Genomic DNA, 72,089 nt, shown 5'->3' on the forward strand with positions numbered 1-72,089 from the left:
CTCACCTTTTGAGGCTTGTCTTGACGTGGCAGGTGAGCTTATATTTAAATGGCCATTGGAATAAAACTAAAGAGCCTCCATTTTGTTTAAATGTACATAGGGATTTAGGCCAGAGTGCAGGTAACGTTCCCTTTGTTTTTACTAGCTCCTCCAGTTGTTGCAGCTCTTCCATTTATCGGTACCAAAGACTGTGGTGGTACGCCTTTTGGCTGGAACAAGGTAACCACCTGTTTGGCAGTGTTGACAATACTGATAGTGAGGTATTTTATGTATCACACTTTTGGGACAAGAGTGTGGTAATGGAGGAATGGGGCAGGGCACAAAGAAGGGAGATTATCAGAAAATCTTTTGAATATACCATGGATCGCTTTTCAGAATAGCTAAATCTTAGGGCATTCCCACCAGATGTGTAGGAATGCATTCACAGCGAAATGGCAATGCCAGCACTTGGCATCTAGGTTAAGGTTGATAGACTGTAGCAACTGTGGGGATTTATACCACTGGGAATGTACACTGTTTTTTTGCATCTTAATCGCTAGCACGCAGTGGTGCACAAGGTCACAAATCTTGCTCCACTGATTGGATGTGAAGGTTTCCCTGATAACAGTCTCCAACTTGCCCATGTATGGTGGAGGTGGGCTGAGTAAAGTTGAGAAATGGCATGCGTCATTGGGTCGAGCCATCACACAGGTATTCGAATGGCGTCATTGCAATGTGAAGATTAGTTTTTTTTGTATTTAGTTTATGAATCTATTTAGTTGTATGTATCAGAATTTCTTGATGAGTGTAACTGTTGAGTCCTCTTCAATGTTGTTCAGTGGTATGATTATGCCATCTCTCACAATGTGTCCGATATTTTTGTTACAGATGAAAATGAAGGAAAGGGGCCTCAGTTAGGAAAAAGGACAAATGTTACATGTGAGTTTACAGAGGAAGAGGTTCTATTTCAACTGTCAAAAGTAAAGACAAATAAGTCAATGGGACCTGATGGAATACACCCAAAGTTATTAAAAGAGCTTAGTGGTATACTAGCAAAACCATTAACAGATTTATTTAACCAATCATTGATAACAGGAGTAGTCCCAGAAGATTGCAAGTTAGCGAATGTTGTGCCTATTCACAAGAACGGTAGTAGGGAGGAGTTGGGAAACTATAGGCCAGTAAGCCTTACTTCAGTAGTGGGGAAGGAAATGGAAACCATGTTAAAGGATAGGATTGTAAAATCACATGGATTTCAAGATCAGAGACAACATGGGTTTACTTTAGAGAGATCGTGCCAAACTAATCTTACTGATTTTTTTTGATTGGGTAACTAAAATAATAGATCAGGGTGGTGCAGTAGACATTGCTTACCTAGATTTCAGTAAGGCTTTTGACATTGTTACACATAGAAGGCTTATAAATAAACTGCAATCTTTAAGTTTGGATTCCAATATTGTTGAATGGGTAAGGCAGTGGCTGAGTGACAGGCAACAGAGGGTTGTAGTCAATGGAGTATATGCAAAGCATGGGCTTGTCACCAGTGGGGTACCTCAGGGATCTGTACTTGGACCCATTCTCTTTAATATTTTTATTAGTGATATTGCAGAAGGTCTTGATGGTAAGGTATGTCTTTTTGCTGATGATACTAAGATATGTAATAGGGTTGATGTTCCAGGACGGATAAGCCAAATGGCAAATGATTTAGGTAAAATAGAAAATTGGTCAGAGTTGTGGCAACTGATATTTAATGTGGATAAGTGCAAGATAATGCATCTTGGATGTAAAACCCAAGGGCAGAGTACAGAATATTTGTAATAGAGCAGCAGGAAATGCTAGCAGAATGCTTGGTTGTATAGGGAGAGGTAGTAGAAAGAGGGAAGTGCTCATGCCATCGTACAGAACACTGGTGAGACCGTATCTCCAGAAGGATATTAATACTTTAGAGAGAGTTCAGAGAAGGGCTACTACTAAACTGGTTCATAGATTGCAGGATAAAACTTACAAGGAAAGGTTAAAGGAACTTAACATGTATAACTTGGAGGAAAGACGTGACAAGGGGGATATGATAGAAACATTTAAATACATAAAGGGAATCAAAGTAAAGGAGGAGACCATATTTAAAAGAAGAAAAACTACCACAACAAGAGGACAGTCTTAAATTAGAGGGGCAAAGGTTTAAAAATAATATCAGGAAGTATAACTTTACTGAGAGGGTAGTGGATGCATGGAAAAGCCTTCCAGCTGAAGTGGTAGAGGTTAACACAGTAAAGGAGTTTAAGCATGCGTGGTATATGCATAAGGCTATCCTAACTATAAGATAAGGCCAGGGACTAATGAAAGTATTTAAAAAATTGGGCAGACTAGATGGGCCGAATGGTTCTTATTGTCACGTTTTCATCTGCTTATAAAAATGTGGTTAATGACATTTACTGTCCACACAGGAAAAGTTGTGCCGAGCAGCAACCTAATCCACAGAAGGGTTAATGCTGAGCAGCAATTATGCAAATGAAACCTGGTAAATGAATTTGGGGTCAAAGGCCGGTTACAGCCTATCAGATCTAGAGTCCCAGTTCTAGAGGCCCAGTTCTCATCCTGCTCAGTGCCCTGTCGTGGTTTCCCTTGCGGTTGTCCGAGAGAGCGTTCCTGTTTATAGTTTTCTACCTGGTGTTTGACTTTGGCTTTGTTTATTGACTTCTCTATATTCTGGTATCCTGACTCCTGGCTTTCCTCATCGCTGTGTCCCTTTTATTTTTGACTATTCTTTCTAAGTTAAATCCGGCCATTCTAAGGACCGCTAATACGTTACTTATTTGTCATCCGTGCTATACAGTTCTACGTGCTGGATCAAACAGTAACCTGACACTTATCTGCCGTCACATTCTATGTTTCTACACCTGACGCGGAACTGCCACAATTTGTGAGGCGCTTATTAGCGGCCTTACTGCAACCCCGACAGGCTAAAACAGTGGTGATTGAGGGACAATTCCGTGTACCCAAACCCCTCAGGCCCTGAACACAGCCACCAGGGACCTAGTGGTCCGTTTCAGAAGCGGGTCAGAGAAATCTGCGGTCCTAACGGTATTAAGGGGACACTCACCCTAACATTTTGAGAATATGCCCCTCACCATATACGCTGACCTCTCGGGGGGCACCCTGGCATGGAGCAAATCGCTCTGCCATTCACCGAGCTCCTGCAACAGAAAAATGTCTGCTACCAATGGAAGCTCTCCCGCACATTGCTGGTGCATCAGGGAGATACTCCGCACGCCATCCACAACCTTCAAGAGGCTGCCGGAATACTATCATCCTTGGGAATACCCCCAGATGCACTCACCCGAGACATTCAGTCTGAGCCGCCGCTCTCTCACTCCTGGGACCGTGCAAGCATCCCCCCTTTTGTCCCACGACAGCGCACCCCGGATTCTTATGCGGCTGCCACCACCTAAATATGTGCAGCTAACTACCAGGACTCACCTGGACGCTAACCTGTTCTGACTTGAGCTTAGTCTACTCTATTTTGTCTCATTTCAAGGTTTTCAAGTTTAAACAAAACCCACACTGTTAGATGTCTACTCACTAAAGCGATGCGCACCACGACCCCAAATAGCGATCATAATCTCCTATCAAATACAGTCCGAGGGGTCACAGACCGATCGCTCCAGACCCCATCAGTCATACCCCGGATCTGGGGTAGGGCTACCTCGGTGAACTCCTAACCCCAGCAGCACCAATGCCCACTCACTCCCAGGAATGTACACATTCGACACATAGCTCGACACTAGCCAAGGTAAAAGGCCCTTGGACGGAGCATATCCCTCTTGAGACCTGGCCATAAATATACACCGTGTTCCAAATTATTATGCAACTTATATTTTTCTCATTTACCTAAATAATTGATGTAAATAACAGTCAGCATAATTCTCATGTTATCAACGATTAAGAGTACAATTCAAATTTTATTGAACAAACCTCCTAATGATAACAGTATTTTTTTAAAACTTAAAAAACTTACAATGCACTGTTCCAAATTATTACGCACAGTAAGTTTCAAAACACTTTTTAGGATGTAAAGAACTGAAAATTGTCCTTTGTTGTGTTTGTAGCATATTTACTGAAATCAAAAGCTATTTCAATCAAACTTATAGCAACATTTTAACTTTTTAAACATTTCAACAGGTCACGTTACATTTCAACATAGGACCCCTTATTTGATCTCAGCTTCACAAGTCTTGCATCCATTGAACTTGTGAGTTTTTGGACAGTTTCTGCTTGAATTTGTTTGCAAGATGTCAGAATAGCCTCCCAGAGCTGCTGTTTGGATGTAAACTGCCTCCCACCCGCATAGATCTCTTGCTTGAGGATGCTCCAAAGGTTCTCAATAGGATTGAGGTCAGGGGAGGATGGAGGCCACACCGTGACTTTCTCACCTTTTATCCCCATAGCAGTCATGAGATGGTGCATTGTCATGCATGAAGATGATTTTATTATGGAAAGCATAGTTCTTCCTTCTGTACCAGGGAAGAAAATGGTCAGTCAGAAACTCCACATACTTTGCAGAGGTCATCTTTACACCTTCGGGGACCCTAAAGGGACTGACCAGCTCTCTTCCCATGATTCCGGCCCAAAACATGACTCCACCACCGCCTTGCTGACATCGCAGCCTTGTTGGAACAAGGTGACCGTCCACCAACCATCCACTACTCCATCCATTTGGACCACCCAGGATTGCACAGCACTCATCAGTGAACAGGACTGTTTGGAAATTAGTCTTCATGTATTTTTCTGCCCAATGCAGCTGTTTCTGCTTGTGAGCATTGGTTAGTGGTGGCTGAATAGAAGGTTTATGCACAGTTGCAAGACTCTGGAGGACTCTACACCTTGATGTCCGTGGGACTCCAGAGGCACCAGCAGCTTCAAATATCTGTTTGCTGCTATGTAATGGTATTTTATCAGCTGCTCTCTTGATCCGATGCATGGATCTGGCAGAAATCTTTCTCAATGTGCCTTTATCTGCACAAACCCGTCTGTGCTCTGAATCAGCCACAAAACTTCTTAATAGTGCAATGATCACGCTTAAGTTTTCGTGAAATATCTAATGTTTTCATACTTCGTCCAAGGCATTGAACTATTTCACTCTTTTCGGCAGCAGAGAGATCCTTTTTCTCCCCCATATTGCATGAAAATGGTGCTCTGCTTAATAATGTGGAACACCCTCCTTTAGTAGTTTTTCCTTAAATTGGTCTCACCTGGCAATCTAATTTTCACAGGTGTCCGAGATTGTTTTCAGTGGCCAAAAGAGCCCTGAGACACAATGCCATCCATGAGTTAAACTGAAAAACAAAATATTTAATCTTTGTGACACTTAAATAGAATTTGGAACATAATAATTTGGAACAAGGTGTAGGGGCCCACCTAACTCAGAGGGACCGGACAGGAGGGTAGGGCGTAATATAGGAAACTTATACACATCCCTGTCTCAGCTTACTCCTGTCATAACATAGTACACCCGAGGCAACTACGCTCGCGTTTGGTAACGCAGTTGGGGCAACACAGGTACCGACGACACATCTGTCTACTTGCCTCTGGGCCAAGACAGCTATAAGCCAGTTATTTTTTATGTTAACCTTCCCTATATTGGCAGGTTTAGTACTAATAGCGTGAATCAAACTTACTATGGAACTCACACAGCAAGGGAAATCAGGTACTGAACCAGGAGTGCTCGGTATAACTCAGTGATGCCCTAGCCTGACCTTTATCTCCACCTTAACTGAAAGCGTGATGACAATCTGGGAGCCAAGATCACATTTCCCTTTGGCTTCTATAGTTAAAAATAATTTCCTATACCAAGTCAGGGATACCAACACTGAAATGCCCATGAGGACTATGAGATCTGGTACCTCACCTTTCATCTCTTAACCACAATGAGATGTTCCTCCAATTGTACCCATACTCGTGTCATGTAAATTCCCGGTTTAAGCTTGTATAATCGGTTACTTCTTACAATGACTCAATAGGCTATCAGGCAGCTAAACATAATGTATCTAACGATTATGTCTCCGCACTTCATGACGTATTCTAGCTCACCATGTTTATTATAGAAAATGCGCAGTTTAAAAGTTTAAAGAGCACAATCAACTTACCTACCTAGTCACATAATGTTACCTTCCATAAGCACTCTACTACCTCATGTTTCGGCTTGCATAATTACATAGAATAGTTTATTTTCCATACACATGCTATGCACCATGCCTTCAGCTCTAAGCATAAACTATTATTTTACTATGCATATGTAGCCTGATAACTTCACTATGGATTACTAAAGAATCCTAGCCTGTTACTCACACCAAATATAAAATGTGCTATTGTATCTGCCATGTCACGGAAAGCTGTTGAATTGCTTACATCTGTTGTTGTGACTCTGCAAACTCGTATGTTACCTCATGTTTGGTGAATTTTTATGCATGCTGTGTAGGAGTGTGAGGGCTTTCTGTGTGCTGTCAGCACCTTGCCTACCACTAACAAAGTACAGCTATATATTTTAATATTTTTTCTGGCATATTGCACTATATATGTCAGGTCCCCTGCCCCCGCGCCGCTAGCGGCAACCTTGCTTACCTCATCACAGAGAGCGGCGTCTTCTGGTCCCTGTCTCCAGCATGGCAGTGTGTCTGACGCTGCACGCTCCAGAGCAGCTTCCTTATATGTGTGCTGCACCCGGTCACGTGACCCGGCACACAGTGATGTCCTCAGAGACCACAAGGGAGGGAAGAAACTCCTCCCACATGTTGCGGTTAACACTAATTGGAGATTAGCCAATCAGACACACCCTGTGTGTATATACGCTAACCTCTCCCTTGCCTCAGTGCCCTGTTGTGGTCTTTGGTTTACCATTGAGTGTTGCATTTGTTATTTGGATTTCCTGGTTACTGATATTTGGCTTTTTCTCTTGTTATTCCGTCTCTCTTTTCCCTTGACCTCGGCTTGTGTTTTGACTATCCCTTTTTGCATAACCCAATCATTCTAAGGATCGGTATTGCAATTCTTTCTACTCTGTCCTGTCTGCATTTTAGGGTGTTAGTGAACGTTACATTATATCTCTGATTTATTTTACGTTTCTGCAATTGAAGCTGCATCCACAAGAACTTCTGATATAGTCTGTACTCCACTATATTCTCAGGTGGGGATTATTCCGCCCAAGCGTCAAAGTTGGAGCTGCACCTAAGCTCCTATAAAGTGTGAGTGCATATAATTTTATTTACCCTCACCTTACTGTATTTTTTACGTACTTCACTATCAGTTTCCTATTTCTCCTCCTTTTTATGGTTATATATACACACTCCAAGGACATTCAAGGCACTGCACCTCCCTCCTTGTTATAACCATGACCATGACTGACTTGGCTTAATGTAAGCAGCAACAGGCCAAGGTCAGGGGATTCAGAAGTCAGAGTAGTCTGTGTAACAAACCAATTATCAGTACAGGCAGCTGACAAAGAATAATCAAGACAAACTGAGGTCAGAATAACCAGTAAATCAAGTCACACGCAGAGGCATATGACTCAATAGTTTATCTCTGAATGGTACACTTTGAAACAGTCTGTAACACATAGGTAATGTGGAGATGGGCAGTAAGTGCAGAAGAAACTAGAGTCCATCCAATCTCCTTTTTTGCAACAGACGCTGCACTTTTTCTGGGGTAACTTTTTTTTCAGGCTGTGGGGGAGTTCCTACAAGGAAAGTGCTTTCTGCAAAGTTTCTCTGGTTAAATGTGGGAGGATTTGGGAGTTGAAAAAAATCAGATAAAAGCTTTATTGTGTAAAATCCAGGAAAGTGTAGGGATTCCCTGCGCCTCCTTCTTATGTACAGCACATATGAATCATAGATTCCCATCTGAGTTAAGTATATGGCAATATTTTTGTATCATGTTTTGGTTTTGCTGTGAACTAGATATGGGTGTTTACACTGATCAGTACTCAAGAACGCAGTTTGACTTTTGGATTTATGCATTATTTTCTCTTGACATACACTTGCACTGTACTTTCATCATGCATTGCATACGCTTTTTTTGTCAGTGTACCAAAGGCCCAACACTTCATCATGGTGTAAAGAGGACATTGTGCCTATATTTATTTTAGCTTTTAAGGGAAACCTTGGCGAGTTTTGGGCACAGTGTCATTTAATGGATTTTAAAGGTTTTAAAGTAAAATAAATTTCTAAGCTTGATGGAATATATTGCTTAAAAAGTATTCTTCCCTTAACTTTCATCAGGGATTCATCTATACCAGTGGTAGTCAACCTTTTAATACAAATCCCCCATTTTTGTATCTTTGTTGATGGTAACATTTCCTTACTGCCCACCAACGCAAGTTTTTTTTTTTTTTTTTTAGAATTTTTTTCTATTCTATTTTTTTCCTATGTGTGTCTGTGAGGTGCTGTATGTGTAAAGGGTGATGTGTGTGTGCGTGTTTGTGTGTGAAGGGTGTGTGTATGTGTGTGAAAGGTGCAGTGTGTGTGAGGGGGCAGTGTGTGTGTGAAGGGTGCTGTGTGTGTCTGAGGGGTGCTGTGTGTGGATAAATGGTGCAATGTGTGTGTGTGAAGGTTGTTGTGTGTGTGTGAAGGGTGCAGTGTGTGTTTGAGAGGTGATGTGTGTGTGTGAGAGTTGCTGTGCTTGTGTGAAGGGGCAGTGCGTGTCTGAGGGGTGCAGTACGTGTGTGAGGGACAGTATGTGTGTGTGTTAGGGCGGCAGTGCGTGTGTGAAGGGGGCAGTGGGTGTTTGAGGGCGCAGTGTGTGTGTGAAGGGGGCAGTGGGTGTTTTAGGGCGCAGTGTGTGTGTGAGGGGGCAGTGTATGTGTGAGGGGCAGTCTGTGTGTGTGTGAGGGGTGTAGTGTGTGTGAGGGTGCAGTCTCTGTGTGTGTGTGAGGGGTGTAGTGTGTGTTTGTGTGTGTGTGTGTGTGTGAAGGATGCATAGGGTTTATGCTATGTGTAGGTGGGTGAGATGTGAACATTTACCTTAATGTCTCCCCCTCCCTTCTTTTTACCTTTTACCAGGGAGGGGGGACATAATGCTGCAAGCCCTGGTGATTCAGTGGTGGCATGTTCACTTTAGCCTACAGCTCCTCCGGCTGCAGGCTGACTTTCCTGTCCTCCTGCGATCACATCACTGTATTGTAGCGTTGCCATGGTAATGTGCGCCAATGCTCTGACCAGCCTGCGGGAGGGGGGGGGGGGGGGGGGGAGAACACAGAGCCTCCCAGGTCCTTCCCTCCCTTTGCTAGAACTAAGTGATCTTTGATCTCCTCACCAACCCAGGCGGGCGTACAGCAAGGGTGGCCCTTCATGGGCTGGCAGGGGAGAAGAAAGGAACTCCCCTGTTGGCTTTAGTCCACGCCCACTGAGGCCAACTGGATGTTTTCTGCAGAACTCACCACCTCCCTTAGTCATTTGTGCCCACGTGGTGCAGGATCCGAGGCCAGCTCCGCTCACAGTGTGTTCGGCATGTCTCACGCCGGACGCTGGAATCACTCATACACACACATACACTAACAGGCATACATAAACTCATACACACACACACTGACACAAACACACACACACATGCATGCACTAACAAACATACACATACTAACAGACATACACATACATACATTCACACATACACTGACAGACACACAGACTGTGCTTACCTAAAAGCCTGCAGGGACAGGCTGTAGACACCCGAATAAGTACATTAAGCTGCAGGTTTTTTTGTTTTTTTTTGACTATAGTGTCCTTTTAATGAGTGTTGTTTTTTTTTTAATAAAACCATTGAATACTATGTAGTACACTTCAAAGACACTTTGTAACACAGATCTCTCTCGCCTCAGATCACAGTGTGCGAAGAGAGAAATAGAATCAGTGAACAAAGCCAATGCTTCCATTCATTGGCTGTCATCTTGTTACTGTGATCACGGTGACTGGTTGTCACTGAGCTTACATGACTCTGCCCCTATCCCAAAAAGCATACTCTACAGCAGCTATTCCAGTCCTAAACTATACAAGTAGCATCCCCACTTACATGCAACAACACAAGCAACCTCCACCCCCACACACAACCCCACAAGCAGTATCCACATACACCACACTCCCACAAGCCTGCCCCACTTATCTTCCAATTGCAAGATTAGTCACATGCGCCAAACTTTTTGTGTATATATATATATATATATGTGTGTGTGTGTGTGTGACACAACACCCAGTCACTCATGCCCAGGCCAGGAATAACCACGCACCTCACTCCCTAAAAGGGCCTAATCCCTATAGCCTATACCCCATTTGTTCCCTTCGTAGAGACTTTGTCCTAACCTCCTGGCTCTCTCTGCATGCCCTCCACGTCAACCAACTGAGAGCGCCTACCCTAATGGCCGCGTACAGGAGCCAGAGAGACGCAAAGACTATGGCGGAACTTACACCCAAAATCTATGGACCTCTGACCAGCCGCAACTGGTCACTGCACCCGGCTTACTTTCACTGCAGTTTGACCCCACTTCCCGAAAAACCAGAAGAGCGCTCTCTGGAGGGAATATACTAGAGACTATTGTGAACAATTGCCAAGGGGAATGTCCCCTTTTCAGTCCACAGGAGCTCCGATATTTGGCCGGCCAAAGCCCCATTCATCATGGAACTCTTTTGGGTATGGACATTGCTCAAATCTTTACCCCCAATTCTCCATGGATCTGAGTGCTATTTTGCAAACCTGGGTGCACGGATCAGAGCTATCCGGGGATGTATAACATGTGAGGTTCCTGTGGGATTTTAATATGTTTTTTGGGGGATATTTTATGTTCTAACCTCTGTATCCGGGAGATAATTAGTTATGCGCAAGATAATACAATTATCTTCTAGACACAGAGGCACCAGGGCGGGATCATTGTACTATTAAATAGGGACCCCATTCTGGGGATCCAGGTATAAATGACCGTGTTGGTGACAATAAAATCAGTTTTTCTCCTAGCAAGTCTTGGCTGATGCATGGGGGAAAAGGCTATAACACGGCTATACTCTACTCTACTCTGCTGGGTTATAATCACTATATATAATCACTGTTATTGCGCTGAATGGAATACTTTGAAATGAAAAAGGAGAGCCTTGTCGGTAACACTCAGATCCTCTAGCGAGTAGCCCGCCACAATAGTGTGGGTGGTAATTTGCGGAAATTGGCTTTGGTACAGCAAATAGTGTAAATCCGACCCTTCTGCATGCCATATCTTTCTTTTTACCAGTAGCTATTATAAAATTATATAACCGTTAATGGAAATATGCATTTACTCTAGTGAAGTAGAACTAATGTCCAAGGCATTTAAATGTGCAAGCCCGAAAAATACTATAGACGATAATTCCTCTGTAATAAACCTCATGGCAACTGAAGACACCAGGGCTAGATTAAAAGATGACAGTACCATGAGGGGAGGGTTTCAGTTAAATATATCTGCTCTACCTCTCTCCCGCATGGGAACCACTGTGCAAGCAGTCATGTCACCGTTGGGGGTTTTGCAGAAAATATAAATGGACAGTGTTGCTTTAGGTATGACAGCTGGAGCCTGCTGGAGACGTCATATATCTCTGCAACTTCCATCAATATGATCTGTGCATGTCTATAATATGCAGACTTTATTTCTCGCAATTCAATTGCCACCAATGACAGTTATTATGGTGGTGATTTCATTATCAGTGTCTAATCTCACTCTACAGTCTCTTGCCAAACACCTCCATGGACAACATATACACATATACACCATAGTCTGGCAGCCTGATCAGACCCAAATGCTGGGAAATATCCCAGCCCAGGCACAAACACACATAGTGCTGAGATAGTAAAATACCTGCACTATTCCTGCCTGCTGTCTCATTTCTGGAGTACTGTGCTAACCGATAGACTTGCCAGCCCTCACCTGATAACTAGTTTCCTCACATACTAATCCTTACAGTATTTCTGTGTTCAGGGTGACGTGGTCACTATTGATGCCCCTTGGCACACTCATGTACAGAAATACTAGGATTGAGTAAGCGCTTCAGTATTTCTTCAGTGTCATTTTATGCAATTTACATGTGATGGCCTTCGTGTGATGCAAATAAAAAATAACAATTTGTAAGAATTTTAGTAAAGTAAAAGCAGAACCCATAGTGCTTGTGCAAAAATCTCAGTAGTGGCCGTTCTGTTTAATTTAGGGTAGATTATACAAAAATACATACTTTTGTAAGGCATTTTATAATATGGAAACTTTGGACTGTTGTCTTCATTACACATCAACCCTGTTTGTTTTTCAAAATTAAGGTACAGGTACTCTGTGTCGAGTTTTAAAATTAGCTGTGTGTATGTGTGTGTGTGTGTGTGTGTGTGTGTGTATGTATATATATATATATATATATATATATATATTTTATATAACCATTGAAATGATTCATATACTCGCTATTTTTAGCCAAACCAGTGTCAGAAACTATTAAACCAAACTGCTGGTGTCAAAAAAAGACTTTTTATGACTTTCTCCATATTCTCCATGTTTATATTTAGTGTTTTCTGTATCAGTTTGAAGCTAGCTAGCAAGTAATAGAGAGAGAGAGGTTGAGCAGGAGGGCCCAGTCTCTCTGTGTTGTTTGTGTAGGGGCCCTTACAACATGTTCAGACATGAATATGGCACATCACATGTTACATGACCTCATCATGCCATGTCACAATAACCAGGCTGGAAGTGGGTTACAGGCCATATTGGACACATTACCGAATCAGCTAACTCCTGCTTGCTTATAGTTGTAAAACACATATTTTAAAGCAATGCAATTCATTATTGACTATATGAAATTGCCTTTGAAATATGCCTATTTTTAATTAAAAATATATTATCTACTACGTTTTTGTTGTAAGAGGTTGTCAATAGATTAAGTTTTACTAAACAGTGTAATCAAAATAGAATGGAGCTTTAAAAGAAAAAGAAAAAACACACAAAAAAACTTCATCCCCCAGAAGTCTCTTCGGTATTCCCCCCCGGCCATCTTGAAAATGGGCGCGGCCTCCAGAATGTTTATTTAACACTCAAGTCTATACAAAGTATGAGAGGTGGGCGGGATCTGGTTTCTTGAAGAGAGGCTTGAGACGCAAGTCGCCTGGTCCCGCCCCCTCGCGGTCCAGCCACGCTCCTCCCACTTTGTTTTTAAAGTCTTCCTCCGCGACCGGCGCGTCACTACTGGCGAGGTCACGTGACAGTAGCGGTCGGAGACGGTTATATGATTGCTTATTAGCCCAGGGGGAGCCCCCCGTAACAGCACAGCAGCAGCAGGAGGCGGCGGCGGCTGGAGCAAGTCATCGGGATACTGGGGCTGGGGGGGAACCGACAGTGAAGCCCGGCCCCCCAGCCACTCATATAAACACCGACCGTGAGCGGCCCCCGCTGTCACACAGGGCCCCGGGGAGGGAGGCTCATCTCCCCGCTAACCGTCCTGCCGGCTGGCCTCAGCCCTGTGCTTGCAGCGGAGAGGGACACCCCGGGTGGGAGCTGCAGCCATGTCATCTCCCAGCCCGGGCAAGAGGCGGATGGACACTGATGTGGTCAAACTGTATCCTTCAAGGGGGGCTACCGAGTGTGGGGCATTAGCCCGGGTGGAAGGGCTGAGAGCCCCGTGACGCAGACAGATAGTGGGTAATATGGTGTCTGGCAGGTAATACTCTGGGGGTGGGAGAGGGGGAGAAAAGTGTGATGTAAAATATTGATTGTGTGATCAGATATACTATAACCACCATAATCTATATATATATATATATGGGGTATTTAAATAGCTGTGGGGTACATAGTGTTACTGCATGGCCAGATCTGTGTCTGCTGTCTACTGTTGCCCTATATAGTCACATTGGGGCTTAGTCCTATTTTAGTATATATGGGGGTTCTGCACAACATGTCTGTGATCTGCATTGGTATTGTTATTTAACACATCTAATACTACCTGTGTTTAATGTGTCTATTTTCGTGCGTGTCTAGTTATTTAGGTATTGGTAGTTCACAGTTTTGGCGAATTTGTAAGTTGACTTCTTTGTCTCTTTGTAAATATCTTTATCTATGTGAGATTCTGATGGCTTTCAGCTTTAATACGTATTATTTTAGGGTGCTGGCAGTCCAGTAATAGGAGCCCCTGTCTGTCAAGGCTTGTAGGCCTCACTGAGGGGGAAGGGTTAGTTTTGTTTAGACAAGGAATGGGCCCTTTAATGTTTCAGCTGCACAGCTATTGTGCTTTAATAAACTGTAAACATTCTCTATATACCCTGTCTTCCCAGGCATGGTACCCCTCTTATGGTTTTGATGTGTGTAAATTCCAATGCTAACCTGATTATGCAGATCCCTATACATGTTTGTTACAGGCTTTTCTTTAGTATACAGCCATTGTTCCTTCTAGAAAGACTTATGAGCCAATCTCGTTGGGTGGATAATTTAAGTGGGTTTGGTATATTACTGAAAATGTCAGCTGCTAAAATATATATATATTTTTACACCTGTATGGGGACATTATTCTGAAGCAGACTGTCCCTACTACCCCCACCCCAATCTGAATGGTTTTCCTTCTTAGGTTTGTTGAAAGACAGCAGACAAAAGACTTTAAGTCTGTGGGTGTCATGCCAATCTATTTATGCTGAAGGAAAGGCAAGCTACAGTTGAAAACCTCAAATTATCACAAATCCACACTGTATTGTCACCAATAATAGAATGTGCAGTGTGATGCAGAGCTTATGATTTGCCTGTTCTTACATTTTGCAGTCATGAGTTTAATCAAGGCAGTATATTGTCAAATTAGAACATTAAACAAGAGAGGATATTAAAATGTCTGTTTCTTTGTTCATTTTTTTCACCTTCATTCAGTGTGCTATTTGAAAATGACATTGCATTAAGTCAACACCTACAATCCTACTGGGTTTGTCAGGTCTGCATTGCAGGCCTTTTTAGCACTGAAAAAAGTTTTTGTTCAAACCTATCTGAAGGTAATTCAGATTCCAATAAATGTCTGTCCTGTTTAAAGCTAATTTTATTCTTCTTTAAGTACAAAGGGCTAAACATCTTGAGCTACCTGAATTAACACGGTCATGCAATCACTCGTATACATGAAAGGGTTAATGATAGGCTTTTATACCCTCTCAGAGGGGGCTGCCTGGCTCCAGTGGGGTGATAGGATTTGTGTGAAGAGGGTCTTCGTGGCATAACAGGAGTTACTGTAGTTGTTTTTCTTCCCTCACCTCTATTCCGCCCTTATATTTTACTCTAAAAGCTAACCCCCCCTCACCCACCCCCCCTCCCCGACTTAATTCCTAGGTGTATTTGTAGTGAAGGACAGAAGATGTTTGTGTTAGGCTTGACAAGTTAAGTGACTGTGTGGTGAAAGGGGTGGTGTTGGTTGTTCAGGGTTTTGGTTGTTCAGGGTTTTGGAGTAAAAGGCCCAACATGCTTGAAGGAATGTTGGATCTCCCTGTTTTTGCTGCTTGTCCTGACGGTATTTGCCACAAAGCAGACCTTTTGTGTATCAGATGCTGTGTCATAGGCATTTTTGATTGTATTTATATTTTGCTTTTTATATCCCATAAATGCTTTTCAATCTCAGCTTTCAGTGTATAGTTTAAATATAAAGTGCAATCCTTCGCTCAATCTCTGAGAAGGGTTAATCATTCATTACATTGTTACCTTTGTCTGAGCGACCAAGGCTGTTTAATATCGAGGTGGAAATGTTTTGGGCTTGGTAATGACAACCAGCCTGCAGAAATTCTGACTCACTGAACACTTCACCCCCTCCCAAACCACCTCTTTTTAAGTGCAGATTAACTCTTGAACCATTTTATTGTACATGTATCAGTTAAGCTGTTCTAAACTGCTTTTCTATGTAAATATAAATCTAGTTTTCATGCTTCCAGTATCAGACAGTTTAAAATCATTTTATTATATTCTAATGCAAGTAACTTAAATATAGTTTTGAAGCTAGCCTAACAATTGAAGATATTAACAAAAACAATCTCCTCTGCAGTTTCATATAATCAATTGAAAAGAAATCAATGGGAAAAAAATAAAGGAATGGCCCATAGTAAACACTTAATGGTAACTTCCTTGTAAACTGTTGCATATTACTACAGCAGCACAGGAGTGCTGAGCTGCTTGTTTTGTCAGCTTGCCTGGCAGATGATTGGATGCTCTGTTACTACCCGGAAGCAGGAGAGGGGTGGGCTGAAGGGAACAGCTGATCAAATGACAAAGGAACATGTTTTATATACAGAGGCAGACTGGCCTGGCAGGATGTTTTACGTCTGCTGTGTTTTGTTTGCTTTTATTATGAATCCAATCAATTTTTTTTAATTTTTTTCAAAGTAGTAAAGCTTTACCAAAATGGTTGCAATGGGGAACCTCATACATGAACCACTGGACAAATCTGAAATCATTGTTTTTGTGCTGCTAGCAAGTGATGGATTTAGAAGATATTAATATATGCTTACGTCCTGTACACCTACAATGCCTCTGCTGTTATCCAAAGTATATGGTATTAGACTAATAAAACAAACCCCTTCCCTATGATTGAAACTATAGATAAAATGTAAAACTTTTTTTGTTTTTGATGCTAGCAACACAAGACACACACTCACTGACACACACAATGCATTTAACAGTCACATAGAACAAAATGCAATGCCAGCTTGCAGTTTTACAGTTTTAAGAACGGTTTCAAAGAAAGGGGACTATGCCCTCAAATTATAAGTGGATAGAGCGAAAAGATAGATTTAAGAAAAGCTGGAGGAAGGGTACCGTTGCCACTGAGGAGAAGCACCACATATACATCATAGGGTTTATTGGAAAAATCTCCCCATAATTTCCATACCTTTTGAAATTCATTAAATATCTGACATGTGCTGTGAGCTTGTCTGAGATAGTTATATTTTATTTTGGATATCTCACATTCCACTGCAGGAGACCTATCTTTAAACCAACACTGGGCAATGGGTCTCTGGGCTGCCAGCATTATCCTACTCAATAACTTTCTCTCATGGGAGGCGAGACCCTCCAGCAGTTTAGAAAACACACTCCAAGGGGATTGGTCTATTAAAAATTAAAGAAGCTAGTTGGCGAAAAATAGGTATTTGAAAGGCTACAGGAGAGGTGGTGGGTGCGTTTCTCTCATAACTTCTCGTGAGGCATAATCCCTAATTGAATATATCTGAAGTAGGTCCTGGATTTTGTATTCCTTTAGTTTGTAACTCTGGAAATGTGGTGAGGTTTCCATTAGATTATAAATGACCTGCTGAGCTGTACGCACACCAATGTCTCTCTACAATTCACCTGGGCTGCATACCTCCAGCGATCCTCACTCTCACTTGTCATCGCCTTCAACACTGACTCAGTGCTTGGAAGTAGGTTTCTGTAGTCCCAGAGCGCTGGTATAACTACACGTAACAATCTATGCCTAATTATGGGTCTCGGATCTCTGCAATAGAGCAGTCTCCCAGGGACAGGAGTCGGATAACTTTACATAATGGCCTGTGCTGGAGGAGACTCCCTGTGTTACCATGAAATGCTTTCTAAGCTGCCTTACCTGCTGCTCTTGTGGTTTTACTTTTTTCTTCTGCTATAGCTAAGCTTTTAGTTGAGCATTTTATAATTCTGTAACAATCCTGACGTATCACAGGCCTAGACTTATTTACTTTAAATCTAGGAGCCAGCTAAAAAAGTTAGGAACCATTTTTTTTGTCTTTTTTTTTAAACTAACAAAGCTTTATTTTCCTATGACAAAAATAAAATTGTTAAAGGACACTATAGTCATCAGCTTAATATAGTGGTTCTGGTGTCTATAGCCTGTGCTTGCAGACTTTCCAATGCAAACACTGCCTTTTCATAGAAAAGTAACCTATTTAGTGAGTTATTCAGATGGCCACTAGTGGTGTGCAGCACCTACCTTCAGTCTCTCCACGCTCTGCACTGATTGTTTCCCATGGAAATGCATTAATTCAATGCATCCCTATAAACAGTCGTAGATTGGCACAGTGTGGCATTCTTCCGTGCTTGCACAATAACCTCATGCTTTCCTATAGGAAAGCATTGCGTTTGCTGAGCTCATAAAGATGGATGATATGATACCGTATGGCAGCCCAGAAATGAAAATTACCCCCATCATGGGATACCATTTGAAAAATTAGACATCCCAGGGTATTCAAAATGGGGTATGCCCAGTCTTTTGTAGTAGCCACTTGGGCACAAACCCTAGCCAAAGTTAGCGTTTTTTTTTGCATTTTTCACATAAAATCTGTACTTTCACTGATATTATTGTTGGTATATAGTTTACTGCCCTGAAACACTCCTAGTTCTGTTCAGTGATGTCTCACGAGCGCCATGCTACCCCCCATGTATAGGTTTTAAGGGGTTTTGGAAAGTTACAGGGTCATACATACGGCTTATCCATTTATGCTTTATTACATTGAAATTTGGCAAAGTGATTTTCTGGGCCTATATCGCATTTGAGAGAGCATGGCAGCCTGGGTAATAACATTTCCACTATTATGGCATACCATTTTCAAAAGTAGGCAACCCAGAGTATAATAAATAGTGCATTGCAAGATGTTTGGTCTAACCACTTTATCAGAAATGAAGGGCCCACATAGCGGTTATAGCTTTATTTGTGCTTTTTCACCTACATGAACTAAATTTTCACAGGACATTTCATATTCCTGATATGAGTTATTGCAACAAAGCCTCACTATTTGTATTTAACATTGTCTCCTGAATGTAACAGTACCCCCATGTACTAGATTTTCTGTTTTGGGGGGGAAGTCATGGGGACAAAAATATTAGATGTCCTTTTCAAAGTTGGCAATTTGACAAAGTGATTTTCTGGGTCTCTCGCCTTTGAGAGAGCATGGCAGCCTGGGTAATAACATTTCCACTATTATGGCATACCATTTTTTTTTTTAAAAGTAGGCACCCCAGAGTATAACAAATGGCATAATTTGAGATGTTTGGTCTAGCCATTTTAACAGAAATGCTGGGCCCATGTAGCGATGTACTTTGATTTTTGTCTTTTTAATCAGATAAATTGCATTTTCACTGGAAATGTCATAATACAGATATTAGTTAGTGCACTAGAGACTTGGGATTTTGATTTAACACTGTCTTCTGAATATAACGGTACCCCCACGTACTATTATTTCAGATTTTACTTATAAGTCACAGGGCGAAATATATTAGATGCCCTTTCAGCTTGTAAGTTTGCCAAAATTATTTTCTGGGCCTATGTAGCTTTTCAGAGAGTATGGCAGCCTGGGTAATAACATTCCCACCGTTATGGCAAACCATTTTCAAAAGTAGGCACCCCAGAGTATAACAAATGGCATAATTTGAGATGTTTGGTCTATCCATTTTAACAGAAATGCTGGGCCCATGTAGCGATTTCTACTTTGATTTTTGTCTTTTTAATCAGATAAATAGCATTTTCACTGGAAATGTCATAATCCTGATGTTCGTTAGTGCACTAGAGACTTAGTATTTTGATTTAACACTGTCTTTTGAATATAACAGTACCCACATGTACAATGTTTCCAGGTTTTTATTATATCACATGAATAGAACAGTACCCCACATACACTTTGATCTGGAGGCAGAGAGAGGCAGAGAGATCTTTGATATCACCTAGTCACTGTGAAAAGTTTGAGAAGTAAAAAAACAAACTATTTTTTGTAACCCTTTTAGTGCTAATCACAGCATTAACCCTTTGAATATTTTTTTATTGGGAAGTCACATTTCAAGTACTAAAAATGTAGTATTTTGAGTTGTTTGGTGTAGCCAATTTAGAATGGCTAGCGTAAACAGGGACAGGCCAAGGTCAGGGGAATCCAGAAGTCAGAGTAGTCGGTAAAACAAGCCAATGGGTCGGTACAGGTAGCTAACAAAGCGTAGTCAGGACAAGCAGAGGTCAGAAATCCAGGGAAATCAAGCAAACAAACTGCCAAAGTCCCATACAGAGTGATTCAGAAGTTCAGCTCTGTATGGTAGACTTTGAAACAGTCTGTTATGCAGAGGGCGGGTAGAGATGGGCAGGTTGGACAATAATAACTGGAGTCCTTTCGGACTCCTTTCTTTTAGCAAACATGGCACTTTCTTTGGGGAGCTTTTTTACTAGGGGTGGGTGGGATTCGGGAAGGGAAGTGTTTGCCACAAAGTCTTTGGAGATCTCCTGATTCCAAAGTGGGATTGGGGGGGCTGGGTAAATAACATACGGGACAAAAGGCTTAATGTGAATTCGAGGAAAGGGCAGGGCCTACCTATGACCTCTTTTGTATAGAGGACATAGGCATTGAAAATTGCAATCTGGCTCACGTAGATTGCAATTTTCTTGTACCAGGTCCTAGTTTTTCGGTTCACCAGATAGGGCTGTATGCATTGGTCAGCCAAGTTTACTACCCCCATAAACTTGCTGTAGTCTACAATGCACTTCGGCTTTTCCAGATGCTCAGTGCTACCTCTCACAGACACTGGCACTGTACTTTCGTCATGCATCGTAGACTGCATGTATACATCTTTCTTATCTCTGAAGCGAAGAGCAAGCAACTCATCCTGGCGGAGAGCTGAAGAGGAACCTCTACTGCTTCTGCCTCTTGCCAGTGCTTGGGGGAAACCCCTGCGATTCTTCCTCACTGTGCCACAGGCTAGGGTTTCAAAACAATATAAATTTTTAAATAATTCTGTACTGGTATAATAATTGTCAACCCATAGCCTATATCCCTTATTCAACAACATAGAAACATAGAAACATAGAATGTGACGGCAGATAAGAACCATTCGGCCCATCTAGTCTGCCCAGTGGCAAGGGAAGGATTAGATCCCAAACAATCTTGCCACTTGTACCCACAGAATCAGGGCATCCTGGTGGGTCAAGATGGCTATCCTTCCCCTGGTAAATGCGAAACGCCCATGTGTAACCAGTACAGGATTCGCATGATTTATAAAATTTAACGCCATATCGGGATCGCTTAGATGGAATATATTGCTTAAATAGCAGTCGACCTTTAAACTTCATAAGGGACTCGTCAATTGAAATATCTTTATCTGGGACATAATGTTCAGAAAATCTGTCTGACAGGAGTTGGATAAAGGGCCGAATTTTATATAGCCTGTCAAACAGTGGGTCGTTTCTAGGTGGACACAGTGAGTTATCATTAAAATGAAGGAATCGGAACAGTTGCAGGTAGCGATCCCTCAACATAACCTCAGGGAAAAGAGGCGTAGCCAGGATGCGTTGCTTGCTCCAGTAGGACCTGATACTGGGCTTTTTAACAATACCCATCACTAGGGTTAAAGCCCAAAACCGCTTCATCTTTGCGACATCCGTGGGTCTCCACATATTCATGCGACCATGATGGGACCCCGGATGTGCAGAGAGATACTGCATAGGAAACAAATTTGTTTGCTGAGCCATGAGCTCAAATATATCGTCTGACATAAAGAGCTCAAAAAAACGAATTGGCTTGCAGTCGTCCACTGTTACAGTGATGCCAGGTGTAACAGTGAACGGCGGTATTTCTGGGGCCATCATATTTGGAGGCACCCAGTCTCCACCTGGCATTGGGCTTGCTGAGCATCCTCTTGTGAGTGGTGGGGCACCATCACTTGAGGGCTCAATGTCAGAGGCAGTGATAGTGTCACTGTCTTGCAGTGTCACTATCACTGCCTGCCAGAATGGCATACGCCTCCTCGGCTGAGTTGCGACGTGCCATTCTAGGGGGACAAATTAATTAATTTATATACTAAAGTGAGTAATTATCTACCTGCCTAACACCTACCACCCGCCCTCAAAAAATAATATAAATGTACTGATCACCGTATAGGCAGCTACAATCAGTACACTGAAAGGGTTATTTTTAGATCTATAAAAATAACCCTAAAAAAAGTCAGTCTGATCAGAGAGCCCTCTGATCAGTGATCACTGATACAGTACTGTACAGCAGATAAACTGTACAGTATAGTGATCACGGCAGCGGGGAAAGGGTTAAGGGAGATTTGGGTTGCTGCGACTGACACAAAGGGCCCAAAAAAACTAATAAATAAATGCCCTAATCAGGTTGATTACAGTAATATGCTGTGATCAGCACTGAAAGGGTTAAATAAAATATATATTTTAAAACGTTAAAATTTTTTTAAAACTTTGTTTTTCACAGGAGCTGCAAAAGCAAAGATCTCTCTGCCTCTCTCTCAGATCGAAGTGAGGTGAGGAGAGGGGCAGAGACAATGTGTCAGCCAGTAATCTGAGATCATTGGCTGACACATACTAACAGTGATCACAGTGACTGGCTGTCACTGTGATCACCTCCTACAGATCGCGGTAATTGGCCACAGGGGGAGTGCCTTGGTGGTACAGGCATGCCCCCCACCGCGATTTGTAGGGGGCTAATGGCTGCAGTTACATGTGTCAGCCAATAGGCTGACACATAGTAACACTGATCGCACTACCAGGCTATGGCAGCCTGTCAGTGTGATCAGACTGCAGCCTGACAGTGCAGATCGCGGTCACTGACCCCAGGGGGGCTGCCTGGGGGACCAGGCATGTCCCCCGACCGCAATCTGCTGAAGGAGAATGCCGCTGGCTCCATGTGTCAGCCGATTTCAAATCTGCTGACACATGGTAAATACCGATCGCAGTGACAGCCTGTCACTGCGATCAGAAGCTGCAGTCCGCCGTCCCCAGGCACCGGGGGCTGCCTGGGGGGCCAGGCATGCCCCCCCCGCCCGCGATCTGCTGTAGGAGAATGCGGCCGGCTCCATGTGTCAGCCTGTCACTGCGATCAGAAGCTGCAGACCGCGGTCCCCAGGCTGCTGTCTCATTTGAAGCTGTAGTGGTTCTTGTGCACAGAGTCCCTTTAACTTGTAAGAATAGCTTAATTCATGTTTTCTTTCACTAATGTATGTCTTGTGCTGTTTAATATTCCATAAGCCCTTGTGGTAGGTTAATTTATGCACATTATACAGTGTGAAAACTATGAAGTAATCTAGGAAATATGTCAAACTTTGAATTCCTCCATTAAAAACAGAAATTGCTTTTCGACGGAAGGACTGATGAAGTGTGTTCTTCTTGGTATGTGTCGTTTAATATCAAAAGAAATCTTCATTTTGTTGTCATCTCTGAAAGCACACATAGTGATAGTGTCTCCGCCACCAACAAAATGCATGTAGTGTAACTTCACCTACACTTCATCTCGTTTAATTTCTTTAGTACCAGCTTTACTTTGCATTCATCACAATCCTGTCTTTAAAAACCTTTTACCATTCAATTTAGCATTGACGGCTTAATTGAGTAGGCATTACTCCATTTTGGACTCTGATTTGACTCTCTAAGCACCATAACCACTAGTATTTTGAAGTAGTCATGGTGTTTGGCGTCTTTCAGTTTGATACAGTTTTGTAACTTGCTCTGGACAAGCTGCTGATGCTGCCAAGGTCAAGAGCTGGCTAATGTTAATTCTGTGTGTCTAAGCTATCTAATGCTAATTCATGGGCTGAAAGTTTATGCTCTTAGTCAATAAATGACTGATGGGAAGCAAGATGCGCATCACCCAGCATTAAAGCAGGGAAAGCATTGTCATTGGCTGAGTTCATCAATTCTGATGTCCACAAAGGAGGCTTAGCTGTCCCAAAAGCTTGTCATTAAAAAATTTAGTCCAATAAAAAAGGTATTACAAGATACAAATTTTATCTGTTTTTTTTAACATCTGTATGTAAATCCTCCGTGCTAAAAGTTTCCACCCTAGGAAACAAAGAATCTCTGCCAGTTTCCCAATCCAAAATAATATATATTCCAATTTATTTCTCACAATAGTAAATGATTCAATAACATTTGTTGAGTTAGGAGAATAAACTGTCACTTCCAGAGAACTGACTGTCCCACTGTAAGCCTTTCAGCTCCTGCAAATGTTATATTAAAGGAACACTATAGGGTCAGGAACACAAACATGCCCCCTCCCTCCCCCCCCTTACACCCCTTTAAAACAAATTAAAACTCTCCTTATTTCCTGCATCGCGCAGGTTTGCCGGCACTTGCCCTGCCCCTGATCTGCCTCCTTGATGACATCAGACTTGCCGATTTTTAGCCAATCCAATGCCTTCATTTAGGGTGGGATGGGGGCGGGGTCAAATGCCATTTTGGCCAATCAGCACTTCTTCATAGTGATGCATTGAATCAAGAAGTTGTATTTATAGATTTAACCCCTTAAGGACCGAGGATGGTTCAGGACAGTCATCGGCATTTTTGCGTTGCCGACCGGTGACGGTCCTGAACCGTCCTAACGGTGCAATGTACTTACCCAATCGCCGTCGTTCCCCCGGCGGCGATCGGCGGTGCTCCCGGTGTGGGGAGACTGCCTGCAGCCCAGACAGTCTCCCCATGGCGAATTAGGACCCCTGGGGCCATGTGATCGCTCAACAGAGCGACCACATGGTCACAATAGGTGTCCATGTGTCTGCCTGCAGGGGGACTGTCTGTGCTGACAGGCTGTCTCCCTGCCAGTGTAAAATCAAAGAAAAAAAATAATTAAGTTAGTTAATAAAAAATAATTATATATGTGTGTGTGTGTATATATGATATATAGACATATATTATACCTATATAATATGTCTATATATCATATATATATATATAATGTCATGCTAAGTGTATTTTTATATTAATATGTACATATATTAATATAAAAATACACTTATAATTAAATTACACACGTGTATATATCATATATATAATAACTATATATATTGTGTATATAATTATAAAATACAAATAAGTGATTTTAATTAAATTTAAAAATGTAAAAATAATAATAAAAATTGAAAAAAAAATTATATCTATATGAAATTTTATTCTAACTGTATTTTGATATTAATATATATATATTTATATCAAAATACACTTAGAATGAAATTGTGTGTATATATATATCTATGTATATATAAATAAATAAAAAGAATATGAAATATATATATCCATATACAAAATTACGTAAATAATTATATAAATATACATGTAGACTTCAAATATATAAATGTGCATATATATTTAAATTCTACGTGTGTAATTTATGTAATATTTTTGCATAATTAAGTAATTTTATTGATTGCAATTTGAGGGACCTGCCTGCAAACCCAGGCCGAAATTGCAGAGAATTTAATTTGCTAGCACTGTATTTTACCCTGTAACTTTCTATGACACCCTAAAACCTGTTCATGGGGGGTACTGTTTTACTCGGGAGACTTCGCTGAACAAAAATATTAGTGATTCAAAACGATAAACCATATCACAGCGATGATATTGTCAGTGAAAGTGTTGTTTTTTCACACACAAACACCACTTTTACTGATGATATAATTGTTGTGATACATTTTCCAGTTTTGAAACACTAATATTTGTGTTCAGCAAAGTCTTCTGAGTATAACAGTACCCCCCATGTACAGGTTTTATAGTGTTTTTGAAAGTTACAGGGTCAAATATATGGGTCAAATATTTTTACATTGAAAATGGCCATGTTGGTTACGTTGCCTTTGAGAGCGTATGGTAGCCCAGGAATGAGAATTACCCCCATGATGGCATACCATTTGCAAAAGAAGACAACCCAAGGTATTGCAAATGGGGTATGTCCAGTCTTTTTTAGTAACCACTTAGTCACAAACACTGGCCAAAATTTGCGTTCAATTTAGTTTTTTACTTTTTTCACACACAAACAAATATGAACGCTAACTTTGGCCAGTGTTTGCGACTAAGTGGCTATTAAAAAAGTCTGGACATACCCCATATTGAATACCCTGGGTTGTCTACTTTAAACAAAAATATGTACATGTGGGGTGTTATTAAGAGATTTATGACAGATAATAATGTTACAATGTCACTATTGATACATTTTAAAAATGTATGTTTTGAAACCACAATATCCTACTTGTACTTATAGCCCTATAACATGCAATAAAATAGCAAAAAGCATGTAAACACTGGGTATTTTTAAACTCAGGACAACATTTTGAATCTATTTAGCAGTTTTTTTTTTATTCGCTTTTGTAGATGAGTAAAATATTTTTCACATAAGTCAAAAAACATGTATTTCTTTCAATTTTCATCATATTTTTTCATTTTTTTTAAAATTAAATTACATGAGATTATATAAATAATGGTATGTAAAGAAAGCCCCTTTTGTCCTGAAAAAAACAATATATAATTTGTATGGGAATCGTAAATGAGAGAGCGGAAAATTACAGCTAAACACAAACACCACAAAAGTGTAAAAAGATGCCTGGTCGCAAATGTACAACATCGCAAAAACAGTCCGGTCCTTAAGGGGTTAAACCCAGATTTTTGTTCCATTAAATGTAAATACTGTATTGTCAGATCAAAGGCAGTAAATACCTCTTTATTTACCACTTTGTGGTAAAAGCGTGATGATCATGGAGATAAATGTTTGTGGTTAACTCTATATATAAGTTGTAATTAATTTTATCACACTGATACCCTGTCTTCAACAAATTGGGTTATCTGAAGTTTGGGCAATTTGTGATTTCTTTGAATTGCACAACTCTGAAATTCAGTATCTTGAAATGGGCAACGGACAAGCCATTGGATTTTAAACTCTGAATCACGAAACAAACGCAAACAGTTTGCCTGTGTGCAGCACTAGCAGTCAGTGGGGGGAGGGGGGATGGGGGCGAGTGTCAATATAACCCCCATATAAGTGTAAGGTGTAATTCCTTTAGGGTCATATCTACAAAACATTGCAAAGCCAGCTGCTGCTTACTATTAACTAACAAATGGGCAATTATTGCTGCCGAGTAATAAAGAAAGAACTGTAAATTACTAGTCTGCTTTAGGTGGGGGGCTTAATATTAAATATTGGGGTATAGACGCAGGTCAATGTCCTTACCCCCCCACTTATGACTTTACCACCCACCCAAAACCCATGGCTTGGTGAACAATAGACTTCTTGGCACAAATCTATTAGTACAAATAAAAAATCCTTTTTAATCCACACCAGAACTAATCATTTTGTAAAGGAGATGTGTTTGTTTAGATGCAGATTAAGAATTTTTATGGATGAAAGAAATATTTACACATGTCTAGTGGACAATATCTTTTCCATCCCCCAATGATTATTAAATAGCCCTAACTCGCTATATATATATATATATATATATATATATATATATATATATATATATATATATATATATATATATATATATATATATATATATATATATTTATTTTAATAGAGCCACAACTGGCTGGCCACAGGTGTGGAGCATATTGTTGGCAGTGACCTGGCCACCTATGTTTAATTTTTGAGCCCTGACCGGATGCCCACAGGTGGGGGTATGGTGGTCATTTGACAGATCCCCTCTTTGCTTTTTATAGGTCCCAACCACATGGGATCGGATTTTTCTTACTGACTGGGCAGCACTAGATGTGTAGTTATTTTTTAAATTACAAGTTGGTTTAGTGTGCATGTCCCCACCTGCGGCATTTTGAGTAGAGGCATAGGGGATGGTGTTATACTTTCTGTATATTAATATAGAGATCCATAGGGTGCGTTATTTTTTATTTTCCTTTTCTATGCACTAAGTCTATTAACAGGTGATCTGTGACAAGTGTGGGAATCTGTACTTTGGAAGAGTTACAGCTGTATATTGTCATTCTGGTGGTTAGTGATTGTTTCAGATACATTGTATGTTGTTAAAGTGCATAGTTTATAGATGGGACTAACAAACTTGCATCATCAACAGTTGCTATAGCACAGGACTACGCAACCTACGGCACATGTGCCATGCATGGAACTCTAGGTGCTTCTGCGCGGCACTCAAGGCTGCTAGAGCCAAACAGGCTCTGGCCTATCAGAAGTCCCAGTGAAACTTGAGATAACTAATACGAAAAGGTGGTAAAGTGCAATCCTCAATTTATGCATTGCAGCACAGAGAAGAGGTGATCTCAGATTACTTCATTCCAGCACTTGTGAATCGGAATCCACACTGGAGTAGAGCAGCTCTCTGCAGTTATTGCAGCTCCTGTCCTTGAGCTGTGCCCTGATCCCCACCGGAGCCCAGGGAAGCTACCCACACTGTGTAGATATACACAGAAATGCAGAATAGCCCTCCCTTCCTACAAATAATACGAACAGCCCACAAACAAACACGCAATGCGCACAAACTCAACACCACTGACAATTCACATACATGCACACAACGCCACATGCAGCCTCACATGCAATAACCCAAACAGCCCCACACACTACCAAACACACTGTGACATATCCATCCACACACACACACACACACACACACACACACAAACTTCAGTAGGATATATATTCAGAAAATAACCAGTAATAGTGCAGATAGCCAGATACCTGGTGTAGGACATGCAACAAGGTATCTACTTCACTCTACATTCAATCCCTGGCTCTACATTATATCCTTGGTGGGGTTCATACCACCCAAGTGCGATCTCTTGAGCGGTGTTACTGCTCTACTAAATGTGAGTAAATTACCATTTCTATTTTTACCGGTTTTTGGTTTTACACAGTAAGCACTGTGAAAAACGCATGTCAAAGTTATAAATTGATTTGCATGTCAATGAGTGAAATAAGTATTTGACCTCATCGACGTGGTACATAGTGGCAAAACCCTTGTTGGCAATCTGAGGTCAGACGTTTCTTGTAGTTGGCCACCAAGTTTGCACACATCTCAGGAGGGATTTTGTTCAACTCCTATTTGCAGATCCTCTCCAAATCATTAAAGGGACTCAAAACGTTTTCCTGGCACTCCAGGTCCCCTCTCCCTCCCACCCCTCCATCCCAGGTTGCTGAAGGGGGTTAAAACTACATTAGTGGCTTACCCGTATCCAGCGCCCATGTCCCTCGGCGCTGGTTCAGGGTCCGCCCAAACTCATCCACCGACGTCATCCGGCGGGGGAGACCTAATGCGCATGCGCGGCAATGCCGCACACGTGCATTAGACCTCCCAATAGGAAAGCATTGAAAATGCTTTCAATGCTTTCCTATGGGGATTTCAGCGACGCTGGAGTTCCTCACATAGCGTGAGGACGTCCAGTGACGCTATAGCACATAAAGCATTATAGCACATCTGTGCTATAAACCCGGAAGTGCCCTCTAGTGGCTGTTTAGTAGACAGCCACTGGAGGAGGAGTTAACCCTGCAAGGTAAATACTGCAGTTTATGAAAACTGCAATATCTACAGTTGCAGGGTTAAGGGTATTGGGAGTTGGCACCCAGACCACTCCAATGGGCAGAAGTGGTCTGGGCAACTGCAGTGTCCCTTTAAGGTTTTGAGGCTGACGTTTGGCAACTCGAACCTTCAGCTCCCTCCAGATATTCTATAGGATTAGGGTCTGGAGATTGGCTAGGCCACTCCAGGACATTAATGTGCTTCTTCTTGAGCCACTCCTTTGTAGCCATGGCTGTGTGTTTTGGGTCTTTGTCATACTAGAACACCCATCCACGACCCATTTTTAATTCCTTGGCTGAGGGAAGGAGGTTCTCACCAAATATTTGATGGTACATGGCCCCATCCATCGTCCCTTTGATGTGGTGCAGTCCTGTCCGCTTAGCAGAAAAACACCCCTAAAGCATAATGTTTCCACCTCCATGTTTGACAGTGGGGATGGTGTTCTTGGGTTCATAGGCAGCATTCCTCCTCCAAACACGGTGAGTTGAATTGATGCCAAAGAGCTTGATTTTGGTCTCCTCTGACCACAACACTTTCACTCAGTTCTCCTCTGAATCTTTCAGATGTTCACTGGCAAACTTCAGATGGGCCTGTACATGTGCTTTCTTGAGCAGGGGGACCTTGCGGGGGCGCTACAGGATTTCAGTCCTTCACGGCGTAGTGTGTTACCTATTGTTTTCCTGGTGACTATGGTCCCAGCTGCCTTGAGATTATCAACAAGATCCTTCCGTGTAGTGCTGGGCTGATTCCTCACCGTTCTCATGATCATTGAAACTCCACGAGGTGAGATCTTGCATGGAGCACCAGACCAAGGGAGACTGACAGTTATTTTATGTTTCTTCCATTTGCAAATAATCACACCAACTGTTGTCACCTTCTCACCAAGCTGCTTGGTGATGGTCTTGTAGCCCATTCCAGCCTTGTGTACGTCTACAATTTTGTCCCTGACATCCTTGGACAGGTCTTTGGTCTTGACCATGGTGGAGAGTTTAGAATCTGATTGATTGCTTCTGTGGACAGATGTCTTTTATACAGGTAACGAGCTGAGATTAGGAGTACTCCCTTTAAGAGAGTGCTCCTAATTTCAGCTCGTTACCTGTATAAAAAAAACCTGGCAGCCAGAATTCTTGCTGATAGGGGATCAAATACGTATTTTACTCATTGACATGCAAATCAATTTATAACTTTTTTGACATGCGTTTTTCTGTATTTAATTTTTTTGTTCTGTCTCACTGTTAAAATACACCTACCATTAAAATTATAGACTGATCATTTGTCAGTGGGCAAACGTTCAAAATCAGCAAGAGATCAAATACTTTTTTCCCTAACTGTACAAGCCAGGATCTTCCAAATTATTGGACTTAGTACACACAGTATTCAGTACAATCTGTTTTTTGTTTTGATTATTTTCAGGACCACTCTAGGCACCCAGACCACTTCAGCTTAATGAAGTGGTCTGGGTGCCAGGTCCAGCTAGCTTTTACCCTTTTTTTTTTTTTTTTATAAACATAGCAGTTTCAAAGAAACTGCTATGTTTATACTGAGGGTTAAGCCAGCCTCCAGAGCCTCTAGTGGCTGTCTCATTGACAGCCGCTAGAGGCGCTTGCGTGCTTCTCACTGTGAAAATCACAGTGAGAAGACGCCAGCGTCCATAGGAAAGCATTGCAAATGCTTTCCTATGCGACCGGCTGAATGCGAGCGCGGCTCATGCCGCGCATGCGCATTCAGCCAATGACGTCGCGAGGAAGGAGAAGAGGAGGAGGAAAGCTCCCCGTCCGGCGCTGGAGAAAGGTAAGATTTTAACCCCTTCCTCTCTCCAGAGCCTGGCGGGAGGGGGCCCTGAGGGTGGGGGCACCCTCAGGGCACTATAGTGCCAGGAAAACGAGTGTTTTCCCGGCACTATAGTGGTCCTTTAATGAAGTCATTTTATTCTGTATAGATCATACATCTGCACTCTCACTGCTAAATTCTTTCCTTTTATGTATTAAATCACTTTGTTTATGTAGCCTCGGTCATACCTCCCTGCATGTGACTTAGTCTTCCTAAACACTTCCTGTAAATGGATATCTAATGTTTAATCTTGCTTTCTTGCACAGTGTGTTTAATTTAGAATGGATCTCCTGCTCTGTTAATAGCCTTCTAGGACCTGCAGGAGCTTCCTGTGAGCCAGTAATGGATCACTATACCGTTGGGAACAAATACTTATGCTATAGTGCTCACCTACCTATGTAGGTATCCCCTCCCAAGGTCAGGAAAGGATTTTACGTACTTTACTTCCCACAGGGCACTAGTCTCCATTGGGAAACATTGGCAGGCAAGTGTGTCTGTGTGGCAAAATGCCGTACTGCGTCATTAAAATGGTCTGAGACCATCTAATTGAATAGCCAAGTTGAACTAATGGAGTGGAAGTGACAGCCACTAGAGGCATGTTAACCATGCAATGCAGGGCATGGCACGGGACTCAGACAAATTAATCAATGTCATTCAGATATGCTTAGACTCTTCAGCACATAATCACAAGGAGTGCCATAGCATGAGTGAGAAAATTAAAACACAAAGAAGGGAGAGTAGAAGCACATGGGTTGCAGTTTTTCTGCTTTGTGTGAGAACCTTATCTTTTAGATTTATCACAATAAGTTATATATATATATTCAAAATATCTCTAATGATGGGGTGGGTGCACTTATTAAAGATGAAGTAAACTTCAGTTGATCAAACATTGCAATAATGACACTTTTCCCTGCTTGGCAATTGTTTGAATGTAAAACACCTGGTTTGGCATTTTTGGAACCATCTGAATTGTATACTCAATTTAAAATTCCAGAATGTTTCTTTAAAGAGGGGAATGCATACCACTACCGAGCTCCATTTGTCTCTAGTGGTCTATGTAGCTTTGACACTACTTGCTAATGGAAGTTTTTTCAGATAAAGTGGCTCAACTGTGACCCTTGCTAGTCACATTTATACACATGCAACTATGTAAATCTTTTATTTTGCCATTTTTACTGGTGGTGTTTTTGCCAGAATAAAACAATTTAGGTCTGCTTTGTGGAAATTGTGAAGATCTAACTTCTAGAAATACTACGGAGGAGGTTGATGTGATCCTATGCAAGGCGTGCTTGTTGCTCATTTTATTGTAGTGGCAGGCCTGGCACAATGTTTATGTAGTTGTATTTTTTCTTGTTTGTCTATTTGTTAAAGGAAGTATCCACACATGTCTAGTGTGCCTTCCTTTAAATAGTGTCTTGCATGTGTACATACTATATCATGTTTTGCTATAGTGCTGCAAACAATACACGGAAATGAAATCTTGTACCCTGCTTTCCAAAGTAATAGTGTAAATAGATCATTTCTGAAACAATTTGCTTTTGATAGATTTTGAAAGTTTTTGTTCCTTCATTACCCTTTCAGTGCCAGGGTATGCAATGCCTTCCTTCATGAGATCTTGTGTTTCAGATGTACCTTCCCTGTACCTTAGTGCCCTCCCTTATTGTTCTCCTTCTTCTCTCCCCCTCCCCCCCCCCATAGTGTTCTTTCCTTCCATCCCCCAATAGTGTTATTTCCTCCCCTTTCCCAATGTGTAACATCCCCCTGTCTTGTCTCCCTCGGTACCTGGCCGGATTGACAGGAAGTCTCTCTCGGTAAGCACTTCCTTTCAGTCTGGCCGGGTACAGGAAGCATAAATTTCTGTACCGCGGTGGGCACTCCTCTGCTCGATCACGCTACACAGAGTGCCTGGCCCACCTCCTGCCGGTCACTCCAATCTAGCCGGTGCGCCCTAAGGCGGCCGCTTGTGCCGCCATATGGACACGCCGGCCCACCTCATCTGTATTACCGGTGATTATCTACCGATACTTACAAATAAATCAGGATATCGGCAAAACCATTAATCGGTCGATTCCTACTCAGAACCTTTCTGAACAGGTGGTGCTGTAAACAAACTTTCAGGTTTGTTGTCCCCTACACATATTCCAATACGTGATGCTGCGGATTGCTAAAATCGGTAAACATGACTTTTTCCTTTTGGAGTTTTCAGCCAAAGGTCTGTGCCTTTTGCTTTTCTTTATGTGAACATTCTTTATAAAATGGAGGTGCTGCTTATTACTCCCCCACACCCCCTTCATGTAAAGTACTGGGTGGAATAGAGTGCACGCATATGTTTTGGGGAGATCTGTCGTGGCTGAAATTTTTTTCTGGATACGAATTCAGTGTGTCTGTGTCATAGAGATTTTGCCCAGCTTGGGGGAAGTGTCCACAAACAGTGTGAATCAACAAAGATCAGAGGAGGAGCAGCGTGGGGAGTCCTGATGTGGGTGTTGAGATTACATTTTATTTGGGGGAGAGGGGGGTGACAATGGGCTTGGGGTCCCCTTGTCACTGGGGTGGGGAGTAGGGGGAGGGCAATAGGTCCATATTGACAAATTAATGAATAGATGAAATTTCTGTTTGCATGCCCAAGTGTTTAACAAAAACACAAACCACTAAGTGGCTACTAAAAAGACTGGACAAATACCCCATTTGCAATACCTTTGGTTGTCTACTTTTGCAAATGGTATGCCATCATGGGGTTAATTCTCATTCCTGGGCTACCATACGATATTAAAGGCAACGTAACCAATCTGGCGAATTTCAGTGAAAAAACTGAAAAATGTAACCTGCTATATTTGACCCTATAACTTTCCAAAACACCATAAAACCTGCACATAGGGGGTACTATTTTACGCTTGAGACATTGCTGAATACAAATATATATATTTTATTGCAGTAAAAGCAAACAGTATTATGACATTCACAGTTAAAATGTCACGTAGAACTAAAAAAAAAATTCACATTTTTTAAAAATATTTTATTAATATTAAATAGTTTCATAGCTAAATCTGATGTTAAATGAAAGCCCTGTTTCTCTTGAATAAATTTATATATAATAAGTGTGGGTGCACTTAATATGAAAGAGGTGAATTACAGTTGAACAGACATATAGTCAAATTCCAAGTTTTGTTTACGTTTTATTTTGATCAAAATTATGTTATTTATATAGCGTCCTCAAATTCTGCAGCGCTTTACAATGGGTGGACGAACAGACATGTAATTGTAACCAGACAAGTTGGACACACAGGAACAGAGGGGTTGAGGGCCCTGCTCAATGAGCTTACATGCTAGAGGGAGTGGGGTAAAATGACACAAAATGTAAGGATAGTATTAGACTACTGACAGTTGCAGAATTGGAATCAGTCAGGAGCTATTAACAGTTTAATTGATACTCTTTTATTAAGAAGTGGGTTTTTAACGATTTTTTTTTTTTTTTTTTAAGGAGTGGAGACTGGGTGAGCATCTAATGGTGTACATTTGGCTCTCTCCTTTAAGGACCACTATAGGCACCCAGACCACTTCAGCTTAATAAAGTGGTCTGGGTGCCAGGTCCATCTAGGATTAACCCTTTCTGCTGTAAACAGCAGTTTCAGAGAAACTGCTATGTTTACTTTAGGGTTAATCCAGCCTCTAGTGGCTGTCTCATTGACAGCCGCTAGTGGCGCTTCTGCGCTTCTCACTGTGATTTTCACAGTGAGAAGACGCCAGCGTCCATAGGAAAGCTTTGAGAATGCTTTCCCATGAGACTGGCTGAATGCGCATTCAGCCGATGACTGCAGAAGGAGATTCCTCAGCGCCGAGAGAGCCCGGCACTGGAAAAAAGGTGAGGGGTTAACCCCTTCCTCCCCCTTCAGCCCGGCGGGTGTGGGGCCATGAGGGTGGGGACACCCGCAGGGAACTATAATGCCAGGAAACGAGTATGTTTTCCTGGTACTATAATGGTCCTTTAAGGGGTTAAAAGGGCCAGGGCATTGTAACCACTACAGCAAGCTTGTAAAATTGATGTGTAGTGGATCTGTCATGTGAAGAGACAATGGAAACACTGGTGAAGTGTAGAGAGATGGGAGGGCTTTTTAAATGATCGTTCCTGAAGAGGATGTAATGAGTAAGTGATTACTAGATGATTAACAGACAACTTGAAAAGTGAATAGCGTGTTTGTGTGTTTTTGTGTGTGTAAATGGTGAGGCTGCACTCTCAATCTTTAAAAAAAAAAATAAAAAAAAATAATCCAATCTTTAATTATACAATTAAAATTAAACATTTCAGTCCTCTCTGGATAAAATGCTGTTTCCATTTCCCTTCGGTATTAAGCGTGACATTTGTCAAAGTGTGCAAACTTGTGTTATTGGCGAACATTACAAAATAGTCTTGCGTAAACAGCACACATATTCTCTTAAGGTACTTTGTTCCTCTTTATTCAGTTTGTAAATTTTGTGCAGACTACAGCACTGACCTCTGTCAGCACAGACTCCTTTTGTGATCTGTTTCAGTGTGACACTGTCCAGTTATTTCTATGCTTTGCTGCAACCTTTTTGTGGCTTCTAACATAGGTGACCTGTCACAAAGCACACCAACCATGGTTTTATCCTCTCTGAATGTTGCAACTGACAAGGATGCAGCTTTGTCTCCCTTTACTAACAAACTAACAAATTTTATAAATTACTTCAGTTAGCCAGTGTGGGGCAGTCCCCATGGAGACTGCTAGAATATTGTTGATTTTGTTCAACTTTTAAAATTATTTCCCTGGAATTGTGTTTTATACATAGCGATCTTTGTTTCCAAGACCAGGCCTTCCAAGTATTACTTGTTCGAAGCACAGGTGTTAGGAAGCCATACTTCTGAAATCAGATGTAGTTACATGACTGGTTTCTGTCTTCTCTCTAAATTAATTTACTTCTATTCTTGGCTGCAGGGATTCTCTTGTTCTTGATGTATATTCAGTTACTGATTTTTGGACTGATGTAATGCACTTTGGAATTGGCTGCACACTGTCTATATTGGTAATTTTCTTAATGGAATGGTTGAATAAGGATACTAATTTACTTGTGTTTCACCTATTTTGATGTATGCAACATTCTTATAGTTATAGCATTGTTTTGCCACAAGCTAGGCCTTGGATATAATTTGGCTACAATTCAAACAAAACATTTTATCAAACTATATTTTAAGTTTTTCCCAGGGACCGTTTATATTTAACTACCTTCTACAACCACTGTGTGCTCCTTTAGTGGTTTTCTACCTCTGTCATATAAAAAATGACACAGGATGCACTTTAACCACTTCATCTTAGTGAAGTGATTATAGTGCCTTGATTCACTGGACACAATCCCTCATTTCAATGTTAAACTATTTAATGCTGAATGAGAAACCCCAGCTGCTTGCAGCCCTAACCCCACTGGAGTGTGCAAGCCTTAACAGCCCACAGCCTTAACCATACCCACTCATAGCTGTGATGGGTGACTCGGATAGGCTTACAGCAGACAGCTGATCCTCTCATGCTATTACTGGCAACCATCACTGCACGGATTATTGCGGAAGCCTTAGCATGAGCAGCACAGAATGGCAATCCTGTAGGTGCCTGTAGACCCCAATAATGGAGCCAGGGAACTAGTGCACTATAACCACGTAATTTCCGGCACTATAACTATTTCAATAATATGACATGGTTATAGTGTCCCTTTAAAAGTAACTGTGGAAATAGTTTGGTGGAAGAGATGTTACTCTCTTGCCTTCCTCTATTCTCCTACTGATTAAATCCATCATATCACCTTCAAACCTAAAACCATTTCTTTTCCTTTTTTCCCTACTCTGCTTCTTCTTGGGGAGGAATGGTCGTGGGAATTTGCAGCATTGAAAACCAACTACTACTTATGTCAACTTTCATTTTTGTGAGATGCTCGGTTTTCTTAAATTTAAAAAGGGGAAGGAGAAATGGAAACGGTTTCCTTTTTTATCTGTATGCTTTCTCTATAGACAACCAGGTGTAGATTTTATAACCATGTTTGACAGGCATGGTGGCACACCCAGTTGTAGTAAAGTGTTGTTGATTTCAACATTTAATTTTTTCTTACATCTATATTTGTTAGATCTAGACTGTAAATAAGTAAATATTTTTTTTAAAATAGTACCTCCTACTTTTTAAACCCCGGACTTACCCCAGGACCGTCGGTATTCTTTCTTTTCCTATTCGGGACGGACACGCTGACTGTACTGGGAGTATGGTGAGGTGCACAGGTTGCTGTCTGAAGAATCTGGCAGATGGCTGCCAGGGAGGTGATCTGAGTGCAATGCTCTGTGTCCTGCTTAGAGCTGTCGGAGAGTCTGCCTTCTTATGCAGCGTGGATACCGCACTGGGTAAGAGGCGGTCCGCCAGTTTGATTGCGAGCTTGCGCACGGCGGTGGAATGCATGCCTGGGTGGCCATGCGTTCACTGTAGTTCCGAATGCGCTACTGCGCATCTGCAATTCAACTCTTTAATTTTTGGTGCTCAATTAAAAAAAAATTAATGCTTATTTATACCGTGCAACCCCTCAAGGCAAGCATGAAGTTGTCTGGAGAAGGATACTGTGTCACCAGCCCCCCACATGGTTCAGAGGTCTTTAAGGTAAGATTTATTTTCTTTTCCTTAAAGGTATGTTTTCTCTTCTGGATTCGTGTGTTCTAAAAATTATGTTCTTTATTGCATATGTCTAGCCTATCTTCTCATAAAGTCTTGGACAAGGAGAAAATGTAGGCACCTGCACCCAAGAAGGCAACATTTAAATCGAAACATAACACCTGTTCAGAATGTGCTACTCCATTACCTGATAGATGCAAAAAGATGTGCAATAGCTGCTCCTCTAAAGATTTGGAAAAATCTAAACAGCAGGATATGCAGAAATGTCTTAACTGGTTCCAGGGTAAACTATCGCAGACATTTGAATCTTTTAAAGAATCCGCTAAAATGCATGTTCATTCTCGGGAGAGACATTCGAAAAAACGTACGTGAGAAAGATCTCCCTCACTATCTGTTATCAGGAGAATGATCTGACACTACATGCACATAAAAATCTAGTGAGGTGTCTAGAGTGGAAAAAGGTTTTCCTGCAGAACACCTAAAACGATTCCTTAAAGAGGTAACAGCGGTGTTATCACAGGAGGATTCTTCAAAAAAAATAAAATTAAGAGTTTCACGACAAATACGAAGTTGGTAGAATTTGTTCATAGAGAATGGAAGAATCCTGAGATTTCATTTCCAAACATTTTAGGAGCTTATCAGACTTCAAGAAGGCTTAAGTTGGGAAGATCTACCTAAGGTAGATACACAAGTAGCACAACTGTCCAAAAAGACCACTCTACGCATCAGTGCGGTATCTGGCCTTAAAAATCCAATGGACAGAAGAGTGGAGACTTGCAGAAGAATCTTCCAAACAGTGGGATTTCAAAGTAAAGCTGCAATTGTGGGAGTATCTGTTATGAGAGCACAAAAATTTTGGCTTCAAGAAATTGAGTTGCCTGATTGAAGGTTCGGAAAAAGAAATTCCTTATCTTTTGCATAACATAAAGATGGCTAATGATTTTATGCAAGATTTAACTGAGGAAGGCCTAAAATGGTCGGCACGTTCAATGGGACTTGCTTCAGTAGCCAGGACTTTATGGCTGTGTTCATAGTCCGTTGATACGGTTTCTAAAGTTTCTTTATGTGAACTGCCTCTAGAAAGTGGGAAATTGTTTGGTTCCTAACTGGAAGAAATTATTAAACAAATGTCTGACACGAAAAAAGCTTTACCTCAGGAAAATAAATTTACACCACATTATAAAAGATTCCAATACCAGCATAGAAGATCTGGAAAGTTTGATGGGAATTGTTTTTTTTTTTTTCGGAGACCAACAAGAAACTACAAGTTTCAAGACAGAAATACTAACAAACAAGACAAAAAGAGGTTTTGATGCCAAAGTAGGTGGTAGACTACAACATTTTTACAAGGCATGGGATGAAGTGGTCTGGGTGCCAATAGGCAGAAGTGGTCTGGGTGCCTCGAGTGTCCCTTTAAAGCAGTCTGGTATGCCCTAGTAAAATTCAAACATTGGATTCTGAACAAGCCAGTAAAGATAGTATGACATCAGCACGACGGTAGCAAATATCAACAGTCAGGGTGGTACAATAATCAGAGGCTTGCAAGTTCTTTGTGGGGAGATTATGATGTGGTCTCTGACACCTGAAATCTAATTCAGCAGTTCATATAAAAGGCAAACAAAATGTGGTAGCAGACGAACAAATGGTCACAAACAAATTGGTCTCTACATTCTTAAGTCTTCTCACAAATAGTAAAAAGATTCGGTCTTCCGGTAATAGATCTAATGGCAAGGAGGAGGAACAGAAAAGTGCAGAAGTTTGCTTCACTGTTCAGGCAGGGCAACCCTCAGGTTCTGGACAGCATGTCTGTCCCCTGGCGTTTTGGTCTGGCATACCTTTTTCCTCCTATCCCAATGATCCCAAGAACTTTACAAAAGATCAAAGCAGAACAAGCTTGAGTGATTGCTGTCATCCCATACTGGCCAAACCGGAGCTGGTTCTTGGCAATGCGACTTATGGCACTGGACTACTGGGAGCTTCCATTCTCAGATCAACTCCTGGAAAATGTTGTTTTTCCAGAGAAAACTATTTAAATGTTCGGATTGACGGCCTGGCTGTTGCAAGGTTAATCCTGAAGAATCAGGGCATTCCGGATAATCTGATTCATACAATTCTAAACTCCACCAGAGCTTCTATGTCTAGTATCTATTTGAGGATTTGGAACCAATTTCTCCATTGGTGCGTTCGGCATAATTGCTTTCACTGCCATCCCTCTGTCAGGACGATTCTTCAGTTTCTGCAAGAAGGCTTTGAAAACGGACGGTGTCTCTACTTTTAAGGTTCACACTGCAGCCCTCAGCCATTTTTTGCTACAAGAATTTGCGACAGGTCTACTGATTAGGCATTCAAGTCCATTCTTCTTCAAAGACCACCTCGGAAATTTTAATTCCCTTCCCGGGATATATCTCTGGTGCTACAGTCTTTATGTGAAGCTCCATTCGAACCACTTGAAGGTGTATCATAAAAAATTCGGTCTCTCAAGACTATATTCCTGGTAGTAATTACCTCAGCTAGGAGAACTGGGGAGATCCAAGCCCTTACCTCTTCACCAGAATTCACAATTTGCCATCAGGACAACGTTGTACTGCATACTAAGCCTTCTTTTTTACCAAAAGTTCTTTCAAGAAAATCTCTTAATGAACCTCTGCTTCCATCATTTTGTAGTTCGGGAAGTTCGGATCAAGAACAAAAGTAGCATAACCTGGATGTTCGCAGAGCACTTCTGATTTACTTATCCCATTCAGTAGATTTTAGGTCCTCTGATCACCTGTTTATTCATTTTCAGGGTAAATGGAAGGCTATGGGGGCATCTTAACCCACTCTGGCGAGGTGGTTAAAAAACACAATCAAGTTGGCTTATGAATTGCACTATGTTAAAATTCCTTCCTCCATTAAAGCACACTCAACCAGAGCCATGTCCACTTCATGGGCAGAAAAATCCAACGCTTCTCCTAAAGACATCTGCAAAGCAGCAACATGGTCCTCTCTTCATACCTTTATCAAGCACTATCGGGTAGACATCACCTCGTCCTCTGAGGCTGCTTTTGGGCATAAGGTGCTTCAAGCTGTAGCTTGCGGAGACTCGCCCTTTTTAATTTTCCAGGGATCTTGTTATATCCCACGGGTACTGCCACTATATGCCAGGAAAAATAGAAATTTTACGAACTGTAAATACTTTTTTCCTTAATATAGTGGCAGTATGATTCCCTCCCTCTTTTGCTAATTTATATTGAGCCATGCATATGGCCTATTGTCTTTTCTTTTCATTTACTGATGGTCCATCAGTAAATCCAACTTCATCATGCACTGCCCAGCATGAACAAGGAAGTTAGTGCTGAAAAACAAAGGGGTGGAGCAATTTAGATGCAAAATATGCATATTTTTATTTTGTGTGAAGTACCTTTAAATACAATTTATTCAAAAGTATAATTTCCAGGTTAGTGTATTTGCCTTTACGTACAGTTGTGTCTGTATTTGAATTTAAATACATACTCCCTCAAACAGAAGGGGTTAAAGTTCCATCTTGTTGATGTTTTATTTTTAGCTGATGTTCTGTGCCCCTACAGCAGAAAATAAAAGCTGTTGTGTAGTGACAGCAGAACGGATTCCAGGAACTAATCTTGTTTTTTGGGAAGAGTCCTATGTCTGCTTTAGCACATTATGTGCCTGGCTTCTTTCAGTGTGTTGATGCACGTTTTCTGATACGCTTATTTAGAATGTGAAGCGCGGGTTTCTGCCTTATGCCAGATAGTTTCTAGCCAAGATCCCTCTATGAAATTAAGCCTTGTGCTCCAAATATGACTTTTCTGTAATGGCTGACTAAACTACTGTTAGTGGATCTGAGTTTGTTGCTGAACAGCTGTTTTCCCCTCATATTTTTTTTTTGCGATGGATAATAATTTGGTTCAATTTAACAATCTATTAATTCCTATTACATAATCTACATAATCTTAACTTGTTAAGACCAAGGCTCGCTTGAGATTCAATGCTTTTGTAAGCATGGCCTTTTTGGCACTTTTGCCATGTGTTCACTGTACCACAATAACCCACTTTCTGTTTAAGTGAAGCAATGCATATTGTATACCTTTTTATTTGCATGCCAAGTGCAGTTAAAGGACCACTCCACACCCCAACTGCAGTACTTTATTGGTGAGGGGCATTTAAGTTTAACCATAGAATTAGGCACTTTAATAAATTAACTAGGAACACGCCTGGGAAGTTTGCAGCCTCCTACCGTTGGCTCCCCTGAGCCAACAGAAGTGGCAGGCACGCTCTACACAGACCTCAGACCAAATCTGTGTACATCCGTTCACCAACTCAAAGGCTTCTCAAAGACCGAGCCCTCCCCTTTTTTCCATAAAGGGACTCTCAAACAGGCTGCAGTACATAGTATCTGCAGCCTGTGCAAGCTCTAAAGATATACCCATAATGAATACATGCATGGAAAATTCATGCATGCATTAATTGGGGCTTGTATCTACTAAACAGGGATTTTCTTATTTCCCTTTTTGCTCATTTAACAAAAACAAACTTAAAATCGGTCCACTAGTCCTGATTTTAAAATGACAATATCTAGAATTTCTGTTTATTTTTAGACTTTCTAGCTCTGCTAGCTCTCTGTACTGTGATTGCAGCATCAGAGGAAGGTCTCCCTCCATGCAGTAGCTCCAGGAACTGTGATCGGTGCTGGGCAGTTGGCATAGCTCAGCAACGATCACTAAGCAGGATGACCTCACATGGGTCTTTTCAGACACTGGGGTTCTCCCTGATAATAGGACACATTTAAAATCACAGATTTTTAAATTGCCATGTGCAGCTCTCACATAGCATACTGCACATAGCTCATATCTTAGCTTAGGGTCCCTAATTGTAAACACCGTTGACAGGGCACTCACAGATTTCATAAAAATCCTTTGGCTCCCTGCTTTTAGCATGAGGATTGGTGGGGCAGACTCAAATACCACGACATGAGCATGATCGCTCGGATGCCGTATTCAAAGGGCCGTGAGCGGAGCATACTTAGAACACCGCACATAGCTTGTTTGCCAGTGTGGGGCCACTGATACCTGGAGTTTCTTGGTACCAGCAGGTATTTAACCCTGCTGGTACTTTTAATGCATGACACAGTATGCCATCTGTTACAATGTATGACCTCATGGACTGTCATGCCATTCTCAGGGGGTTAAGAATGGCTTCTGTTATGAGAATTGTGATGTGATATTAAGTGTGTATGTATAGATTATGATTTATTTTTAAAAAAAAGTGCAACGGTGTGTAGGCGCTACCAAATTAACACACAGGTGTAGTGTAAGTGTAGACGCCCAACACTTAAAGGATGAATAGTATCATAAATAGAATTACTACACCAAATATAAAAGTTCTATGACTGGACCACTCTAAAAAAAAAAAAAAAACTAAAAGTAGTATTTTTATTATATAATTTTTTTTAATCAATTTTTTTTTTATTTTTTTTTTTATTTTTTTTTTAAACTTTTCCGGTTCCTTGCAGTATGTGAATTTGTTTAGACTGCCAGGGAACACACTAGTGACATTGTTGTGGCCATGACTTAAAGATGCATATTACTGTTTTAATTAATATATAATATTAAAGCAATAAGTAACATTAATATTTTTTATAGTTCATGGTAATATGGTTGAATATGTGGATAGAAAATACACGAAATGTTGTGATTATAATTTTATTAAATATAAATGTAATATTACAAGTAAACAGATGCTAGCAGAATTTCAATGTACTAAAATAATTGTAAAATATAAAACTACAACATATTCCTTACAAAAGGCTAGAACAGTTGCTAAATGTTACAATGGAATCCCATGGTACAATACAAAACACGAACCACCTTACACAAACCACAGCCTGTGGGGCTAGGGCTAAACAGTCAGCTGCTACATTCTTAGATAGTCAAGGGGAGAGCAAAAGAGAGCCTCGATCCTTCCTTCATCTGGTTTTTATTCAGTGTATTCCTAAGTAGACTGGCCTGTGATGTCACTGCCAGAAGCACATGGCTTAAGGAATCATACACACGGTCCCTGGTGGTGCCTCTAAAGCATTAACCTCATGCTTTATTTTATGACCTAAACCATATTAATACCATTAGATGTATGTAACTGTATAAAATTATCTCACGAGTCAAGTGCCAAGAAGTTTTAAATTAATGTGTTGTAAAGGAACTATTGGATTGGAGTATGCTTCTAATATTGCATGATGTCATTGGTTTGTGTCCTCAATGGAAGCAACCTGGTTAGAATTTTAAAGTTCAGTCCACTTGTTGAAGAACTGTATTCTCCTTCTTTGAGAAACAATGGCATGTCTGCTCTGTAGTGAAAATGAATCTAAAGTCTAGGCTGGCAGTTATGCTCAGTCCTGGCAGTTGGTCCCCAGTAACAAACTGTGCATGTTTTACCATTTGCAGTGAAAATATAGATTGGTGTACAATGGCTAAAATGTAACGCACAATTGAATGTAGACAGGACATATTCTACAGGTGCATCTAAGGGTATTCTGATGTACAGTAACACCCTACTTTTCTAATAACATAGTTTCATCCGAGCGACATCAAATGGCAAAATATAACTGAAAAGGGCATGGGACTGTGGAATTTTTTTTTTTCCCCATCCTTATTTGTATTCCTCAACCTATGGCTCCAGAATTGAAAGCAAGCATGAAGTTACAATTCTAGGAGGACTCAATGAATTTATAGTGAAATTTTATGGACCACAAGGAAGTAAGTAATTGTTTTAATTGTATTTTATTTATTTTCAATGTGTGTTGTATGCAATTGTTTTATTCCAGAACACTTTGTCATTCAGAGCAAATGTCAAATGATTCCCTGCGCAAGTGAATTTGTTTTTGTTGTCCTTGCACTGCCCCTCTCCCTGCCTCCACAGTAGGTCATGATGTGATGTAGTCCCTACAACATGAAGATATGACTACACTAAGTGCAGATCCTAAGGGTATCTTCAATTTTAATGTATTGTGTGCATATTTTTATGTATAATCAATTATCCTCACAGTGCATACAAAGTGTAAAGAGTCAGCTTTAGCCTGGAGTGGCTTTTTAAGTCATACCTCTCGTTGGCTTGCTGTGCTTCTGAAGCTCCAATTTCTTAAATACATTTAAATTTGGCTGCTGTGAAACTATATGCCATTTGAGGAACACATCAATCCACCTGCACCCCTTATAATGCATATTGCAAAAGTTAACTAATCAGCTGTTTGAAGCGGAGAATAACTCTGAAGGTCGGTTTATAAAATGTTCCACCTACACCAGATTGTAACCATAATTGTGATCCTGTGGTCCAGAAAGTGTTAATTCCACATTATTTACAGGGATATGCAGAGCAACTATATTAACCAACAGGAGAGCCATGATCCAATAGTCAGGTTTTTTGTGGGGGTGGGGTTTCTTGTCTTGAGGAAGGCATATTTCTTTACCTTTTAAAAAAAACAAAAGCAAATTCTTTTTGAGCCAAGTCTCAGAAGGGCCTTAAAGTGACACTGTCACCGAATTTGCAAAGCTCAAAAAGATAATTTGCATGTGGGGGCGAAGCCAGCAGCCATACTAAATGGACGTGTTTCAGTTGTGCTCCTAGAGAATTGAAGCTAAGAACGGCAAAATAACCTGCTTACTTACCACAACAGACTCCCTTCCGTGGATCCTACTCCACCTATGATATGGGGCGCAAAAAGCAAAAAACAGCAGCTGGAAAAACCCCATTTATCGCGGATATCAGCAAACTGCTGTGGAGGGTGCGAGATAACATGAGGCCAGACATGGCACGGCTCTCGCACAGGACCTCCTGTTTGACCAGCGCAGACTCCCTGATCGACCGAAGGGGCTCTGAGCAACAAGCCATGAAGAGGAGAGCAGAACAGCCTCCCATGCAGAGAGGAAACCCTCCGGTCACTGAAGCAACGCTGAAAGCCTACCTTGATGAACTCTGACAAAGTATTACGGCTGACAGTCTCCTTCAAGAAAGAAATTAATGGGGTGTCTGTACGCCTCCATGACACAGGGGTCACCACCGCCACTCACGAGGTGCACATTGCTAGCCTGGAAAGAGATGGCAACACTCAGGCAAGAAATTACCCAATCCCAGTGCCATATGGCAGTAATGGAAGACCATAGATGCTGGAAGAACGTGAAAGTAAGGGACCTTCCTGACAGCATCACCCTGACTGAGATTCCACACCTAATAAGGAGATTACTTGCTGGCCTATTCTCCCATAAACAAGGTAAGGCTATATGACCTTAGATGGCTGCTACCGGCTACCACTGCCACAAGCTAAATCACGGTCCAATAGAGATGTGATCATCCGCTTTCAGAACGGCCCGGACAGGCAAGCCTTCCTGTCCGCGGTGCACAACACCTCTCCCTATCCTTTTGGGGACATTCCTTATAGTTTTATCCTGACATCTCCATGGTCACCATGGACTGGCGCAGGTCCCTGCGAGTGCTGACCACAGAGTTACAGAAACAGAAGTTACCCTACAAATAGGTTGCACCACGGTGCTTAGTAATACCAAGGGAGTCTGGGACTCTAAAAGTCGTAGAGGCTTCAGAAGTGACCAGCAACTCTGGCTGCTGTCCGTTGATACAAGAGAGCAGCTTCCAGCACCCCTCGTGCAGAAGACCACCTGGAACCCGGCGGCGGTGCGCCCATTTGTTTCTGCCTCCCAACGGAGCAGCACCGCGGCCCAGGGAATTGCTTGAATGACTTAATGTGACTGCGCAGTTTGTCTGCTTTAGGCACAGAGAGTTAGCAAGGTTGGCTTAATGCGGTTATATTCGCTTAAGCAGATAATAAGCGCTCCGCTGCACACTCATTCACCTTCCGCTGACAAAGGGGTCTCAGTGCCACTCACCACCTATCTACCTATCCCCCCACCTCACACACTGATCATGGCTTTAAGCCACTTTCCCACCACTTGCAACATGGGTGATACCCTCCGCTCCCTGACATGAGTAGCAACCAGTGACCATGGAGTCATATGGCCTACCTACCCACGCGTCACTTTAGAGCTAGCTGCAGATCTCCTAGGGGGGTACTGAGGGCTTTGTTCAAGTCTGAACTTGTGACACATACTTCTATTATAACCAAAAGCTATCAATCCTAGAATAGCAGTATTATTTTGAATACCATGCTTTAATTGCCTTGCCTCACAACTGTTTATTATTTTGCAATACATGTCTTAATTGTGGATTGACAAAGAGGTGACAAAAAAAGATAATTTGTTGGGAATCGAAAGCTGTATGTTTTAGATTTCAGGGTTAAGGGGACAGAGGCAGTACACACAGACCACATCAATGAAATGATCTGGGTTCCTATAGTGCCCCTTTCCTTGTCATTTATACTCTAATAAGACTGGCTAATCTCGGGTTTTGATGTGAATCGGTCCCAAATCAATTTCTTGGTCCAATGAAACGCCCCTTTAATAAATAGTGTGTATTTCTTTGAAACTTAGTCATGTGATTAATGTGGAAATGGAGTATAATGTAAATGAGGCACGGTTCCTAATTCAGCCTTGAAATCTTTCCATTTCCTAAAATGTTACCAATTCCTCCCTCTCAATCTTTAAATTGATGGATATAGATATATGCTATGACATTTTTTTTGTATCAGGATTTAAAGTAAAAAGAAAATTTGCAGTTGCTACTGTTCTCTTGGTCTTTAATTCCTGCATTACAGACTGGCAGGCGGTTTTGTTGGTATTTAACACTGTAATGTTTCATACTTTTGTAATGTTTCATGATATAACTGTCTGTAGTATAAGGTGACAAACACAGGTTTAACCCCTTAAGGACACATGACATGTCATGATTCCCTTTTATTCCAGAAGTTTGGTCCTTAACCCCTTAAGGACCAAACTTCTGGAATAAAAGGGAATCATGACATGTCACACAAGTCATGTGTCCTTAAGGGGTTAAAGGTACACTGTAGTCACCTAAAAAACTTTAGCTTAATGAAGCTGTTTTAGTGTATAGATCATGCATCTCGGGTTTCACTGCTCAAATAACTATTTAGGAGTTAAATCACTTTGTTTCTGTTTATGCTGCCATTGCCACACCTCCCCTGGCTCTGATTGACAGAGCCTGCATGAAAAAAAAAAACTGGTTTCACGTTCAGTCAGATGTAATTTACCTTAAACAAATGTATCTCTTGCTCTGTAAATTGAACTTTAATCACATACAGGAGGCTCTTGCAGGGTCTAGCAAGCTATTATTATAGCAGGGGATAAGAAAATCTAAATTAAACAGAACTTGCAATAAAGTAAGGATAAACAGTAGATTACTCTTTACAGGAAGTGTTTAGGGAGGCTGTGCAAGTCACACGCAGGGAAGTGTGATTAGGGTTCAGAAACAAATTGATTTAACTCTTAAATGGCAGAAAATTGCGCAGTGAGACTGCAGGGGCATGATCTATACACCAAAACGGTTTAATTAAGCTAAAGCTATTCTGGTGACTAGTGTCCCTTTAACTCTGTTTAAAGCGGCTGTCACTTTTTGTGGATGGTGACATCTCCACTGTGTCCGGTGGCCGGTAGGTATGGTAAGAGAATCTAACTGTAAGGCTCCTGCTTCATTCCCTACGCATAGCGGTGACCTAATTAACCATTGCCCTGTGTGGTCTGCCTGGTCCATATTCCTACAACATTGGCAATTCTCATATTTACTAAAGCCAGATGCGGTCAGAATTTGGTAGGTTTAGATACGAAAATCTGATTTTCTTAACTCCTCAAACCCAATTTACAGCACTGGTATTGCAAATGACCTAATTCACTTGCTATTTGCCAGCGCTTGTTAGCCAGATGCCACATGGAAAAAGAAATACATAAAGTAAATAAAAATCCTTTGAAGGTGAGTAAGACCTCCATATGCTACCATCTGGCAGGTGGGGCGTGGGGGCATGTCTAGTAAACATTAAAACTACAGACTTGGCAGGCATTGCTGCCCAGTTGCTAGAAAGTCACCTCCCATAAGAATGGTGCTTAAGAAATAGGAGGGCATAGTCCCCACCCGTGGGAATGTAGTGTTTTGTACTATAAAAATTAAAGGGGAGGCTATTGTCCCCTTCCTTGATTCCTCCACCCTTGCCGGAGGGTGGGAGCCCTAATAACTATCCAACAAGTGGAACCTAGAAGCAGATGGGAGCCCTAAGTAATTATAGAGTGGGGGGGACGGGGAGGGTTGACATTAGATTATCTGCATACCCTTGAACAGGGAGATTGTTTCATAAGCAATCCTAAATTATTTTAGAACAAAAGGGAAGTTATATCACCTCTATTTGTATGGAAGTTATTTGGGATGAATATTTTTTAATTTTAATGAGCTATAGTGGTTATTGTGCCAGTAGTTTCCTGCCACACTATCTGTAATCAAACCATTTTAGAGTGGTTTAACCTATTACCTGGGGTTAACCAGGTGCCCCTCCCCTATAGCCTTCAGAGAGCCAGAAATCCCTGCTTAAAAGAATATAGATTTGGGAATACAAATATGTATTCTTAACGCTCTAGCCATTTAGGTGACCCGACCCACATCCGAGCTGCTACTGCCTCCACAGCTAAAATAGAGATCAATCTCCGCCAACCCAATGCTTTTGCATTCTGTGCATCTGCAACAAAAAATGCTGCTACAATCAGATTGTCTCATAGACTATCTGATAGAAATCATTTTATTCTGCTATTTGGACCGAAGCGCCACTAGTAGGTGTCAGTGACTACTATTAGACACTTAAGCCCTGCAAAGTAAACCTGGACATTTCTTCAGAAGGGCAATGTTTGCAGCTGCAGGTTCTAAACTACAGGGACTTGGCAGCCAGACAACTTCATTGAGATGGTCTATGCCTATAGTTTCCCTATAACTCTTGCCACCACCGGGCTTGGCTCAAAGCTCCTAGCATGGTTTTTAAAGTCAAGGCTGCAGGCGCAGGATCTATTCCCCCCAAATCACTTCATTAAGACAGTGATTTTGTTGCTTACTCTCCCTTTAAGATTATCTGAAATTTACTCCAGGTCTGTTTGAATGTATGTTAAAATGTTCTGCTTCCTACAATTTAACCATTGTTTACAAGTCTGTGTTAATGTATTATTTACATGGTTTGCCTCTTCTCTATTGCAGCACCATATGAAGGTGGCGTGTGGAAAGTTCGTGTGGACCTTCCTGATAAATATCCTTTCAAATCTCCTTCTATAGGTTGGTTGATACTTTTGGTGTCTGGAAGCGAAATTTTTTTTTTTTTTTTTTATCATTTGATTTAATTTGCACTCGTAATTCTACGTTTTTGGGGAAGATTAAATGAACCTTGACTGTGTTCTCACAATATTTGTTTCTAAAAACAAATTGGATACGAGACTTGCATTAATACGAGTTGTATGTTAGGGTTAAATATTTTTGTTTAGAAAACAAAACGTATGTCTAAAGCAACACTTATGGACTTTGCTCCAGTCCTGGTTTCAAAACCGCAGATTCTACATAGTTTGCCTATCCTCACAATACTTCTGTAATGGTTGAATGAATAAATGAAGGAAAGTTAGATGGGTAACCAGGGCTGGATTTCCATATCTGATGCCTGTTGGCACATTTTAAGGGACCCCTAATGTCCCAACCCCAAGGCAGATGAATTTATTAAGTGAACATTGAAGGCCACAAAACGTGGATAAAAAGTCATTTGACTACTATGTATGTATAAATGTATTTATTTGCATAATTCCGCCCTGCTTGTAATATATTATGCTTGAACCTGAAAGTTGAGTGCAAATGAATGCAGGGTTAAAAAGAATTTTAGAAGTTGTTGGGGTAAAGGGGATTTTTAGGTTGGATTACACAGGATGTTTATTAACCATTTGAGATGGAGTTGAAATTGTAGTTTAGTCTGTTTAGGACTAGAGTTGGGTTAAGTTTAGTATTGGGATGTACATTAGGTGTTTAGTTTTTAAAAGTAGTTAAGCCCTTTACATTAATCCTATGTTTATTTTCAGGTTGAGGCTTTGAGTGCTGGAGTTTGAAGGGTTGTTTGCAAAGTACTCCCCTCCCTATGATTTTGTAGACCAGTCAATCTCCAATGATTGGGATTGGAGCAGCAGGAGTGGTTATAGTGTGCGTCCCCTGCTCCTCTTGCAATGCATTTCCTGTGTGGGAGGTTACTATTCGGCAGATGGGAAGTGATCTCTTCCACTTCATGTCCAGCCTTTCCTACACAGTGGAACTGAATTAAATTTCACACCCTCTAAAACTATTCCTGCTGGTCCGTTAGTAAAGCTAACTGGACTACAGAGGACACTGGCCAAAGCTTCTGATATTTATCTCCCCACTAGCCTATTTAAGCTCAAAAAGACACATTTGAAGTGCTGAAATCTGGCCCAGTAGGCAATGTCTCTAGTAAAACTGACTTCCACTTTAAACAGGCAGTAACATTGCATTGCTGTCACTGCATGCAGTGCATCAAAGCGACTCTTCCACCCTTCCAAAATGAATATTTAACAAAGAATCTTTATGAAATACTCACCTTGACTGTGTTGGTCTTTCACTGAAATATCAACCCACTAAGATATACCAAGATAAACTAGGGATTGCCATCTTAATAGTTTTCCTCTAACAAAAAGGCAAAACCTTATCAAAGTTTCTCAAGCCCTCCGTCATCTCTAGTGACGACTAAGGGATATAACAGGCTTTCATGGAGGATCTTGCGAGATCCTCCATGGTCCTCTGTTGTACTCTTATGCATTCATAAAATGTACAGCGCTATCTTTGGCTCCTGACCGATGAATAGGACCAGATAGAAGATTATGGCGCTGCAAGGGACATGTTCAGGTAAGTATAACTCCCTTTCCCCTGCACCCCCGATATCCAGCAGTGATGTCGCTGTCATGGAGCTTTGCAAATTATGGAGAGACCCCAGACAATAACAGAGCCGCTTTAACTACTGACTGACCAGCCGGTGGCAGCTTTGCTTTTTGATGTACAGAAAAGAGAGCAAGGCAGACTGGATTAAGGATTCTACTACAACAGTTTAAAATTACAAGCCTTATTGCTGCTTAAATTGACTCTCTTCTCCTTTGTTTTCAGGGTTCATGAACAAAATATTTCATCCAAATATTGATGAAGCGTAAGTAACAAATAAATGTTAGAATTGGTATGTATTCATTGCTTTCCACCTCTTTGGTGTCTGAGGAGGGGTGAAATAGGTCAGAGTGCTCCAGGGTATGTTATCTGAAGTTACTCTGATTTAACCCTGCCTTGGCAGACTGTCTTGGAGATGTTCGGTGTTTGTTCCAGCTCTGCTCCGTATGGCAATTCCACAGAAATATGCTTTGAGCACCTTCATTGGCAAAATTCTCCATCCTGCTGCTTTCTGTGCTGGGTAGCTCAATGTCAACAGCTTCACTACTTTCCTTCTGCACAGTGCACCAGTCCAGAGTTACATTGGAGCAAATGTTTGTAGTTTTTTGTTTTGTTTTTTAGACTCGGTTGGTTAAAATGAAAAAAGCTGGCCTTTCATCTTACAATGGCAGGTTTATTGGTATATAATGCAAAATTAAATACTTTATTCTATGAAGCACTCCTATTTTAAACACTTTGTGGTCTAGGCAGTCCTAAAACTAATCATACTTCACCTGGTTATGGTTTGTGGTGTGTTTGCTTTTAAAGTGATTAAAACATTAAAAACTTTATAAACCTTATACTTAAGGTTCTGTTTAACTAAGCGGAACTAAGGGACCAATAGTGCCAGGTAAACAAACCAGTTTTCCTGGCACTATAGGCTCTAGGAGTGCCCCCCTCCCGTGGCGCTGAAGGGGTTAAAACTCCTTCAGTCACTTACTCACGTCAGCTGGCGGGCGAGACCTAATGTGCATGCGAAGCAATGGCTGGGCGCACATTGGACCTCCCACATAGGAAAGCATTATTCAAAAACCCGTTTGGATTCCGGAAGCCCTCTTGTGGCTGTTACAGCCACAGGGCAGTCTTGAAACTGCAATGTTTTACATTAAGTGCAATTTTTATAAAAAAAAATATTTTTATTTTTATTTATTTTTTACACGAAGTGCAAAAGGGTCACATCACCCAGACTACTTCAATTAGCTGAAGTGGTTTGGGTGCCTACAGTTGCTGACTGGCCAGTGCTGTTTGTCTTGTGCTAGCTCTGCCCCAGCTCTGCCTCCTTGACAGTCTCCGCAAATCAAAAGCTTTTCTTTGGGAAAGCATTGGGTCTGTATGAGATCAACACTTCTAATGATGTCATCCAAGGAGGCAAATCAGGGGCAAAGCCAGCAGCAGCAGCAGACTGGAATAAATGTAAGCTTTTTCTATATTTAGGTTGGCTAGGAGGTGTTTTTAACACTACAGGGTCAGGAATACATGCTTGTGTCCCTGGCCATATAGTGTTCCTTTTAAATATAAGTTATCTTTCTCTCCAATATACCATGGTTCTCTAATGGAGTTTTGCTGTACTTTCTACAAGTCATGTAATCTTTCCTGTTTGGCTTCTTTTTTCTTTCAGGTCAGGTACAGTGTGTCTAGATGTCATCAATCAAACCTGGACAGCTCTTTATGGTGAGTGCCCATTCTTTAATAATTCATAATCCAGTTTAGACAGGGCAAACATTGCACATGAAGAGTTTAAAAAGAAACATTGTTTAACCCCATACTGACCACACCTTTTTTCAATTTTCTTACCGTTAAGGACCAGGGCTGTTTTAAATTTCTGCGGTGTTTGTGTTTAGCTGTAGTTTTCATCTTACTCATTTACTGTACCCATACATATTGTATACCGTTTTCTCGCTATTAAATGGTCTTTCTAAAGATACCATTATTTTTATCATATCCTATAATTTACTGTAAAAACAATGAACAATATGAACAAATGTAAAAAACACACCTTTTCTAATATTGACCCCTAAAATCGCATCTACAACCGCCAAAAAAACACCCATGATAGTTTCTAAATTTTGTCCTGAGTTTAGAAATACCCAATGTTAACATGTTGGCTTATTTTTGCAAGATATAGGGCAATAAGTACAAGTAGCACTTTGCTATTTCCAAACCATTGTTTTTCAAAACTAACAAAAGTAACATTGTAACACTGAGATATGTCAGGTATCCATGGATAACCCTTCACATGTATATACACTGCTCAAAAAAATTAAGGGAACACAAAAATAACACATCCTAGATCTGAATGAATTAAATATTCTTCTGAAATACTTTGTTCTTTACATAGTTGCATGTGCTGACAAAAAAATCACACAAAAATAAAAAAAATGGAAATCAAAATTTTCAACCCATGGAGGTCTGGATTTGGAGTCACACTCAAAATTAAAGTGGAAAACACACTACAGGCTGATCCAACTTTGATGTAATGTCCTTAAAACAAGTCAAAATGAGGCCCAGTAGGTGTGTGGCCTCCACGTGCCTGTATGACCTCCCTACAACGTCTGTGCCTGCTCCTGATGAGGTGGCGGATGGTCTCCTGAGGGATCTCCTCCCAGACATGGACTAAAGCATCTGCCAACTCCTGGACAGTCTGTGGTGCAACGTGACGGTGGTGGATGGAGCGAGACCTGATGTCCCAGATGTGCTCAATTGGATTCATGTCTGGGGAACGGGCAGGCCAGTCCATAGCATCAATGCCTTTGTCTTGCATGAACTGCTGACACACTCCAGCCACATGAGGTCTATCATTGTCTTGCATTAGGAGGAACTCAGGGCCAACAGTACCAGCATATTGTCTCACAAGGGGTCTGAGGATCTCATCTCTGTACCTAATGGCAGTCATGCTACCTCTGGCAAGCACGTGGAGGGCTGTGCCACCCCACACCATTACTGACCCACTGCCAAACCAGTCATGCTGGAGGATGTTGCAGGCAGCAGAACACTCTCCACGGTGTCTCCAGACTGTCACGTCTGTCGCATGTGCTCGGTGTAAACCTGCGTTCATCTGTGAAGAGCACAGGGCGCCAGTGGCGAATTTGCCAATCTTTGTGTTCTCTGGCAAATGCCAAACGTCCTGCACGTTGTTGGGCTGTAAGCACAACCCCCACATGTGGACGTCGGGCCCTCATACCACCCTCATGGAGTCAGTCTTTCTGACCGCTTGTGCAGACACATGCACATTTGTGGCCTGCTGGAGGTCATTTTGCAGGGCTCTGGCACTGCTCCTCCTGTTCCTCCTTGCACAAAGGCGCAGGTAGCGGTCCTGCTGCTGGGTTGTTACTCTCCTACGGCCTCTTCCACGTCTCCTGATGTACTGGCCTGTCTCCTGGTAGCGCCTCCATGCTCTGGACACTACGCTGACAGAGACAGCAAACCTTCTTGCAACAGCTCGCATTGATGTGCCATCCTGGATGAGCTGCACATAGCTACCACTAGCGTGAAAGCACCGCCAGCATTCAAAAGTGACCAAAACATCAGCCAGGAAGCATAGGAACTGAGAAGTGGTCTGTGGTCACCACCTGCAGAACCACTGCTTTATTGGGGGTGTCTTGCTAATTGCCTATAATTTCCACCTGTTGTCTATCCCATTTGGACAACAGCATGTGAAATTGATTTTCACTCAGTGTTGCTTCCTAAGTGGACAGTTTGATTTCACAGAAGTGTGATTGACTCATTGTTACATTGTGTTTAAGTGTTCCCTTTTTTTGAGCAGTGTATTTTTTAAAAGACAGTCTAAGGTATTAAACTTGGGCTATTTTGACTCTTTTCATCCAACTATTTTACCACCAATCTATGCCAAAGTAAAAAAAAAAAAAAAATGTTTTTTTTTTTTTGACACACATAGCAATTTAAGAATACATGTACTGAGAACTTTGAGGGTTACTGCCAAAGAACCCCAATGTGTTCAGCAACATCTCCTGAGTACAATACCATCCATGTATAGGTGTTGTGTTCTCTGCGGGTTAAGACCTTATTTGGAGGGTGCGCTTTCCAGTTTTCTTGCAATTTTCACGCCTGGTCATCATGCACCCATGTCCTATTTGAGACATTTTTGAAGCCGACCGATGTAAAGTTACCCCCATCAAACCATATAGTTTTGAAAAGTAGACACCCTAGGGTATTTCAAATGGTGGTATTTTAATACTTTCAATGCACTAATTCTACCACCAGTCATTGTCAAACATTTGGGTAGTCATTTTCTTTATTTTTCACACACATTGTACTTTGGGCATGTAGTATCAGCTCCTGTTACGTGTTACTGCCAAAGAACACCCCAATATGTGTTCAGCAACATCTCCTAAATACAATGATACCAACCATGTACAGGTGTCGGGTTCATATTTGCAGTGCCATTTGAAGGAATTTGGGGGCCCCAAGCAAAACGGAAATGGAGGACCCCCCCTCCACACGCACGCAAAGCCTACAGGAACCACAGCATAGCCATACAGTTTAAGTTCACCCACACTTTATATAAATAAAGGTTTACAGTGCAAATACTGCTGTTGCATATAATGTGCATAAAATTTGAACATTTTCAACAATTGAACATTTGCAAAAAACACCACTGTACCATAAAATCAAACATACATTAAAGTGCACAATAACTAAATCCAACATACTTAAAACACACACTCACATTAAATTTTTTCAGTTCTTACAAACGTGCAAATTATCTAAAACTGCTCCCCGTGTCCTTACTTCCAACCCCCGTGTCCTTACTTCCAACCTGGGTACTGGGTACGTCTGCAGTCCTTAAGGGGTTGATTTCTCCTAATACCTGTATACTTTCTCTAAGCTGACTGCAAGGAGCTTATAATAATAATCAGCAGTTCACTTAGATGCAAATGCACATTTCAAAATTTGTAGTGGCCAGTAAATTTAAGGTCTGGTTTATAGTGTTGGACTTAAAATGTTAAGCCCTGACTTGGTTTAATTTTGTATTTTAATTTTCAGTGCACCTGCTCCATAGATAGTTGATGTGAAAATTAATTGACGTTTAAGGTCAATTAAAGATGGGTTTTAAGATTGTTAAAGTGTGTGTGTTTAAAGGATCACTATTGGGTCAGGAACACAAACATGTATTCCTGACCCTATTGTGTTAAAACCACCATCTGTGCCACTCATGCCTCTATAAATATAGTATGTATATATAGTATATCTTACTGTATTCAAGCCTGAAGCTGTAAATCTGCATGCTGTTTGCCTCAGAAAAACAAGCTGTCTGCTGACATCAGAAGTGGTAGCCTGATCCAATCACAATACTTCCCCATAGGATTGGCTGAGACTGACAAGGAGGCAGATCAGGGGCAGAGCCAGCAGGATTCAAACACAGCCCTGGCCAATCAACATCTCCTCATAGAGATTAATTGAATCAATTAATCTCTATGAGCAAAGTTCAGTGTCTGCACGCAGAGGCAGGAGATACTGAATGTTTAGATGCATTTTAGGCAGCCATGACCCAGGAAGGATCTCTAACAGCTATCTGAGGAGTGGCCAGTGAAGTTATCACTAGGCTATAATGTAAACACTGCATTTTCTCTGAAAAGACAGTGTTTACAGCAAAAAGCGTGAAGGTAATGATTCTACACACCAGAACAAATTCAATAAGCTGCAGTTGTTCTGGTGAGTAGAGTGTCCCTTTAATTTTATTGCTGCTGGGGCCAATTCATTAAAGATCCAGCGCACTCATTTACTGAATAGCAACTTCAAAGCTCACAGATCAATAGGTTTTTAAAAATCAAAACAAAAAACAACCTAATCTAGGCAAAAACAAAGGCGGTTTAGTGACGATATATGATCATTCACTTCATAAGTCTGAAACAATGTCAATGTCTCTCAATGGTTGTTCACTGATTTTGAAACTTGTTCTGGTTTATTGCTTCTCATACCAGCCTTCCAGGATATGTTAATGTTACCAGGGTTGTTGGTAGGCCTTGGCTGGCTTGAGCTCTTCTCCAGTCATTGGCCAATTTAAATCCATTGTATTATCTTCCATTTTACAGAAACTAATCTTAACTGTCCTTAGTACTTTTTACAAGTACTTGCCGCAATGGTCCTGTATTCTAAAACATGTTGAACTAAGACTTAGTCAGGATTTTAGAACTCTTACCTGTCTGCTGTGGTGGAGTCTGCCTGACTGGTATCGGCTGAACTCCCCCATCAGAGATCGCAGCAAGGCCTACATCATACATGTTATTGCCACTTTATTCAGCATGATTTTTGTCTTAATATTTTAGTGAGAATCTTTTATTTTCATGCCTTAACCTTATTCCTGTAGCATATTCTAATGCACTACCTTCATGACCTTGTATTGTGAGCGTGCACAGCCAACACGTTAACTTTCCCTCGCTTGTTTGAGTAAGTGTATTCTCACATTTAGAAATATTTACAAGACTGTGTGATAGAGGAGCTTCAAATATTAATAGCATCAAATAAAGATACGCTAAAACACTGTAATGGGGATCCCTCTCACCTACCAAAATCATGCAGGAAACTAGCATGAGCTCTTGACGTTAATAGCTGCTGGGCTCTTTTCCACTTCTCACATTTAGTGTAAGCTGTAGCAGACATCAGTGCACAGATCAGACCAGAAACAATTTAAAAAAAAAAATTTTTTTTGTTGCATAGCTCATATTCTGTATTCTGCCAGTATTCTGCCTATCTTGTCTGTTTATATACATCTTAAGGTTCTTATGAAAAAAAGCACCATTCTTGTGATATCCAATATCCTATTCACTACATCTCTTGATCTAACATTTCAGCAAGATTACATAACACTAGTGTAAAACACTTACCTCTACTGACTTTCATTGTGCATGTACTGCCATTATCTATTAATGTACATGGACATATGAGAGCATTTTAAACTTTCATTCTTTCCTTTAATGCAACATGTGCATTGGAGGTGTCAAGGTTGTATGCATAGTGTTCAATAGCCTGACATGGTGGAACTGTATTTTATCATGGTTTGTTAGGCAGACCCAATAGTTGGGGGTTGTGCTTATCTTGATGCACATCATAACTCGCTCAATAACTACTATTGTATTTTCTTAATTGTTAGTGTGTCTATTGTGTATATTGTGAATTTATAGATGGTTTGTTTTTGTTTTTTTTTCAGATCTCACAAATATATTTGAATCCTTTCTGCCCCAATTGCTGGCCTACCCTAACCCAATAGATCCACTGAATGGAGATGCAGCAGCTATGTATCTCCATCGACCAGAAGAATACAAACAAAAAATTAAAGGTGAGTAGTTAATGAAAAACAAATTTCAGCAATGAATAGAGTTAAATTGTATGGGACGTTTTTTAAAAATAAAAATGTCCTGAAATGACTGGAATGGCTCATTAAAGCCCAAAGGTGTTCTGTAACTTTATACAATTGGAAAATGATTTCAAATAAATCTGAGTACAAAAACCACTTTAGCATTCTGAAATTGTCTTCTTACATAGTTCATGCCCAGCAGTTTAAGAGTAAAATCAGAGTATTAGATGGGAGGTGTGGCTAGGACTGCATAAACAGTCTCCCTACACACTTCTGAATTTTTTTCTTTTCTTGTAGCACACTGTGTTTAATCTAGCATTTTTTAATCTTCTCAATTTATAGACTTTTATGGCCCATAGGAGCCTCCTGTGTGTGATTTAATGTGCAATTAACAGAGCAGGAGAGAAGAACTTATGAAATACACACAATGCTGTAAGATTTGCTTGAAAAACAATTCGCTATCCAGTCTGTAGTATTCATATGTAAAGGGCAGAGGATTGAGACAGCTGGGGCATGAGGTACACACCAAAGCTGCTTCATTCAGCAAAAGTTCTCTTGGTGCTCAGTGTCTCTTTAAGGATGATGGTTGATCAAGACCTGCAATTGCTTACTCCAAACTTTTTCTTCCAACTTTCAGAATACATCCAGAAATATGCAACAGAAGAGGCCCTGAAAGAACAGGAAGAGCGCACAGGGGACAGCTCATCTGAAAGCTCAATGTCTGACTTCTCTGAAGATGAAGCTCAAGACATGGAGTTGTAGTAGATACAATCTGCTTTTTGGAAGCGAAAAAGACTGATTTCCTAACCATGAAAAGCAGACTATAATATTCATATTTAAACAAAGCAATTTTTTTTATTACTAAAACAATGTTTTTATGAATAATAGCATTGATATATCATCACCCTTTAGGTCTTGATCTTCCCCGTCATTTCTCAACCCAATGTGCATAGCGTATTCCCACATTCCATTTTGGTAGCTGTGTGCATGAGTTCAGCAGTCAAACATTGTGTGCTACTTGAACTCTGTCTAAGGGGGAAAAAAGCAAAAAAAAGATAAAATCCCACAAAAACGCAACATAACTGGCTGCTGTGATGCATAGTTTGCAAGTAGTGTCGTCATTTTATCAGCGCCCTGCCAAGTGGAACACGCCTCGGACTCTGTGCTGGAACTTTGCATTCTCCAAAGCTAATGATGAACTTTTAAGGCATACTGTATTAAGAACGTCTTTAGATTACAGATGCAAACTTCAAAAGAATATTTGGTTTTGTGGGTCACCCTTTATTTTTATTTTCTTACCCAAAGTCTGCACATTAGTTTGACAAAAAAAAACAAAAACATAAGAGCCCAATGAGAGCTGGACTTTATAGATGCCTCTTGGATTTTAAGTACTTATAAATATATTATATATTTTTTTTTTTTTTTTAGTCCCCTCTCACTTTTTGTTTGTTTTTTTTAAATTGTGGAATCATCTCCCCTTTTTAGGCCAAGGTGGGAAGATGCTTAGACCACTGGTATATTGGTGCCATCTTGGAGGATTTCAGTCACTTGGTTGGAGCCGGGGGTGGGCTGAACTTCACTGGTGGTAAAGTGACCCATAGTCATTTTTCCCCTTTTAGAAAATGAGGGTGGTGAATTGTATGACTTAATTTACTTTAAAATATAGAGACGGCTACAGTTCTGCGTCTGTTTATTCAGTGTTTTTTGAGTGGTGGTGCTACTGTAACCTGTGAGTTCGCATGTTTCCTCCATCTGCAGTTTTGCCTCATTGACTTGGGTCAGATTACCATACACACCAGGTTTCTAGAATCGAACAAGGTGTTTTTATTTTTTTTTTATTTTTTTGGTCTCCTTCTCTAAAACATGGTTAATCCTGAAATCCTTAGCTTTAATTAGCCATTGTACCCTGCTTGTGATTTATTTTTTTCCCTAATTTTTACTAAAGGTATTACAACATTTTGTCAAATACATCTCTTCTGGAAGGATATCCTGCTGCAAAGCAATCTGACGTTATTATAACATTTAACAGGTATAGCTTTAAAGCATTGCATTTAGATATTAAGATGTTTTAGTCTGGGATAAAGATCTGTGTAACAACTAAGATCATGTCATGATTCAATCAGATCTGACTTTTCTAATAGCTTGGTTTTTGCTTTTTTGTTTTTCCCCTGTATTTCTGGAGGTTTAATAATTTTGTTATTCATCTATAATGATGTTTTGTATTAAATGCCAAACTGGCATTTTGCAATTTTGCCAGTCTAATTAGACAAAATTATTGCAAACCTTGATGTGAGGACATAATTACTTCCTTGTAAACTTCATTCATCAGTGTCCATCATCTCGGATTATCTGCTGAAATTTTATAATTTTAGAATATCCCTGGGACACTTCACAACTTCTGGTTGCTTTGGTAAATCACCTGTAATTTTATAGAGAAGTGGCTAAGGCAGGTTTGTTTTAAGCATAATAAAATTCTTTATCAAAATCTATTTTATAGAAAATGTGTCATTTTAAGTTTATGTAGTAGACATTATTTTATATTTTTATAGGTCTGTGTCTTAAAATGCCACTTAAGTCACCCAGACCACTTCATCTCAATGGGTGCGAGGAGCACAGCGTTAAAACACGCATGCATGAAGTGAGTATTTTTTTTTTTTCCTTCTTTCCAGCATATGTGCATGGACAGTGGTCTCAATAGTAGAAGGTAACCTATAGTCTCAAAAACTATTTTTTTTTCTGTACTATAGGTTTCTGTTAAGAAATTGGAACTTATTAACATCTCAAATTAAACTTCAGAAAAAGATCTATATAGCCAGTGTCCTATACCTCAGCAATGGCTAGAAAAGGACCGTTAAAAAACCTACTCTGATTTTTGATAAAGAATTTTTATGATTAAAACATTACAGTACTAATAGAAACAGTGTACTACATAACTTGATTTTGACAATCACATTAGTTACTCTAAATAATTTACCTATCCCCATTATTGTCACTGACGTTTTATTCAACGTTTCTTAACCAGGATCTCTGGAGTGGTGTCTTTCAGGGACTAATGGCAAGTGGTAGTGTAGAAATTGTGTTACTCTGACGGACACCTCTTCACTACCAATATGTATTTTTATTCACTATATACAGCTGGGTGACCATTTGATGGGGCTTTGGTACATAATGTTAGTTAGACTTGCTTACTGTAGCTGCATTAACCTCTCCTGCGAAGAGTCTTTGGGAGGTGATTATTATTTTTGTAGGTATACAATATACAAATACCTAGATAACATTTTATAAGTTAAACTTCAAGTTCATTAGAGACAAGTCATATGCATGTAAAGAGCATTTACAATAAAATGCTAATTAACAGTATATGGAAAATTCACAATTATGATAAATAAGGTAAAGTAAAGAAAGTAGCATTTACTTTTAGGAGATACACTGACTTCTTGTGTGTGAGTCCTTGCATTTTGCTTTGCCCACATTTTTACAATGTTATTTTGTTAGCATAAATTGCTGCATTTTGTACGTCTTGTGTAGCTATTTTTGTCTAAATAACTTTTCCTATTGGTGGCTGGATACGAATCACTGTCTTTATCCAAGCATAATTATGACACTCATTGGAATAATTGAAACGAGAAATATGCTCTTTAAAGTTTTTTTATTTATGAACATAAGTCTCTATGACAGGTTTTTTAATTTTTGCCTTTCTGTTACTGCAAAGGTAAATTTTACTCTGCTTTGCCTTGTGGGTCTTCTTTTATTTTAGTCTGGGTCAAAATTATTAGCTTCTAGTGATTTGAGCACTTTCTCATGTGTTTTAAACAACAAATTATAGTACCTTGTGAACCACATTGCAAAATTAGGCCACAATCACACAATCACAGCTTTGGAAAGTCTCCCAACATTTTTAGTTTTGTGGCTTTCAGCTTACTGTAATTCTGTTAAATTTTCTAAGGGATAGGCAGACTTCTGATTACATATCATTTGAAACTTACACACAAAATTCTGATAGTGTTTTATGCTAAAAAACAAACTTGACAGATCTGCTTACAATGTACACTTAATGCACCATAACCACTGCAGCTCCTTGTAGTAGTTATGCTGTCAGTAGTGCCCAGGTACCCTCCCTTAGTAAATCGCTAAAACAGTTTCAGAATGGTTTGGTAACTTACCTGGCTCTGCTGGCTCTTGTTGCTGCTTCCACCTGTGTTCTATCAAATTCCCCTACCTTATGAAAATCCCCTACCCTCGTCACTTCCGGTGAGGGGAATCAGCTGGATCCTGTGCTGCACATGCGTGCTAGCACTTCTGCTGCTCCTCCACAGAAGGTAAGTAAAACCAGTTTTACACTTTCATTATAGTTAGTGCATTTGCTAAGCTTAGGCACACGGGACATTTAGGGTTAAGTTAGTGTTCAAATTAGGGTTAGGTAAGTGATTCTAACCTCTCACACTCTATTCCTACCCTAACCCTTGGGGTAAGGGTTACAATTAACCCCTTAAGGACCAAACTTCTGGAATAAAATGGAATCATGACGTGTCACACACGTCATGTGTCCTTAAGGGGTTAAATGTGAGAAATCACTATTTAGTGATATTCCCCTGATGTGAAATATCACTACATTTTAACAAGTCCCTAATTTGAACCCTAACATTAACCCTAAGCTTAGTGAATGCACTAACTATAATGAAAGTGTAAAACTAGTTTTACTTACCTTCCAGGACCTGGCTGTGGAGGAGTAGCAGGAGTGCTAGCAGGCATGTGCAGCACAGGATCCGGAAGTGATGAGGGTAGGGGATTTTCACGAGTAGGGAAATTTGATAGAACACCGGTCTAAGCTGTGCAGAGCTGATATTGTCAGTGGAGTACTCCCTGGCAGAGCTTCCAGCTGCAAAGCCGGCCCCCCTCACCCCTTGTGGGACCCAGGTAAATTGTTGAAAAGTTATTAAATGTTTGAACTATTTACTGTAGGAGGGCACACTGGCACTGAAACCACTATAGTAAATGTTAGTTATTTTTGAATGTGGAGTGTTGCTTAAAACGTGTTGCTAGCAACTGTTAACAGTTCTTTAATATAGGTATCGGATTTACGTGCATTATATCATTACCATCCCTGTTTGTGCTAGCTGGACCTGCTGCTACTTATTCCTTGACCATGAAATAGCCATCTGTGAAATGTGGCATGCACCATGTAAGCTTCACTTGCAAAGAGTACAAGAGACCAGTGATTCCCTGCTTTATATATTGCAGTAACACTCACAACAGTTTGTTTAATGGAGCTCTGCTATTCCTTGATGACTATGGATGAGGACTTACAGATGGAGGTTATTCCCTTTTAATAAAGACCTTTTACTTCCTCCAGGGTTTTACTCCTCTTGTATGAACTTAAAAAAAAAAAATAAAAAAAATCTATATTAGCAGCACCTTAGTAATACTACACAACTAATATACAACACAAAAAACATTGAGTAGGGCTGCGCCAATATGAATAAAATAGTCTTAGAGAGGGTAGGAGGTCTCGCTAGAGTAGCAGAAGATAATCAGAGAAACTTGATAAGACTTATTCTCTTCAATTGGAGTGGATACGTCTCAGGCTGTTAGTTCGTATATAAGAAACAGAGCAGAAAGCAAAGAACAGTGCAGTACGTCTAGAGTCCAAGAGTGCAGTAAGTAACAAGAGGTAGAGAACAGTTAAAGGGACACTCCAGGCACCCAGACCACTTCTGCCAATTGGAGTGGTCTGGGTGCCAACTCCCACTACCCTTAACTCTGCAAGTGTAATTATTGCTTTTTTTTTTTTTTATATAAATAAACTGCAATAATTACCTTGCAGGGTTAACTCCTTCTCTAGTGGCTGTCTACTAGACAGCCACTAGAGCGCACTTCCTGCACTATAGCACAGAAAGCCTGTGCTAGAGCGTAGCTGGACGTCTTCACGCTGTGTGAGGACTTCCAGCGTCGCTCTATTCCCCATAGGAAAGCATTGAAAAACATTTTCAATGCTTTCCTATGGGGAGCTCTAATGCCGCGCATGCGCATTAGGTCTCCCTGGCCGGTGGGCGGGATCAGTCTCACCCACCGGCCGACGCAATCACTGGGAGGAGCAGCAGTGGAGGAAGAAACAGCGACGTGGAACATGTCGCTGCCTCTAGTAAGTAACTGAAGGGGTTTTCACCCCTTCAGCAACCGGGGGTGGGAGGGAGAGGGGACCTGCAGTGTTTTCCGGATTGTTTTCCTGGCACTGGAGTTTCCCTTTAAGAGCTATGGCTCCCACCTCTCGTGGGAAGAGCATACAGCAGTATAATCTCCGCATATGGGATGTGGGAAGATGTATCAGTCAGCACCGTCTGGTAATACAAAGCTCCAAAGGGAAGATAAAAGGCAACAATAGTGCTCTCAATTGTGATAAAATAGAGTATATAAGCATGATACTCACAGGTGTAGAGCAGAAACTGCTTTATTGATATAGCATTGGTGTTATGATCCCTACCTCGGATTTACTTGGAGTAACAGCGTAGGGCAGGCTTACTGCTTGATGGCATCAGCTCTGGTGGTATAATCTCTACCTTGGATTTCTATTGATTAGTTGTAAAAAGCCAAGTAGCAAAGGAAATATATTATCAAATATATTTTAAAATGGTAAATAAAATTTAAAGGAAATTGGCACAGGCCAGGTCTATTTGTCCAAAAGAATTCCTTTATTCACTAGTAAAAGTAAATAAATAAAAAAAAATTCCAAATACACATTTTGCCAATGTGGCTTTCTCTAAATGGTATAATATACACACTTCAATTTTGTGAAAATCTTTTACTGCTTCACTGTAGGAATACTTCCAAAGTGCCCCTTTTCTACTAACATTTAATGTTACTTTTCAATTAGCTCATGGTGTTGTAGTTTATGATTTATCAAATTGCCCCAGTGTATAGTCTCTTGAATGTTAATAATGGTAACATGAGGCATCTAAACAAGTTTCACCACAGTAATTATGTCCTGTGTGTGCGCAAAAAAACTATCAATGGATAAAGTCGTTTTGAGAATGTGTCCACTCCAAGTCATCAGCTGCGTATTGTGTAACAAGATGACTGGTAAACATGTCTCTCTTGTTTTCAGCATTTGAAAGACCTGTATGCAAATCAGAATAAACACTGAATTGCTTAAGTATTATAAGGTTGTCCATAGCAAACCAATAACTGCAACATGGTCTACAGCATTCTATGTCATCACTCTGCTGTCTGACCTACTTGCCTGAGATCATGGAGATTCTCTGTCAATCAAATGCTTTCCCCATAGGGACGCTAGTGTGTATGAGCAGCAAAACGCTGTGCTACAATAATCCGATGGTCTCAGACGATCTGATGTGAAATAGTGGTTTGAGGGTTGGATTCCATGTCTGTGTGGATGGAGGATCACATTCATCTATGTAGCTAAAAATATAGTGACAACAGTTGTAATGAACACAGGAAAGGATCCGGATTCTTCATTTGGATATTTCAGCTGTTTAGTAGATGGTCCCCTGATTGAGGGGTTGCCATATACAAGGATACCAAATTAAGGTAGCTCTGTGCTAAACCGCTTAAAGGTCTAAATAAAGGAAAAGTGTTGTTTATTTCTTTTTGGTTGGTCCTTTCCACCCCCCACCACCACGTTAGGTCAGTACACATGGGTAGTTGCCCTATACTGAACAGGTGACATATGATAGTTAAAACTATTTCAATAGGTCCCTCCTACCTTCCCATGAATGCAGGGACCTATCTCCTCTCATCCATGTCATCTTTCCCTTTGTTTCCTTTCTTTGCTCATGCATGTCACATGTGTCTATGCTTTTGTTTTTTCTCTCCTCATCAGTCTCTCCCTTCTCTAGCAACATTTCTATTTTATTCCAGTTAGTGGCTCATTGCCCTTCTAATGCAACAGTATTACACATTCTTAGCAGTGCCCCCCTTTGCTCCCTGTGCCAATAGTCACTGCCATCTTTAGTTCCCCTCTTCCCAGTGCTGGATTTAGGCTCAGTTTCCTGAATGCTCCATGTTAGTAATAGAAGGTGGGGGGGAGTCAGCATGGCGAATCCCACAGTTTGCAGCAATTAGGTTACTGGCTGGTGAAGTGGTATGGTGAAGCTGGTTGCATTCTACAGGCTGTAAGTTGCCAACCTGTGCGCTAGAGGCATTTAAACTGCCACTGTCACCATCTGCTGACTTTGCAGCATCACAAAGACTACTGACCGTGACATTGCGACTGGTGACCAGGTAACGGTGAGATTTACTTAACTGAACCGTCCCACATGGGCATGGCTAGCTTTCTCCAGCCAGTCCTCTTCTGTATGCACGAGAGTACAGTATTTCAGTCTATTAAAGATCCATAGACCGAGCTAGTTTTCTGCAGCCTTCACTGGTGCCGGCTGTCGGGATTGACTCTGTACCTACGACCAGTGTCTTAAGAAAGTCAGGTGGAGGAAGTATATCTCTTGACTGGGTTGGAATTTCTGTAAAATGCCAACACTGTCAAAATTAGTATTTCCTAAAGATTCTATCTTTACAAAATACTTATTAGAGGCGAAGGGGGAACAGTAACAATGCTGCTTTAAACCCTGCAATTAAAATGCTGCTCTGCAGAGCATCACTTGCAAAGTTGATACAAGGGTGGGGGTGGGGGAGGGACATATGGCACCCAGACCACTTCATTGACATTAAATGGTCTGGTTGCCTGTAGTGTCATTTTAAGACTTGCTTGACAGGATGTCTTTGGCTTGGCTTTCATTTTTTATTAAAGTTGCTGGTTGATTTTATGTTACTGCTTATACAGTTCAGTGCTTTTCAAATGTTTCCTAAGTTACAGTGCCATGCAAAAGTATTCACCCCCCTTGACTTTTTACCTATTTTGTTACATTACAGCCTTAAAGGGACACTCCAGTGCCAGGAAAACAAACCGTTTTCCTGGCACTGCAGGTACCCTCTCCCTCCCACCACCCATCCCATGTTGCTGAAGGGGTGAAAAACCCTTCAGTGACTTACCTGATGTCCCTCGGCGGTGGTTTCGGGTCCGCCCACGCTCCTCCCCCGCCGTCATCCGGCGGGGGAGACTGATCGTGCATGTGCGTCCGCCGGTGGGGGAGACTGATCGTGCATGTGCGTCCGCCGGTGGGGGAGACCTAATGCGCATTAAACCTCTCCATAGGAAAGCATTGAAAATGCTTTCCTATGGGGAATTGAGCGACGCTGGAGGTCCTCACAGCGGCTGTCTAGTAGACAGCCACTAGAGGAGGAGTTAACCCTGCAATATAATTATTGCAGTTTATGAAAACTGCAATATTCACAATTGCAGGGTTAAGGGTAGTGGGAGTTGGCACCCAGATAACTCCAATGGGCAGAAGTGGTCTGGGTGCCTGGAGTGTCCCTTTAAGTTCAATGTTTTATTAATCTGAATTTTATGTGATGGATCAGAACATAATAGTTTAAGTTGATGAAGTGAAATGAGAAAAATATATACATAAAACAATTTTTTAGAAATGGAAAACAGAAAATTGGCATGTGCGTATGTACTCACTCCCTTTGTTATGAAGTCCATAAAAAGCTCTGGTGCAACCAATTACTTTCAGAAATCACATAATTAGTGAAATGATGTCCACCTGTGTGCAATCTAAGTGTCACATGATCTGTCATTACATATACATACCTTTTTTGAAAGGCCCCAGAGGCTGCAACACCTAAGCAAGAGGCACCACTAACCAAACACTGCCACGAAGACCAAGAAATTCTCCAAACAAGTAAGGGACAATGTTGTACAAGTCAGGGTTAGGTTATAAAAAAAAATATCCAAATCTTATAACAGCAAACCTGCCAAGAGATGGCTGCCAACCAAAACTCACGAACTGGGCAAGAAGGGCAGCACAGAGACCTAAGGTAACCCTGGAGTAGCTGCAAAGTTTCACAGCAGAGACTGGCGAATCTGTACATAGGATGACAATAAGCCATACGCTCCATAGAGTTGAGCTTTATGGCAGAGTTGTCAGTAGAAAGCCATTACTTTCAGCAAAAAACAAAATGGCACATTTTGAGTTTGCGAAAAGGCATGTGGGAGACTCCCAAAATGTATGGAGGAAGGTGCTCTGGTATGATGAGACTAAAATTGAACTTTTCGACAATCAAAGAAAATGCTATGTCTGGTGCAAACCCAACACATCACATCACCCAAAGAACACCATCCCCACAGTGACACATGGTGGTGGCAGCATCATGCTGTGGGGATGTTTTTCAGCAGCCGGGACTGGGAAACTGGTCAGAGTTGAGGGAAAGATGGATGGTGCTAAATACAGGCATATTCTTCAGCAAAATCTGTACCAAATGACCCCAAACACACTGCTAAAGCAACACTTAAGTGGTTTAAAGGGAAACATGTAAATGTGTTGGAATGGCCTAGTCCAGGAGTAGGCAACCTTTTAGCAGCACTGTGCCGATATAGGATTGTGATGTCCCGTAGCGTGCCGATCCTATTTTTTAAATTGAGGTGTGTATGCTGCCGTATTCTGCTTGTGTTATTTTTATTGTAATTGATATGTATCGTTGTATTTGTGCGTATATGAGCTATTAATTGTATATGTTCATTAGTAGTTAATGGTATCGTGTATGATACATATGAATGTCGGCTGTGTATGAGGGCTGCTTGTGGAATTGTGTCTGGATGGATAAGTCACATTGTGTGTTTAGTAGTGTGTGGGGGCTGTTTGGGGTAATGCATGTGAGAGGCTGCATGTGGGGTTGTGTGCATGTATGTGGATTGTTAGTGGTGTTGCGTTTGTGGGGATTGTGTGTATGTTTGTGTGTGGGCTGTTCGTATTATTTGTATGAGGGGAGGCTTATTCTGCATTTCTGTGTATATCTAGCAGTGTGGGTGGCTTCCCTAGGTTCCAGTGGGGACCAGGCCGGCCAGGTATAGCTCAAGTATAGGAGCTGCAACAGCAGCGGCAGGCTGCTCTGCTACAGTGTGGATTCCCATTCACAAGTGCTTGGAGGAAGTGATCTGAGATTACTTCTTCTATGTGCTGCAATGCTTAAATTGAGGATTGTCCTTCACCACCTCTTTTCGTATTAGCAGATATCTGAAGTTTTACTGGGACTCCTGATAGGACAGAGCCTGTTTGGCTCTAGCAGCCTTGAGTGTCATGCAAAGACACCTCGAGTGCCGTGCATGGCACTAGTGCCGTAGGTTGCCTACCCCTAGCCTAGTCAAAGCCCAGACCTCAATCCAATAGAAAATCTGTGGTCAGACTTAAAGATTGCTGTTCACAAGCGCAAACCATCCAACTTGAAGGAGCTGGAGCAGTTTTGCAAGGAGGAATGGGCAAAAATCCCAGTGGTAAGATGTGGCAAGCTCATAGAGACTTATCCAAAGCGACTTGGAGTTGTGATTGCCGCAAAAGGTGGCTCTACAAAGTATTGACTTTAGGGGGGTGAATAGTTATGCACATTGACTTTTTCTGTAATTTTGTCTTATTTGTTGTTTGCTTCACAAAAAAAGCATCTTCAATGTTGTGGGCATGTTCTGTAAATTAAATGATGCAAATCCTCAAACAATCCATGTTAATTCCAGGTTGTGAGGCAACAAAATACGAAAAATGCCAAGGGGGGTGAATACTTTTGCAAGGCACTGTATATACATGTTATTTCTAAGTAAATCTGTAAATCTGTTGCCTGATTTCAAAATATATATTTATTTTTTAAGGGAAACTCCACTGCTAAAGTCTAAAAAAAAAGAAAAAAAAAACCAAATCCGATTTAACCCCTTAAGGACACATGACGTGTGTGACACGTCATGAATCCCTTTTATTCCAGAAGTTTGGTCCTTAAGGGGTTAATAGATATTCACCAATTGAATACTACATGCATTTGAATTATTATGCAGTTCTCGTGTCTGCTGCCTTTGCTATTTCTGCCCTTCTAACCCCGCCCAGACTATCTGTGGCTGTCCAATCACAGACTTCCCAATACAGCTCAATGAAGCCTTTGCAATTGCTGCCTCTTGAGTTGAGCTCCACTGAGATGACCAAACCAAGAAGAGGACCTGTTGCCTGACAGCCCAAGGGTGTAACAAGGTAATTTATAAAAGTGCCATTTTCTATTGACATCTGTACTTTCTGTAAAATGAGAGAGTACACACTCTTCACACACAAAGAATTTTAGCAAGCTGAAGTGCTTTAGAGGTCTAGAGGGTCCCTTTTAAAGAAAGTAGCATGTCTTGATACAAAGGCATTCTTCCTGTAGAGTAATGATAAATTGATATTAGTACCTTGTGGGACCCATATATGTGGTTAAGCAGGAATTCCTTTAGGAGCAGAACTGTAAAGTTGGGCTATATTTTGTGACTTACAACTTTGGTATTGCTGCAGCATGCTTGTTACAGTATCATGTTTGGTATAGACCCAATATGTAAATTAGCATATGACTCGACCCAAAAGACTGGTAAGCAGCCTCTTTTACCTTGCAGACTGAACGCTTGGTGATCTTTTCTCCAGTCAATGGTGGCATCTGCTTGTGAGCTTTATGGCATTCAGCATCTCTAGCCTAGAAAGAAAGTCTTAAAAGAAGCGCCATGTTTGGTAGAAGGGAAATGTCTTAAGTGATCATGGTAGCTGAACCAAATATCCCCTTATGTTAGACCATGGTTGAACTTGACCTCCTGACACAGGCCAAGGCCAGGCTAATGAAAAAAAAAAATACAAATTAGCAGCAGTCGCAGTGACACCAAGCTTTATGTGTCTGGCCTCAATACAAGCAAATTACACAACAACACATGAACTGAACCCAACATTTGCATTCTGTCACTGAAATGTCTGCTACCCATGGTGTATTGAGAATATTGTGAGAAGTAGGCTGTACAGAGGTTTAGCAGATTCTTTATTTGGTGAAGGAAGTGTGGTCTTCCACATTTGAAGATGCCCACCCTCAAGTTTACACTCGGCTTACTGTCTTGTATATTTTACTGCTCTGTAAAGACAACACCTATAGTAATGGCCAGGAATGGTTGACACTTGAGGTTTTTCAGCTAGACACTTCAAATTGTTGTGAAACTAAATCAAATCATGGTGGTTTACAGTGTCAATATGGCGACAATTCTAAACGGACAGTTTCTGAGGCTTAACCGGCTGCTGAGTTGTGCTAAAAGGCC

The 72,089-nt window shown here is 41.0% G+C and overlaps 1 protein-coding gene across 1 annotated transcript; it reads left to right on the plus strand.

The window, feature by feature from the left end:
- Positions 1-13,162: 13,162 nt before the first annotated feature.
- UBE2H (ubiquitin conjugating enzyme E2 H) lies at positions 13,163-60,613 on the plus strand. The gene is made up of 7 exons (XM_063448309.1): positions 13,163-13,571; positions 44,389-44,465; positions 49,861-49,935; positions 51,808-51,847; positions 53,240-53,292; positions 58,790-58,918; positions 59,574-60,613. The coding sequence occupies exons 1-7, from the start codon at positions 13,519-13,521 to the stop codon at positions 59,696-59,698; spliced, it is 552 nt and encodes a 183-aa protein (XP_063304379.1). The 5' UTR covers positions 13,163-13,518; the 3' UTR covers positions 59,699-60,613.
- Positions 60,614-72,089: the final 11,476 nt, after the last annotated feature.

The sequence above is a fragment of the Pelobates fuscus genome, chromosome 3 (genome assembly GCF_036172605.1).
Source record: "Pelobates fuscus isolate aPelFus1 chromosome 3, aPelFus1.pri, whole genome shotgun sequence".
NCBI lineage: Eukaryota > Metazoa > Chordata > Amphibia > Anura > Pelobatidae > Pelobates > Pelobates fuscus.

Excerpts from the sequence above, each read along its gene's own strand:
- UBE2H (XM_063448309.1), top strand. The coding sequence starts at position 13,519 with ATGTCATCTCCCAGCCCGGGCAAGAGGCGGATGGACACTGATGTGGTC. Across the intron at positions 44,466-49,860 it reads ATTTTATGGACCACAAGGAA|CACCATATGAAGGTGGCGTG; the intron begins GTAAGTAATTGT and ends TCTCTATTGCAG. Across the intron at positions 51,848-53,239 it reads CATCCAAATATTGATGAAGC|GTCAGGTACAGTGTGTCTAG; the intron begins GTAAGTAACAAA and ends TTTTTCTTTCAG.